The 52,024-nt window shown below is 35.8% G+C and overlaps 6 protein-coding genes across 11 annotated transcripts; 2 read left to right on the top strand and 4 right to left on the bottom strand.

Annotated features, from left to right (window-relative positions):
* Window positions 1-2,518: 2,518 nt before the first annotated feature.
* On the bottom strand, window positions 2,519-5,445 carry LOC144556638 (uncharacterized). Of its 2 annotated transcripts, none has more exons than XM_078305026.1 (10): window positions 4,992-5,445; window positions 4,742-4,906; window positions 4,070-4,174; window positions 3,595-3,693; window positions 3,431-3,520; window positions 3,238-3,336; window positions 3,091-3,129; window positions 2,949-2,993; window positions 2,769-2,867; window positions 2,519-2,658 (listed from the first exon to the last, which is right to left on the bottom strand). In XM_078305026.1, the coding sequence occupies exons 1-10, from the start codon at window positions 5,232-5,234 to the stop codon at window positions 2,587-2,589; spliced, it is 1,056 nt and encodes a 351-aa protein (XP_078161152.1). In that variant the 5' UTR covers window positions 5,235-5,445; the 3' UTR covers window positions 2,519-2,586. The 2 variants fall into 2 exon arrangements, with proteins under 2 accessions (XP_078161152.1, XP_078161158.1); XM_078305032.1 differs by having other exon boundaries at window positions 2,519-2,661; window positions 4,992-5,443.
* A 2,514-nt stretch (window positions 5,446-7,959) lies between these two features.
* Window positions 7,960-10,570, top strand: LOC144556629 (membrane magnesium transporter-like). The gene is made up of 4 exons (XM_078305021.1): window positions 7,960-8,176; window positions 8,394-8,446; window positions 9,347-9,447; window positions 10,222-10,570. Exons 1-4 carry the CDS (start codon window positions 8,104-8,106, stop codon window positions 10,313-10,315), a joined length of 321 nt encoding a protein of 106 aa, XP_078161147.1. The 5' UTR covers window positions 7,960-8,103; the 3' UTR covers window positions 10,316-10,570.
* Window positions 10,571-11,871: 1,301 nt separating this feature from the next.
* LOC144556650 (protein serine/threonine kinase) lies at window positions 11,872-20,742 on the bottom strand. Of its 4 annotated transcripts, none has more exons than XM_078305040.1 (17): window positions 20,527-20,742; window positions 19,943-19,977; window positions 19,734-19,805; window positions 17,674-19,497; window positions 16,989-17,316; window positions 16,553-16,768; window positions 16,386-16,458; window positions 16,094-16,299; window positions 15,867-15,929; window positions 15,390-15,592; window positions 15,196-15,307; window positions 14,454-14,936; window positions 13,477-13,793; window positions 13,025-13,244; window positions 12,687-12,760; window positions 12,438-12,576; window positions 11,872-12,111 (listed from the first exon to the last, which is right to left on the bottom strand). In XM_078305040.1, exons 1-17 carry the CDS (start codon window positions 20,725-20,727, stop codon window positions 11,974-11,976), a joined length of 4,704 nt encoding a protein of 1,567 aa, XP_078161166.1. In that variant the 5' UTR covers window positions 20,728-20,742; the 3' UTR covers window positions 11,872-11,973. The 4 variants fall into 4 exon arrangements, with proteins under 4 accessions (XP_078161166.1, XP_078161180.1, XP_078161188.1 ...); XM_078305054.1 differs by having other exon boundaries at window positions 11,872-12,108; XM_078305062.1 differs by having other exon boundaries at window positions 11,872-12,105.
* Window positions 20,743-25,934: 5,192 nt separating this feature from the next.
* On the bottom strand, window positions 25,935-32,047 carry LOC144556618 (ATP-citrate synthase alpha chain protein 2-like). 2 transcript variants are annotated; one of them, XM_078305003.1, is made up of 11 exons: window positions 31,798-32,045; window positions 30,679-30,855; window positions 29,630-29,872; window positions 29,217-29,268; window positions 29,009-29,123; window positions 28,641-28,722; window positions 28,360-28,455; window positions 27,867-27,968; window positions 27,388-27,504; window positions 26,814-26,930; window positions 25,935-26,182 (listed from the first exon to the last, which is right to left on the bottom strand). In XM_078305003.1, the coding sequence occupies exons 1-11, from the start codon at window positions 31,894-31,896 to the stop codon at window positions 26,111-26,113; spliced, it is 1,272 nt and encodes a 423-aa protein (XP_078161129.1). In that variant the 5' UTR covers window positions 31,897-32,045; the 3' UTR covers window positions 25,935-26,110. The 2 variants fall into 2 exon arrangements, with proteins under 2 accessions (XP_078161129.1, XP_078161136.1); XM_078305010.1 differs by lacking the exons at window positions 25,935-26,182; window positions 26,814-26,930 and adding an exon at window positions 26,977-27,264 and having other exon boundaries at window positions 31,798-32,047.
* Window positions 32,048-35,385: 3,338 nt separating this feature from the next.
* On the top strand, window positions 35,386-37,039 carry LOC144565871 (uncharacterized). The gene is made up of 5 exons (XM_078315723.1): window positions 35,386-35,404; window positions 35,514-35,591; window positions 35,708-35,873; window positions 36,105-36,202; window positions 36,437-37,039. The coding sequence occupies exons 3-5, from the start codon at window positions 35,732-35,734 to the stop codon at window positions 36,953-36,955; spliced, it is 759 nt and encodes a 252-aa protein (XP_078171849.1). The 5' UTR covers window positions 35,386-35,404; window positions 35,514-35,591; window positions 35,708-35,731; the 3' UTR covers window positions 36,956-37,039.
* A 1,144-nt stretch (window positions 37,040-38,183) lies between these two features.
* Window positions 38,184-46,473, bottom strand: MOS1 (modifier of snc1). The gene is made up of 10 exons (XM_078305259.1): window positions 46,269-46,473; window positions 45,851-45,919; window positions 45,366-45,440; window positions 45,229-45,273; window positions 44,383-44,722; window positions 43,352-43,418; window positions 42,643-42,723; window positions 42,492-42,557; window positions 40,689-41,905; window positions 38,184-40,558 (listed from the first exon to the last, which is right to left on the bottom strand). Exons 2-10 carry the CDS (start codon window positions 45,880-45,882, stop codon window positions 38,519-38,521), a joined length of 3,963 nt encoding a protein of 1,320 aa, XP_078161385.1. The 5' UTR covers window positions 45,883-45,919; window positions 46,269-46,473; the 3' UTR covers window positions 38,184-38,518.
* Between the last annotated feature and the right edge of the window lie 5,551 nt (window positions 46,474-52,024).

Genomic DNA, 52,024 nt, shown 5'->3' with positions numbered 1-52,024 from the left:
TGACCTAGAGGTGCCTGACATGACTAAGATGATGATTGTGATAAAAACACATAATCATATTCAAAAATCAAGATTCAATGATCTGATCATGAGCTACCAGCATGAACAATGTAATAAAATTTGCAATTGCTCAATTTGAGGATTTAATAAAATAAAAAGGGTACAAATATGATCTAGAAATGATGTAGATGATTACTATAGTATAAATAATCATTCTCAGTGACCAATTTAATAAAAGTCAAAGTTTTGCATGAAGAAAATGACATTAAGTACCAAACCGAGAGTCAAAAATTCAAATCATACGCAAACTCAGATAGAAACCCAAATTGACGCTTCAATCAAGTTTCCTTCATCATATAGAGTACAGCAGTGAAGAAAGCATCCAAAATCATCAAGAAAATCGCTCAAATTGCAAAAAAAATAACTTGGTACCGATACCATGACCGGTACTAGAGTAGGGCCACTTCCGGTGATCCTCCACCGCCGACAATAGGTGCAGTCGACTCCCCTCATCAAGGCCGATCTCAGCCATGCAAGCCCCAAGCTCAATGGCAGCCGGAATCTCATCGAAGAGATTTTGATACGTTATTATTTGGGAATTTGGAATCTCTAATATTGAATTGAACTTTTTTTTTAATGTTAACGGATTACCGTTAACAAATATATTGATAAAAAAAGTTTAATTACAAGATAATTACATACACTTTCCTCTTCCTAACTCTCATTAACTGTACATGAAATTCTTAAGTTAACTCTAGCCATTATCTAGCCATTTCTCTATCTTCAAAGCTGTATCGTTTATCAGCTGTCCCAATGTTTTATGCTTAATAGAGAAAAGCCTTCTATTTCTCTCTCTCCATAATGCCCATGCACCTGCCGCCCAAATTACATCCCAGCTGTACCTCCTTTGTTGCGAGAGTGAGTTTCCTGTCCGTGTCCAAGCATCCCTAATGTTATCGCCTCCCCCTGGGTTTATACTGTGTTGTGCTTGCAAACCTCTCCAAAATCTGGCTGAGAAGGAGCAAGTCCACATGAGGTGATCTCTAGTTTTCGTGGTGTCCATTGCGCATAAATGACAACCCGTCTGAACAGTGCATCCTCTATAGATGAGCACCTGTTGTGTGAGAATTTTGTTATCTAGTAGTAGCCATATGAAGATGCGTACCTTTGTTGGAATCTTGATTTTCCACAATCTTTGGTGGTTTTGAATTGAACTTTATTATGACCCAATGTTTAAGTCCCAATCTCTCAATTGTCCTCTAACTCTTCTAAGACTTGAGGTCAGCTAGGTCAAGGAAGCTCAAATAGGAAGCTTAATTACTTAATCACAAATTGCTTTGACCACAACCTGAAAATTTGTTTAAAAGTTCAGCATATCAGTTAGGAAGGCAATTAATCATATTTTGATTTTGTTTTACCTAGAGGATCAACATACAATGTTCTTTTCGGGGGATTCATCGACAAGAAAACTTCCTGATCACCTTCTTAACTCTTTACCCCAACCAGGATCAGGGTTGATACATGATCAGCACCTCCAATGTTTCCATTTTTCTTGGTACCCTTCTTGGGAAGGTATTTTCTTTAATTGTGGTTTTCATGGTTTTCAGTATTTCTCAATTTTGTACGATGCCATGTTAAAGTAATTAGAGAAAGTTATACTGTACTTCTAGTTTTGTTACTTTGTTGAGATACCCTGAAACTAGTATTTAAGTTGTGTTGGTTAATTTGTAGATCGAGTTATTCTATGATGTGACAGCATGATCAAAATATCTGTTATCATAAAGGAAAATTTTCATGTAGTATTGTGCTGGCAAAATGCAATGATTAAAATCAGGATGGAGTTTTAGGTTTTGTTTTCAAGAAATTGCGAACTAAAAGTTTAGCTTTTCATAAAATTATAGAAATGCCTCTAGGATCTAATTTTGTAGTGTTTTTACTTGTAGATTGTGTCATTTCCACTTAAATGCCAATTCACGGTCATACTGATAACCTAACCCGCTTGCACAATGCATTCTCTTTTTCTTATTATACAAGCAATTATCATGTTGTCAAGTGGCAACAGCGTACCCTGCTTTGTTTAGCTCTGTGCATATTCAGCGTTGTATCTTTTTTCCACAAAAAAAAAACAGAAATAAAAAATATGGACGGTTGTTAAAAAATTTCACTTCTTTCAATACATGCGATTATGCCAAAAAAGAAAAAGAAAAAGAAAATTACAGGCATTATTAATAACATTACCCTAAAAGAATATAAAAATCAGAAAATTAACTGCCTGTTGTGCATATTCACCTTCCAAGTCTAGATGCAAATATATTTATTCTACAGCATGACTGCTTTTACTTTATATAAAATACCATAGCAAGTTAGAACAGATTTTGCAACCTAAAATAATAATTAAAAAAAATGCACCTAAGCTATTAAATGGGCACATCTTCTATCATTACTTGGGATCCCATCAGTTTAGAAAACAGAAGGTCCACATTTCACAGATAATACAACATCCGAAGATAATAACATATGCTTACAAAGTGAAATGATAATAAGAGTGTATCTATTTAAGTCATTGAAACAAGATCCATAATGAATTCAGTTCAAACAAAGAGATTTTTCTAAAGGCAGTCTTAGCATGATTCTGAAATCCCGGACAGCTGTTGTTGCCTACTGCACAATAAAATGAAGATCAAATCAGGAAAAGACAAACTGTAAGACCATAAATAAAGGAAAACTTCCATCAAAAATTTAATCCAAAAACTGTTTTTTATCAATACCGATCTCTCATTAATGAGACCCAATTTCTTAGCGATTTTTATCTTCTCTTCAAGGTAGTCAGCATATGTATCCGGTATGAGCGAGACCAATGGTCCATCCTAATGAAAAATCAGTGTCATTCATCGAAGATTTCTCAAAACAAAAATTATTAAAAAACTAGATAAGATTTTTTAAATCACCCGACTGAAATATCTGGCTATAAGGTCCTCTTCCGAATATTCCCCCTGCATAGGAACAAAAAATAAAAAGAAAATAGAATTACAAGCAGAACAATTTGTTCATATGAAAAGGATAAGAAAAATACAGGTAACAACAATATACCTTGGTAGCAGAATTGACGTATTTCATGACGTTTTTAAGCTTGAAAAGATCATGCAGCAAAGAGTCAGTCTCCCATGTTAGATTTTGAGACTTAAAAAGTTTACAATTAAGGTTTAAATATAAATAAAGAAACCCAAAAAAGCTTACAGTATATAATATATGGTCGTTGTCTCCATCTTTTATGTAGGGAGAGGAAGAGGCTACATCTTTCTTTTTAATATCAATCAACACTTCCATATAATCCCTCTAAACGGAAGTACATTCATTTGATTAGCTTAAATCAAGCCCTAGAAAAGCATAAAAAAAAAAAAAAAAAGATCCAGGGGATTGAAAACAGAACCTCCGATCGTGCTACTTCATGGCAGAACTTAGTACATAATAATACCCACTCTTTCACGTTTTGTTCTGCTTTCTTCAAAAATTGTATTTCCTGAGACAGACAAATGAACACTATTTCCACAAAGTATAGGATGCCAAGAAATATTAACAAGAAAAGAGATGAACCCCAGTGATAATCTCCACAAATAAAGATGAAAGGATGCCGTTGTATCTCATTGAAGCATCATCGTGTGTTCTCTCTAACTCTGAATCACTTATATCCCACTGAACCATGAAAAGCAATTGAATTTGTGAGAAACTTGCATGCTAGAGCAAATGAAATCAGGGCAAAAAAAAAACACACACACACATAGCGAGTCAAAACCAACCATTTATGCAAACGAGCAATCAGAAAGAGGTGAGAGTTTGTTTCTTTTCCCCGTTTGGAAGAACAACTCGTAGCAAATTCAGATTGATTCAACATTTGATTTGCACAAATAAATTGATTGGTAAAATCAACACCCAAAAGAAAATTGACATGGTACATAATATAAACTCGAAAAGCAGAGTTTGTAGATTTGCACGCAATTCATGATTGATTTGTGTTTCCTTCTTTTTCCCAACAATTTTTCAAGAGATTTGCTAAAGTAGAAGCATTTACCTTAATTGAGGATTGTAGCTCCTTGAAAAGTTCCTGGAAAGCAAGGTCGGCACTATGTTTATTGTAAAAAATGGAATAATAACCTGGGATGTCGTCATTGCCATACTGAAAAAAGGTGAACAGGAAAGGACGGGAATTATTGCTAATATCCCTTATACATATGGAGCTATTTTTTGTTCTCCTACAATGACTTTACTTGTTATATTATAGCGCGACTTTTAACATTCTGTTTCGATCAAAATGGAGTTTTCTATTCCATTTCAGTTTTGTTCTGTACTTTTAAGCGAAGAGTAAGTTTTGATGGAGAGACGTTTGGTTAAAACATGAAGCGGAGTCTCGATCAGCGTTTGAATAAGATCTTCTATACTATATTCTAAAGCAAGTAAGGACCTTAAAAGAAAAGTATTAGGGCCGGAGCGACAAGCAAGACTCCTACTAGTTGTTTAAGACACACACACACATACTCAATGGGAGAATTAAAGTTTGGATTACGTATGATGACCATTGAAATGTTTGGAATTCGTAGGTCATGGTTGGTTCGTTCACAAAGGGCCTACCAATACCAATCAATTCTAGGGAGTAATGGATGAATTTTGAACCCACTATACTAAGACAAACAAAATAGGCCACTAAATGCGATAACCACATGAACCAAAGGAGTTGAGAAATTACAGAAACATCTCCAACATATAGGCGCTGGTAGTTGTCATAAGGACCCGGAGTTGTGCGCAGGATCCATCCCTTGTTTCTGAACTCAGGGCTAGATTCTATACTACAGGCAAGATCATCTTCGAAAGATTGAATCATTTTTGTAGCATCCTCTTGCCCTTCAGAAATCTAAAAAATCAATAAAGCAAAATATTTATCTATCTGGTGACTGACTGAGAATTGATAAGGAAGAGAGAAAGGGGAAGTGACTCACAAGATAAAGCTTAATTTCTTCGATTTTGCATTCCTCGTTCAATTTTTCCAGGCTTTCCGTCCATGCTGTCCAGGGATCTTCTAAGCTATTACCATAACGATCGAAGAATGCGTCGAACGTACGAAAAGACGAGTACTCAGGACTTTGAGTGTCCGCTTTTGCTTTCTTCGACGCCTCCAAGCCCAAGTACGAGCCGATCTCCTCACACGCCCTCTTAATCGGAAGCTCAAGGGTCGTCGCCATTAAATCCTCTCTACTACTAGTATCGTATTCTCTTTCCTTCGTTCTTTATCAAACCCTAGGTCACGATCCTTTCTTTCTTTTCTCTCTTTTCGGAACTACTAGTATCGTATTCTCTTTCCTTCGTTCTTTATCAAACCCTAGGTCACGATCCTTTCTTTCTTTTCTCTCTTTTCGCAACTGCTGAGCGAGGGCGATCAGGTCCGAGTCCGTGTCCCCCGGGCTACCTGAGGTGCAATTAATAAAAATGGACGGCCCAGATTAATTTTATTTAGGCCTAACTAAATCTGATAGCTGGTGAGGTTTTGGGGTGTCTGCTTTGAGATTTGTGCCAAGTGAAATGAACGGTCCAGATTCACCGCTTGCACCTCAGGTACCTCAACAGCTACTAGATTGATCTTTCATATTCCTCATACACGATTGATCCATTACATGAGTCCCACGTACGATTGATCTTTCATAGTTGTTGTCATGGTAGGCCTACAACCAAACAAAGTTTATTGACAGGTCAGGAAGCCAATCGTACGCAGGACTCATGTAATAGATCTTCTAGGTTAAAATAATGTAAAAATATACAAAAATTAAATAAGTAATAAACAATAACATAGACTTACTAATTTGTTGGGATGAAAAGCAAAGTGAAGGCAACATGCCAAGCAATAATGTCAGGAGATTCACCATATCCAATGCCTGGTAAGGGAGAAAAGTAGCATATAAATTTACAACTACCAAAAGTGTACAGATTGCAGTGGTATAAATATTGACAAAACATATACTGAACTCCATACTCATAACATCAACTATACCTAATAAATAGTAAATGACAACTTCCATGGTATGCCAATTGGTTGCAACAGATACTAACTAGTGTTCTTTTAGTCTGATACAATCAAGTATCAGTATGTGATTTGATGAATGGTAAGGATTATCTAGCTATTACCAGAATTGCATGCTACCAAAATAACAAAAAAAGGCCAGGAGGATACCATTTCATGAGAGGAGTTTGAAGCAGATATAAGAGGAGAGGCAGCCTCAAGCAAGTTTCCAAGAACACTGGCATACCCAGGATAAGAGGGCCCCAAATTGTCGGCAATGACACCAATGTGGCCCGGCAAATGGCACATCATCTCATGGATACAATGCATGCCAAGCCCCCTTGTACAAAAAACCTGCCAAATATGAATAGGGAGAAATGGTAATAAATACACATAATTTAAATTTCTTTTGCTCTCAACTTTTTATTATAATTCCAAACCATATTCTGGTTATTGTAATTCTAATATGAAATCCACATTAATACTAATTCACTGCAAGGGATTCATCTTTTCATAATATATAGTTCAGATGCTTCTTTTTAACTGGATAAATACTTTCGCATTGAGATAGATGTTAAGTCTAGGTTATCGGGGTGTCGATCTACAGAGATAGTGTATTAAGAGATCTAATAACTAATCAAGTCTAGGTATTAAGTAAATAATTTTATCATGATGCAGATTAGTATAGATACTTTAAAAAAAAAAAAAATGTATTCGATATATGTATATTACTAAACTGAAAAATTTATTGCATGTTTACCAATTTTTTTTTTATTTGAATTACGTATTCTTTAAAATCTTTTATGTTTTTATTAAAGTTTAATATTAGAGTAAATAGAAGGTAGAGATAGAGAGGGAGAGAGAGGGGAAATGAGGCCCACAATGGCATTTTGTTAATTATTTTAGAGGAGGGATATTTTGTTTGAAAAATTTAAAAAGTAGGACAATTTATAAAATTTCTCATTTAATAAATATTGTTATGTCATTGTTTAGTCATCTTATTTAATTATATTAATACTTATTAATAAATATAATTGTATTGGTATCAAGTATTTAAGAAATAAAAATAAGATTTTTCATAACTATTCTCGCGGTACAATCAAATACTCATTTTAATATATTCGCATAATTAATCATGTGCATGTCGTATTTATAGGTTTCCACTTTTGAAAAAGTGGATTCCCATCACTATATGGAACTATTTTTGAGGCACCATACCGACCTTGTGAAAAAAAAAAGATGGAAACAATATAGATATTTTATTATGGATTTATGGGTAACAATCTCCGTGGCTATTTGGAGTTGTATATATCTGTTGAAGATGGTTTAAAAGTCATTTATTTTCTTTTCCCTTTATTTTTGGAAAAAAAAAAACATCAACAATAAAATGCCATCAAATCAAATTAAAAGGTTAGGCATGTTATTTAATATCTATTTTTATTAATAAGTGGTCACATCATTTTATCATTAGTTTGAACATGAAATATTCACACAAAAAATTGCAATATAAACATGAAAAAAAATATAAATAAAGAAGGAAATCAAGCTGTCTTAGTAGATTTTATCCTTTAAATTTAAACTTGTTAGAAATAAAATTCAACTCTCCTCCCAAAAAATAAGGAAAGGTGATTTATTCTCCATGCAAATGGACAAATCCTAAAAATGCAAACTTAAAGTAAAAAATAAAATATTAGGTTCACAAAAACAAAGGTCTAAAACGGGCACATCGCCAAGAATACACTTGCAAGTTGCAAGTTAAGGTCCTATCCATCGTGGAAATTCATTTCAGCCGTTGATTCAAATCGGACGGTAAATATAGAACACACATCTGGTACTAAATACAGACAGCTGCTGGATCAGATCTGAAATGAACGATTGAGATCTTCACGGAATCTACTTGGTTGGATCGTCTGGGCAAATATAAGGTATATACAGGGTCCAAATAGTGAAAAAGCCTCTGCCTCTCTCTCTCTCTCTCTCTCTCTCTCTCTTAGTCTCGTCTCCCTTGTGTCGGAATCGAAGATCGAGTTGAAATAGAGGGAGAGAAACAAAGAGAAATGGGGCTCGGTTTCCTCGTAGGAATAGTTGGCGGATTTCTTCTCGCTCACGCTGCCTTCTCTACTATTCAATGTATTTCTCTCTCTCTCGCCAAATCTGTTGTTATTCGGGATAGTTTAATATTTTGATCGGTTTTAGTCTCAACAGAATTTTGTTATATCTCAAGAGAATGCCGAAAGGGCATCAAAATTGTGTATTCAATTGGTTTATTTCACCATTTTTTTTTAAATCTCTAAATTTTGATCGGTTAATCTGTGCTGATGTCTTGGGTGGATCTGTAATTATGCAGATAGAGGGGAGCTGCAGATAACGCAGGAGCAGTTCACTGGACCTCCCTTCAATGTATTTTACTGTCTATCCATCTTTATATAACAAATATTGCTTCTCTTTGATAGATGTTCAAATTCATATGCCTTGTGAGGCTTTTTACTGAAGGAAAAGCGAGTTCCAATTGGGTTTAATTGTGTGTGATTTGACTTTCAATGGGGGATACTGGCACAGTTTATAAGTTTAACTCCCACATTAGAATCAAATTGGTGGTTACTTGCTTATTTGAGGGCTATTTTAGGGTTAGATCAATCTAACCTTGACTCTTTGAACTTGTTCAACTGGAGTTAAATTAGTTACACAGACATGGAATTGAGATACATCAACTTAAAATTGGAAAGGAATATAACTATGTCTTGATAGAGGAGAAAAAAATGTCAATCCAGAGAAGTTTTACATAAGCCAGTCCTATCAGAGAACAAGCATAAGTGAAAACGAAAAGATCAGTAAACATCAATTACCCAAGTTGCTTAGTTTATCAGAGTTTTGCTTGGTAGATAATTAAACCCAGAACAATGAATGACATTCTTACAATTTTTGTGGTACTTTTGGGCAGTATTTATTTTGGTACTACTTCAGTTTGTTCTGAATATTTTGACCATGTTCCTCTATAAAGGATATATATCTGATATGTGCCTTTCAAACAGTAAACTCATATTTTTTCCTCTCAGACTCTCAGTTTGTTGAAAAATTTACTGAAATGCCCCTCCTTCCCCTCATTTTTGTAGAATAGTTAGAGCACCCTTTTTTTATAGAAGCGGAATAAAGAAATGAAGGGTATTTTTCATATTATGGGTGTAGTGTGCAGCTGTGTACCATGGTTATGCTGTGCAGGGTTATATATTTTACTAATGAAGTTAACTTTTCATAATCTTCTTTTCTTTCCTTTTTTGTTTCTGAAATTTTGATATCCAGGTAGTGATAGAGCTTCTTGTAGGATTGGGTCTTTGCCTGTGGGCCGGTGTAGCTGTACCCACAAAGTTTCTTTCTATTGTTCCCGACTCTGATGAGAACAGGTACCTCTCTCTCTCTCTCCGCACTACTAAGTTCCATTTGGTGCATGTACAGTATTTCTTTACTATTTGTTTTAGCAAGAGCTTGATGTTCTTTCCTCTAAAGTAAAACCTGTAGCAACTGTATTTCTAAGAAACTTGCACATTTCTTTAATGCAAAGAGAACGCTTCAGTATTTGCAGAACAACCTTGACATTGATGAAGAAATTTAAAATGGTCCCTATTGTTAGTTTTGTTTAATACGTTTGGTCTTATTTGTTTTTAATGGGTTTGAAGAAACTATTAACAATTCAATCAGCATAATTATAAGAACATTCAACTCAAAGTCATCATCTAGTCCTTAAAATGTTGTAACAACGAGCCTTAAAATCAAGCCTTCTTCACTTTCTCTTAGATCTTAAATTTGTTGTTTTCAGTAATTGTTTTGTTGAAACATGCACCCTCAAGGCTAACTTACAGTAGGGGCTTTTTCAACAATATAAGAAACTCAAATTACCTTTTAATCAGTTTGGTATTGACTGGTATAAAATTACTACGAATTCTCAGTATCTACCTGTCTTGTTGGCTGGCCCATAATGATTTTGAATTTATATCTTGATACGGGAACTTCTATTTTCATATCAAGGGAGCTTTTTGCTTTTATTTAGTACTGAAATTAGAGACATCTCTTGTTCTTCTCTTAACATTCTTCCCTTCTATGAAATGCCGATACATGCTCATTACCTTGAACTTCTCGCAATGGATTATAACATTGACTTGAACTTCAAATATTTTCAGGGTTGTATCTCTCCCAGACAATTTGGACTTTATGATTTTCAACCACAGAGGGAAAGTGCTCCCATCCGATCCAGATTTGAAATTGAAGATTTAAGTTCTAAGTTGCATTTTTCCATCTGAAATCAGTTTAAAAGAGTTCCTTAATTATAAAATCTGTGTAATCAAAATTATGTTTATTTGAGTTGCTTTTTTTTTTTACAGAAATTAGATCTGATAGACTACACTGTTAGATTTGCTATGTTTTGTTCTCTTACTCTTGTTTTCAGTTAAAATTAATGTTTGTGTTTATTAGCATATATGTTTCTTAGCAAGAAGAAAGCTAATAAATGGAAAAGCATATTTCACCTTATCTTTTCAGGAGATATTTGCAGGTGTTTTCAAGGCATGTTTAGATGGTTTATGTTGGAATACAGGCATACAACACAGGTAAATCAAGATCCACAATGCAAACACTAGTAGATGTAATTACAGCATCCTTGTTTCGGTATCAGAAAATGAGTCTAATTAAAGAATAAAAAGGACCATGATCTCCTCCAACTCTCTATATAAAAAGGTACCAACTCCAACTAAGGTGTAGCAATGGCCATCCAAGATTCAAATCCACCTTTAGACCTCAAATTCTTACCAGGTTCATTCACCACATGTCCTTCTCGCTTGGGTTAATTTCCTACTGCTGCCTCCAATCTCAATTAACTATTGACCAGGGTTAAGAGAACAGACATGAAAAAGGCTTTTCTCACAATTATTGACTCTGTACACAAACCATAGTACAAGTGCAGGTCTCAGAGGAGCCTTTTTTTTTTTTTTTTTTTTTAACCCTGTACACTATCGTTTTTCTTAACTGATAGCAAGTACACAAACCATAGTACAAGTTCAGGTCTCAGAGGCTTTTCTGACAATAAATCAGATTGTCACTAATAAAATCAACAGTTATACACGGATTTATCCCCTTTCCTTGGTTATACACTAAACATTGGGGTGCAAACTGTGTTGTGTCTGTTTCTGACACATTGCAACACGACATGACACAGACTAAATTTTAGCCGTGCTAGCACAAAGCGGTACGGGTGTTAGACACGGATGGGCACAGCACCCCTACAATTCACTATTGACATATGAATCAGAATAATTATTTGATCACTGATTTTGGCACTATGATTTTGCTATTAGGCGACTTTTGTAGTATGTATAATATGAGGGTTCCTTTAATTTTACATACGATGGTATGAGGAATGATTTTTATTGTATAAAGCATTTTTACCCCGGGTTACAGTGTCACACCACTTGGAGCGATGGAGCGCGAGATAAGTGTCACACTATTTTTGTCAAAGTACAGATTCCAGTGTGACCAAGCATACTTCAAGTACGAATCATATATAAATTTACATTTGTATATAATTAACATTTATAAGCGAAAATGCAAAAGTGAAAATGTCTTGAATGATTGAATGGCTGTTAGCACCCCACAAAAGGTATTTGACTAGCTAGGGAAACAAAGTATTTAATATATATGACAATCAATTACGATACTCTTGTAAGACACCCTTTCTAATAATACAAGTCTTTCAAAAAAATCTTACAATAGCAAATAGGAAAAACAACACTGTTAGTAGCACAAAAAGAGAGCTAAGATTTTAAAAATAGACTATACAAATAAAACTGCTATTAGGTATTAAAAATAATATAAGCCAAATTCCACAAACTATAATGACAAAATACAGACTTCTGTGTGTGTTTGGAGAAAGAGGAGAGCTAAGAACATATCTTGAGAACGCCATCTTCGGTCCCAACAATAAACAATCTAGACAACGGGAGAACGGCAATCGCAGAGATAGGAGAGAGATTTCTGACCCCTTTACCCGAGTACAAATATTGCGGCACCAACTGCTGCTGTAAGAAAAAGAATAATCTAAAAGAGAAGAAAAGTTGAAGAATAAAAAATCTAAAACAAAGAATTATGAGCAAAATTTTCATGCATATGGCAACAGAATGCTAAATTTATCGCATCTCCCTCTTTAGAGGAAGAAATATGAAGCATTGCTCTATATACGCAAGAACTATTCTTATAGATAACACGATTAACCATCACTACCTGTGTAGTATTGATTTTCTTATTTAATACAAACTTCATTTCTATGTTTCCACACAGACCTAGCCTTAAATATTATGCAGGGGCATACAAGAAATAAGCCCAAATATAAGTAAGAATTACATACATGGTTGTTTGAGAGTGCAGAAAGAGAAGCGAGCGATATCTTGTTTCTAGAAATAGAAATTATATCCTGACCCCACATCGCAAAGCTTGATATTCCATCTGTATGCCCCCGAATTATGCAGGACTGAGACCCCAAATTCCTGGAAATTTGTATAAATTAAATCATACGAGATGAGCCTTTGGGAGAAAGCAGCTAAATAAAGTTAGACTGAAATTAGTGAGACATTAAAAAGGTAAAATAGAGAAGTACCTTCTAAGGTCCCACAATCGCAAAGTTTTGTCAAGAGAACTTGACACAAGCATGTTATCCTTTAATGCCGCTAACTGAAGACATGCAAACAAACGTCATATTATTTTTCAATTTTTTTTAAGCTCGGAAGAAATAGAGACGACGGAGGGGGTTGAAAGGTTGATCAGGAAACTTTATTAGCAAAAAATTTGGCTCAATACAACTAGCTTATGCCTATCGAATTTTTAGAGGAAACAGTAACTTGTGGGTCCAAAATATATGGCTCAATACACGAAATTATTATTTGAAAATACTACAAGCAAAGATGCAGAAAATGAACAAAAAAAATACATAGAAACCTTTGTAATATATCCATCATGAGCTCTCCAAGCAGCAACAATAGTACCACTCCGAGAGTCCAACAACCGGCAATTTCCTGAACTTAGGCCAACAGCTGTGCAACAGGAAGTTGATGCCTGGGGCCCAGAGCAAATGGCAGATACTACAGATGAGAGCGAATTCTCAACTGACTCACTCCTCCATAGATGTAGTTTCTGTTCCCTTTCTATATCTATATACCTTCATTTTTTGAAGAAAAATCATTTTTTCTGCTCTTATTTATTCCTTTATTTTGAAATAAGGGTTCTCATTAACACCGGCATCTATTTCTTTTCAGATGCCTCTTGTGGGAATTATACCTGTCTATATAGAGGTGAGGTCCATCACCACCTGTGATAGGCCCATCACCATCTGCCCTTATTTATTTAGTTATTTAATTCTAGTTTTGCTTATTTTTAGAATTTATCAGTACCTGAGAGAACCATTTCCCATGCCGGCAACAAGTCTATCCTCAGCTTCTAAAAAATGAAGGCACGTATAGAAGGCGCCTCCAGTGAAGGAACTGGACAGGATGCCTCCAGCGAGGCCGTTAGGTGTAAGCACGCTTGGCTGCTCAGATTCTGCCCTGCTTATGCCTCGGACAGAGGAACTTGTGGCAGCACCAGTAACAGTACCAGACTCAGCATATGCAGTTATCAGCTTTCCAGTGATGGCATTCCACACATGTATTGTACCATCGCATGAGGCAATCCGGCTGGTATTTGATAGCGTGCATATGGAATTCACAACCTAGGTTTAACATGCACAAGAAAATGACTTGAGTGTTTGCTATTGTAGGGTTGTGTGTGTTTTCTCATCTATCAGTGAAAATGGTGGTTTTATGGGGAGGGAGGGTGGTGTCAAGTAGGGGTGCACAAAAAAACTAATGACTCATAACTCGTTCGGAATCAATTTGGATTCAACTCGCCAACAACACGAGTTGAAACTAACTCGAGTTCATTGACTCGGTTGTCTCACGGTGAATCCAACTTGCCCCCAACTCGGTTCGTAATCAACTCGGTTGGCCCATTGACTTGGTAAACTATGTAATGTTTTGCTAGACTTTGTACTATTTAGTAATTTGATAAACTTTGTAACATTTAATTATGTATTTGCCATTGTTTCATTATGTAAAATTTTAAATTGTGTACTATTTTGATAAACTATGCACTATTTTTTTTGTTAGACTTTGTTTTGGTAATTCTTAATTGATAAACTATGTACTATCTATTAGTCAAGAGTCGACTCAAGTCGACTCGAGTTGTTTGCGAGTTGAATCCAATTTGGAATTTCTGACTCGAAACTGGATTAGCAACTCGGACTCAACTCAGCTCATGAGCAGCCCTAAGTGTCAAGTGTGTGCGTGTAGGGGAAATGTCTTGTGTCTTTCATTTGAATATTAAAACTAACCTCATCATGGCCATCATACCCTGAGACACAACTGGCAGTTGCGAGGTCCCACCTCTGGACACTTCCTCTGAAACAAGGCCCCACGCCTGCTGTAAAAACCGTGCATTCATCCGAGCATGTGGCCACTGACCTGACCACGCCCGGGTGGGCCCTAACTGAGTGGAATGCCAACCCTTTCACCTTGCATGCAGAAGAAGAAAAAGAGAAACTAAAAGGGCATGAACTAGAATTGTCAACTGCCAGACCAGGATACCAGAACCACGGTACATAATCTGATGTGGCAACAGCAGGTTCGCTTTCTCGGTCCAGGCCTGGTCTTGCTGGAGGAACGATGGTTCTGGTGGCTTGGGATTGAGGCTTCGACCAACCAGCCCCATTTAGGAGAATTATTGCAGGATCGGAGGAGGATTTTACAAAAATGCCCCTCTGAGATGTTTTTGCTGATTCCTGGCTGCTTCTATAAGCTTCTCCATATGAGTCCCACTGCAATTTTATGAAATTAGAAAATCTGCTTGTTCACCTGGCTGCCCAGGCCCAATCATGATATGCCACCTAGTATCTTGTGCCACAAGGTGCCAATAAAGTAGCAGTACGAAATATTTCTTTTACAGTTAACTTTCTGCTTGTGTGGAGGGGGAAAAAAGTGATCATGTTTATGTACCAAAGAGTGCCGAAGCTAAAAAATATTTCAAAGGGGTGGTTTTGAAAATAAAATGGTACCATCACTAGTGCAGTGTATTACCTTCCAATTGTAAAACTTAAGAAGTGATTGTTCCAAGAGAAACCACGTGCTGCAACACTGGCGGAGCTTCTCTATTCCTATAAAAGATGCCAAGAATGGGTACAATACCAACCTGATACATTAATTATTTGACAATATTAGAACACGAAATTGAGAGAGAGAGAGAGAGAGTGCATGTGTTTTATGGCCCCTACATGAGGTCTCTCCTTGATTCAAGCTTATAGTTGTGTAATTTTTGTTCTGATAACTTGAAGTCCTTATCAGAGGAGCTGAGCCCTATAGCTGATGAATTAAATGCTAGCTCTGCAAACAGCTCCTGCATTTGTGGTAAAATATGCACTATAGTCTGTTCTGGGCCAATCCTCTGGCAAAGCCTGGTAAGTGTAGTTGCCGCAACCTGGACCACAAAAAGGACAACAAAAAATCATCGATACATACTAAAAGTTTCGAAGAGAATGAGAAATCAATTTGAAACAGACACTAAAAAATGTGGGAGTAAGAACAAATGATTACAATCTATGGTAACATTTGGACATCATACCTGTATGTCCTGCTTGGTGCAAGACCTGCACTGGTTCTTTTACCAGTCCGGCCTAAATTATACAAAATGCAATTTTGCTACAGTTACTATTTATAAATTCCATTATTTTCTATTCTTTTAGATTGTATACCTGGGTCACATGGAGATCCAGCTGATTGTGAGTCAGAATCTTGACATGTAACAAGCTTTGATCCTAAAAATTAAAGAACTCAAGTATCTACTCTTATAGTAAATTAAGCTGAAAATAAAGAAGGAAATGAAAACATAAACTAGGGATCGATGGTTCAATATACCAAAAAAGATATCAGAACTCTCTTTTCGTCCTATCTGAATTTTTATAAAGTAAAAGACACAAACCTGAATGAATTCTTTAAGGACGGATTTGACTGAGAGAACTAATATTAAACCATCTAAAGTAGACAGACAGTCAATTAATGCAAGAGAATTCCAACTTTGTTGTGGCTCAGGCTTGTTTATCTGAGATGGATCAGTACAGTAAACTATAGCCCCCTTCAATAGTGGTAAGAGGTGCTTTGCAATGAAATTCTCCCCAAAAGTGCCACCTAACCAAATGACAATATGCATTAATTCCTATTATGGAGCACGCTCCTATAGTTCTTGGTTTTTGTTATAGAATGTGCATGGATACCTATTCGAACTAAGGTATCGATACCATCATCACAGATCCCTTTACCGAAGTACTGGATCAGGGGCAAAATTGTCTGCAAAAAGATTAAATCTATTATTTACTAATTTCAATAGTTGTACCAAAAGAGTAATTTAAAAGAGAAACAAATAAGTAATAAAAGCACATGCCTGATGGATAGTGACTGGAATGCCAAGATCTTCACACGAACCAATCAAAACAACTGATGCGGCCAAAGCACTCTGCTTGTTTGGTGAATTGCACAAGTTTGCAATTATTAGGGAGTGGACATTTTCCATGTAAGCTTCCTTTCCTATTTTCTTCCACAAATCATGAACGAATGAATCTTGGAGAATTGATATCTTCAGATGAGAATATTCTGATGCCTAACAAATGTTTACATATAAAACATATAAATAATACAGTCACCATGATAATGCGTGAACCAAGACCCCAACCAGTTTCACCACAGCTAAACCTCATTTCTGTCCTTCTCTTTCTTGATTTTTCTTTGTACGAGGGAGAGGGGAAGCTGTTCTCACTTTTGGGTTGGGTCTGGTATATGAAAGAAGTAATAAAGTATTGATTTAAAAAATATTAACCAGCCTGAAGAATTTTTTGAATGAGAGGTAAGATTAAATCCCTTGTGGCCTGACTCGTGAGACATCTCAGAAGCTCTCTCAGTAGAGAGACAGCTGTCTCAGCCTCTGCATCTGGCAGAGCTGTCAGAATGAGCTGCACACAGAATGGCACGCATGCCTCAGCTGCCAGAGGTCCCATTGCCTTAAGTGCCCCCTTGGAAGCAAGCATGCATGCGTACTTGAGGCGTAGTGCAGGGCTGCAGTTGAGCTGAAGCGGTGCAAGGAATGTGTAAGCTGATCGAAATGTCTGAGGGAAGTACTTTGAATCCAATAAGCCTTTTGCTGATGGTCTCCTAAAAAACATATATAAACCAATAGAATTATGAATTATACAATCAACTTGTAGTTAGGTGTTATAACTGGTCTCATTCTTGCCAAGTAGGACTTGGATCTATGTAGATTCTTGTCAATTATCAAAAGGTTCTGCCAGCCCAACATTGCTTAAAGAATAGTTAGGGTCGGTATGTCAAAAAACTAAAAAGCACAAAAGGTTGGGTTTCACATGCGTTACTGGTGAGGGCCCTTCCTGTCATGGTACAATTATAACGAGAGAGAGAGATGATGATGGCTGATGTGACTTTATATTTAAGTTTACTGCAAAACTTGGCAACGCTACCAAGAATTTCAAGAGAGAGAGAGAGTAACAATACCTCTTCCAATCACTTTCAATACAAGATTGAACCAGGAGTGCAACATGAGGAGGCAGCTCTTGCATCAGTGCTGGCATGACCCCACATTCTCTATATGCTTGAAGAGAAACTGGGTTGAACAAAGGCTTATGCAAATACAGCTCAGTCAATATACAACCAACCGAAAATACATCATTAGCGCAATTTTGTGAAAACACCGCTGAATTACAGGACTTCTGCTTCCAATTCAGCATCTCAGGGTACCCTACTGGCATTCTATCTTCGGCCTCCTCAAAACAGTCCATAAAAGTACCAGAATCAAAATCTAATATTAGTCCTGGCATTGGTACCTGTAATCCCACAACGGGCTGGCAGGATATCTCACGATCAAAATTTTCATGGTAGTCATACATCGGATCTAGACCCTGCTCGTGATCAGAAAACAAAATGGCCTCTTCTAAACTTTCCAAATAACATAAGGGATCGTTAGCAAAATTACGCATAGGATGTGGTTTCGTAAACAGCTGTCTCCGGCCAATGGACCTCGGCCTTGCTACATCAGCATGAGGCAACATCACATTTTTAGCCTTGACAGCATGATCACCCGACATTTTATGTCCAAATGTCAAGTCAATCCAATGGTGGAGATTTCTTGACACAACATCACTCTCCAGTGCCTCCCGATGTAGTTTTATAAATTCCTCCCTGGACTCAGCCCATGGGGGAACAGCCAGATCGCTCATCTTAGAATGCAACGAAACAAAAACCCTAGGATCTGTATAAAATTCAGGTATGCACTCATCTGGAGTCCACTGGTACAGCCGAACCATGGTAGAGGGATACTCATTTGGTTCATAGACCTGACGCACTGCGGACCTAAGGAGAGAAAGAGGTAGCCGCCTGGCCTTATAGCTACAAACAGCTAGTTCAGACAAGCACTCATCAGAGACGTGATGAGGCACTTCTGACGATGTGTATGTAAAATCAAGCTGTTCATCTCCTTTTGCAAGTCTCCATTTTGATTTTGTCAAGTCTCGCCAGCCTGATTTTGAACTTTTGTCCGGCTTTTCTGTGAAATCTATGACCCATGGCATGACTATATGAAACGTAGGGTCACTCCACCTCCTCCCAGCAAGTTTATTTAAGAGGAGAAGGTAATCGAAATTACTCATTTGTCCCTTCCACCATTTCTCAAATCCGGCTTTCCATTCCGACAAGCCAACCAAGTCAAACTCCAAGGAGCTCATCTTACATAGGCATTCTTTTCCTTGGAAAGGATTTTCTGGAAAACCTGAGTTCTGTTTTGCAAGCACCGTGTCAGTTATGCTAAGCCAAGCCCACAGGGAATCTGTTAAGTGAATGGTAGAAGGTCTCACATTACCATGAGAAACCCCTAGTTCATGCAAATGGGCAATGGCAGATAGTACCTGATACACCAAGAATCTCACATACCAGTCTGACTGTAAAGCCAAAGGACTAAAATGAAAAATACTCTCTAGAGTGTATGAACCCCTAGGTTGCAATAGGTAGTGATAATTGGCCTTTTCTAGAAACCCTAGAGTTGGACAGATGTTGGGGTGTCTTCCTGTACTAGCTGTGTTTGCCACATTGTCAAACAAGTGAAATCCAACTTGATTGAAGAAATTAAAACCATAACAACCAGCCTTTTGACCTTCCAAAAGTAGAATTAGGGTTGACATCACGTGGTCTTCAGTCGATTCATGCAAATAGCTTGAAATGACTTCCTTAAGGGTAAGAGATGACCCTCTTCCAACATAGGGCATGTTCATCAATCTAGAAATAGTATTCATGAAGAATGTTTTTTCTGATGAAGTCTCTGATGTACTGTGCCAATACCGGTCAAATAAGAAAATGTTACCCATTAAACGTTAATTGAAAACGACTAAAGATCATTTTTCTCAATAAAATTACTAAAAAATCATTCAAATTTAGGATCACATATTTCTAATTAGGATTACTTGGCAGCCACTGCCAACGTTTAAAAAAATATATATTTCTAATTAGGATAATTAACAAAGAACAGATCAGAAGGTCAACAAAAATTATAAAAAAAAACATACTCTTGTAGTTTGGAACTCGTCTCCATGCCTATGCATAGTGCCGCAACAATGAATTGAGCAGAGATTAAGTCACTAAAAATTGTTACAAATAAAAATCTAAGTTGTAACAAATAACAAGATAAGCTTATCAAAGGACTAGCATAACTTCTATTATAGTTTAGCTTTCTAAAAATCAATTTATGTGTGTGTACAAACAATTAAAAAATTACCTTCCTGCATTTCCTGATTTGCTATCAGCAGATATCTACAGCAAAAGGGAGATATTTTTTACATAGAGACATGAGAAAATAGAAGTGTGCACTTATGATTGTTGTAACTTGTAACAATACACACTAAAATGGTATATCACACTGAGGTTGGATGTTCTTATTTAATGACATTGTTAACTATTAATTCAGAGAAATTTGCACGCGACTAAAAATGGCATGCCAGAAAGGGTAAAGATTCTGGAATTAAATAGTAGAGAATTTAATCTTTCAGATTGTGCTTGGTTACAGAATACTGTAATCAAGAAGAAAAGAAAACTTGACGAAAGCATGCAATCACCAATAGTTAGATACAAATTGGGATCTCAAGTAAATTATGTAATATCAAACAAACCAATGGGATTAACAACAAGCCAGCTTTACCAACATAAAGAATTTCAACTACAAATCAAAAATAAGCCATGTTTACCTCAAATATGGCACCAGCAATAGCCAGATCAGTTTTACAAAAGAAATAACCACATAGTAATCGGACTTGCACAAACATTTCCTACAAATGTTTATCTACATATTGGACGTCGAGGTACCTGGACAACGGCAGAAGAGGCGAACGGGAGAGGAGAATCAGAGAGGCCGTGGATGAACGACACGTCACTCTCGCCGACGAAGTCCGCTAGGATTCGCTGCTCGAGGCACTCCACGCATGGTGGCAGAGGTTGTTGTACCTCCGCTTCCATCCGTTCTCCGGCGAGTGGCGGAGGGGAAGGGAGAGCTGTGGAGGGAATCATAAAAAACAGTAGAAAAAAATGTAGTGCTGTTTCACTTGATTTTTATACGCCCGTCTACTAAAGATGACGTGTCAGTTTTCAGTGGTTCCCCACCATCGGTGATTTGAAAATCATTTACACACATATAATGTTGCTTCATTTTCATTTAAAACTTGTAACCAAAATAAAATTTACGGGTACTGGGCTAGTGGGCTTTTTATTAATCATTTTATCTCAAACAGGCCCAGCCCACAGGTTTAACGAATTTAACACCTAATTTTTTTTTTAATTTCCTAGTGTAACGCCCTCTTTCTCCGAATTTTTTATTAATAGAAAATAAATTATTAAAATATCGAGATTCAATACCATTTGCAGTTATTTTCGAAAACTAAGAAGACCGGGTTGTGCAAACCCGTCCTAGCGGACGGACCAACTAAACCCGTCCGGTGTTAACCCCTAACGTTTGATTAGTAATCAAATTCATCCGATTAAAAAAAAAAAAACTCGGGACGGGGACGTCAAGCCCGTCCGAGAAATCGCAAAAAAAAAAAAAAAAAAAAAAAAAAAGGAAAACTCGGGACGGGGACATCAAGCCCGTCCGAGAAAAAAAGTCTAGCGCCTGATGCAGTCACGTTTACCACATTGATCCGTGGGTTTTGTCTGCAAGGGAAGATGGATGATGCACTTCATCTCCTTGAAGAAATGCATAGAAAGGGGCTGATTGCCGATGAGGTTACTTATACATGTCTTGTTGATGGCTATTGCAAACAAGGAAGGCTACAAGAAGCCTTTAATATGCACAATAAAATGCTCGAAATGGGTGTGCAGCCCAATGTGGTGACATACACTGCTCTGTCTGATGGGCTGTGCAAACAAGGTGAGCTGGACACGGCAAATGAGCTTTTGCATGAGATGTGCAGAAAGGGACTTGCATTAAACCTGTGCACCTATAACTCATTGATCAATGGATTTTGTAAATCTGGCAACCTAGAACAAGCGATGAAAACAAAGGGGGACATGGAGATGGCAGGGATAAAACCTGATGTCTACACTTATACTACTGTAATAGATACTTATTGTAAATTTGGAGACGGGCTTGACGTCCCCGTCCCGAGTTTTTTTTTCTTTTTTCTTTTTTTTTCTTTTTTTTTTTTTTTTTTTTTTGATTTCTCGGACGGGCTTGACATTCCCGTCCCGATTTTTTTTTTTTAATCGGATGAATTTGATTACTAATCAAACGTTAGGGGTTAACACCGGACGGGTTTAGTTGGTCCGTCCGCTAGGACGGGTTTAGTTGGTCCGTCCGCTAGGACGGGTTTGCACAACCCGGTCTTCTTAGTTTTTGAAAATAACTGCAAACGGTATTGAATCTCGATATTTTAATAATTTATTTTCTATTAATAAAAAATTCGGCCCTCTTTCTAGCTTCCTAGCTGTTACAATAGAAATTGAGTAGTATCTATAATTCTTCAATCAGAGGTTCCAGTGGTTGACTGCCTTCCTTGTACCAGCCATAAACTCTTCCATGGTTATCCAACTTGTGAGCTATTGAGACGCCTCCCGTTTCCCTTCTGCAATGTACAACTCTAGCTATAACCCCCTTTGCTTTCCTCTTGCAACATGCATGCATTCCACTTCCAGATGTGGTCATAGGCTCTCCAGTCATGTGATATTGGCTGATTATGAGTCCACTGTTTCGATTGAATCAGAGAAAACAGTAGCTTCACTGCACTGCATTAATTTGGCGAAGGAGGGAGTATGATCCCCTTGCCTCATTAGGTATATACCAATACCCGCTAACCCGTTTTCTGACCACGATCCATCTACATAACATACATGATCCATCAAGAGAGTGTCATTTGTAACGCTTAATTCCTCACTAGTCCTTTATTAATATGAAACTTCCTCGTGAGAACTGAATCCGTACACCCGTCGGTACGAATTCGGATCCCATATTGTAACTCATTTTTTTAGTTTTGATTTGGTACATTCGAGTCGAGATGCTCTCCTGTACCACGAATTTTAGAGGGACTGGATCCTTTAAATTATATTGGGCACCGGATACGGCTAAACTCAAAATTTGGGTTATTTTTGGGGATCCGGACCCCAGGAAGCGTATCCTCTGCGGAGTTTTTCCGTGCGGAGCTTTTAATCTGGTATGTTCGTTTCGAATCGGACGGACCAGATCAGATCTTGCCCAAATTTTAAAAAAAAAAAAAATCTCAAAATTTGTGAAACTTTTAATCCGGTCTGTCCGATCCGAAACGAACGGACCAGATTAAAAACTCCGCATAACTCCGCACGAAAAAACTCCGCAGAGGATATCATTTCCCGGACCCCATGAGTACTGTCCAATCGCAGGAAAAAGAACGGTCTGAATTAGTTTGGGTCGGGTCAAAAGGAAAATCAGTATCTATTGTAAATGAAGAAAGTTCAAATGTTCCGTTAATTTTGTGCTTAAATAATGCTTCACGTTTTTATCTCTATTTTTAAAGTCTAAACATGCAATTCGAAATATTCAACATGATCTCTATATTAAACTATTAAAATTTGCTTGGAGACCAAATTTTACATTTTTTGAAATTTTTTACTTTTCTTTTAAATATGTACATAATCATTGTAGAGTAAAGCTAGGGTGTGACATGCTCACCAATAAAGTTTGGTGAGCATAACTCCAAAAGTATATCGGATCGATGTCAAATGCCGAATCCAAACCGTTGAAATCCATGTACTTCATGAGTGATGCATATACATGCAAAATTTTGAAAGTTTCGAGTTTATTTGCTACACGGTCAAGTGGTCAAAGAAATGAACATTTTATTATAAGTTATTTTATATATTCAATTTTTATTATTTCTTTGACCACTTGACCGTATAGTAAATAAACTCGAAACTTTCAAAATTTTGCATGTATATGCATCACTCATGAAGTACATGGATTTCAACGGTTTGGATTCGACATTTGACGTCGATCCGATATACTTTTGGAGTTATGCTCACCAAACTTTATTGGTGAGCATGTCACACCCTAGCTTTACTCATCATTGTATATCACAAAATTTTGGACCATTCGAAAACAGTAATTTTATACCTATTTAAAAAATCATAGATCTAAATAATGACGTCATCGCAAAAATATTCAACGTCAAAAATGACTGATAACGCTATTAGTTTTTAAGATTTGAAAACGCTACAACATTGTTATAGATATTTAGAACACTAAAAAAAAATTAAAAATATAAAACTTGATATCCAAACACATTTTAATATGAATGTCATGTTGAGCACTTTGAATTGTTTATTTAAACTTTAAAATCGGAGATAAAGGTAGAATATGATTAAAACACAAAAATAATGGAGCATTTGAGCTCTCTCATTGTAAATATATGTAGTTTATTCAGAAATTTGTAATGGAGTTAAAAAAAACTATTTGAATTTAATAATTCTATCTCCAAAATCTAAACATTATGAAACCAACCGTCTAAATCATTTTCTCCACCATTCTATCCTCCCATCCTCGTCATTTCGTTATTTTATACTCCTAAACCCTTTCTCACATTTTCTTTGCAAAAACTCTTTCTCCACCTAAACTTTTTCTCACTTCGCCTTTTCTCTTTTGCAACATCCTATAAGCCCACGAAGAGGCAAAGTGACTGATCCTAATTAATAATCTTCCATTCGATTGACATCAGTCAGTACTCTCTCTTTCTCTCTAATTTTTTAAACCATTTTTTAACTTTCAATTTCTTTTCTTCTGATTCTATACTATTTCAATGGTTAATTAATTCATATTAAGAGTTTAATTATTTGTCTTACTATAAATACGATTTTTATCTCAATTTTTCTTATTAGGTATTTTCATTTCTTGTATTATTTAATTTCACATATGTAACCAATTTTAGAGATCAACATAAACATATTGAAAAGGATTTAAAATTTGTGAATACAAATATCTTTCCACATTTATATTTACTTAATCCTAATTTGGTTACATATTTAAAATGTTTTTTGTTCTAATTGATAATGCCATGGCCCTCTATATCAATTAGAGATTTTTTGTATTGTAAAAATACTGCTTATCAGTTTTAGTTTTAATTGGCTTTCTCCAATATTCCATGTACAATTAATATGTGACTTAATTTACAATATATTTCAATTTGAGAATGATAGAAATTTTTTAATTAGCGAATCATTCAGGAGGCGAGAGAGTTCTTAATGAGCATGGAGAAATCCAAATGAATTTTAGATTTATAATTTGTAAATGTCATATCTATTGCATGATCTTTATGAATGCAATTAATTTATTCACTTGATCACGCTTTCCTCATTTCTTAGGAAAGAGATGCTCACAAGTTGAAAATTGAAAATTGTTTAAAATTTATTAAACAAATAAAATATGAAAGGAATAGAATTGAAAAAAAAATAGAATAAAGAATAAAAAAAGGCATGAATTATGACCATAGCTAAATAAGTTTCTAGATACCCTACTAAGACACGCCTTTTATAAGAGGGAACTGTTCAATTGATTAACATGTAATGTTAAAAGAGGCCTGACAATAATTTTGAGATTATGTTATGTTCCCATGAAATAGTGTAGATACCAGATGGGATGTGAAATCTAGAAAGAACGGCCATACCAACAAAAAAAAAAAAAAAAGGTGTACTACGCTAATTTAGAAGGAGGGATTAAGCGATAGAAAGGTGATTTGGGAATAATTGGGATATGCTAATTTCTCTCCAAATCGCCTGAAATTAAACACTTCAATTAGAAGATTTGAAATTTCGTCAATTTCATTTCTCATTTTAATGGAGGAGAATTGAGTAGAATTTTGAATTTTAGTAGTGATCTATTGGTACCGGTCGACTTTGTTTCTTTCTGAAATTTCTTTTTTTCTCTTTTGAATGCTTGATTTATAATTCAAGTTAAATTTAGTTGTAAAATCAAAATAAATTTTTTAAATTATAATCGGTAATTAGAATTTAAGTTAAAGAATCATAAAAACATTGAAAAATATAAGTCAAAACATTATTTTTTTTATCGAGTGTCCAATTAGTCAATGAATTTAAATATGATAAATTATTTAAACCCGATTCAATATTTTTTTGACTCCCTGAACGAAAATCCTGAATCCGCCCCCCTAGTACCAGCATGGTACCCAAAACCTTACAAAGTTTCTATTCACGAGGCATTTTAGCCACAGATTCAGTAAAAGCTTAAAAACAAACAAACAAAAGAAATGAAATAAAACCTAGTATGCATTACATCCAACATTATAGAGTAAAACAGAACATTCGCTATGTTGTTCATTTAAAATTCTAAAATCAAGTTCACCTAATAGAATCTAAAATATTGAAATGAATTGACTAATAAAACCTAAAATTAAAGAAGAATTGCAACTTTTATTTAGGCAGAAGCCATGATGCAATCAATTGCTTGTTTGCAAATTCCAGTCATTGTTGCCTCTGGCCCATATACCTACATTGTCACAAATATTCTAGAGCTGTCAGATACTATATTTATTATTTTGAGGAGGGATCCACTTACAATATTTATAAGTTACAACATCTTACAACAATTCGGTTCTGTAATTTTAAATTACTTTTACCTTCTTCTTTTTTTTCAAGTATTTTACAAAATTGCTGTTTTTTGACAATTCTGAACCACTGAAAAACAACATTTTTGTAAGATACTTAATAAAAAGTAGAAAAATAAAAAAAAAATGTAAAATTTGATCTCCAAGCACATTTTAATATAGAGATCATGTTGAACCGTTTGGATCAACTGTTTAGCCTTTGAAAATCACAAACCGAATTGCGGTTTTGTTGTAAGATGTTGTAACTTACAAATGTTGTAAGTGGATCCCTCATTTATTTTATTCCTCAGATTAGTCCCAAAATTTATGGATATTAATTTAGGCTGGTTCTCGGATCTTGACAGTTTTCTATGGTACCATTGGTTCAATAAACACCACACATGAAGCTATGAAAGGACTTCAAAGCACAGTCCAAATGGCACATGAACTTTTGTAGGTTAACACTTGTTCTGACCTCAATTAAGCGATGCTGCATGATATGAACCTAAAGGAGTAGTGCAGTTGTAAAATTACCTCAAGGGGTATGCCAAGCTCTTTACCAAGAGCTCGCATTTTAGCAAGACCAACTTGATAATTAGGACCACCTCTCCTAACATATATGTGTACTCTTGCTGCCTTAAGCTTTGATTCCTAATTAATTAATTAATTAATTAATTAATAATAATAAGGGAACAAGATTAGTAATGTGAATTAAGGCAGAATTATACAGAGAGGAAACATTCTTATCCTCTGATTTAAACCATTGTCACATGCTTTCTCCAATATCAAACCAAAGCATATAAGTGTTATATGGTATTTTGGTATAGAAAGCTGGTGAACTAAGCTAATTGGAGGCAATGGTAGAGTTGGGAACTATCCACATGCAATTTGCCTCAAATGAAATCCTATTAAGCTTCAATTGCGTAAGCCTTAATTCAAAATTTGTCGATTGAATAACTCCATTCCACAACTACCCCACTTCATTCTTCATCAACCACACATAAAAAACTGAAATTAGGCAAAAATAATAGAATAGTTTCCCAAAAGTTGTACAACCTCAATTTCAGCATGCACAAATCACAATTAAGTACTGTAAAAAGGCACCAACCTTCTCTCTAAGAGCTCGAATAATGCCATTGAAAGTGGCAGCTACATCAGTAAAATTAGCAATACCACCTCCTATCAGGAGTACCCTCTTTCGACCGTCTGGTTCAGCCGTCACACACTAAACAGGCACACAAAAACATGGGCATAAAAAGTGTCAAAGAGAATGGAAACATTTCTCAAGTGCCAACAAGAAAAAATAGTGCACCACACAGGGTTTGTACTACCAGTACCATATACCCTGTTAGTTTAATACTATAACTGCCAAGTTTTAATGTTACCCTTAAATTCTAGTAGCACATCAACTAGCCCATGCATAAAAGACCCATGTACGGATACACAAACATTGTAAAAACTATATTGCTATGTAAAAGTGTGTTATATTTCATAAGTATAATACTGGCAAGACAGGTACTTAGGGGATCAATTGGTGATGTTTTGGTGGGAAATAAGAACCATGAATAAAATAGAAAAGATACATACATCCAGGATAACACGAGCATACTGTAAGACCTCATCCTCTTTCGGGGCACCACTGTACTCTGCATAATTTCCTAGTTCAGAAGCATATCCCAGATCACCAACCTACGATTGAAAAGAAGAAGTGAATAAGAAACTAAAATTAGTGATTAATTAATTATGAGATGTTGCATCAAACAAAGATGGACCCCACAACAACCCTCATCATTGTATGCATATTATACATACATTTATAATTTTATGCAAATGGTGCACAAATGTTGCTGCATTTACAACTGATTTTCAAAGAAAGTTTAATATAATTAGAAGCTGACCGGATTGCCCTCTTAAGCCCCATCGAGACTATAACATGAAGGGTATCCTTGTAAAATAGAGAGAACCTTTTTCCATGATTGTCTCACAAATTTTGTGAAGACAAAATATATCGAGTATGATGCGCAACTAAGTAATACATTCTTATGATTTCCACATAGGTACTAAAAAATATAGAACTTACAGTGTCAGCATAAATAACACTGGCTCCACCACCAGCAACCATGGTCCAGATGCGTCCTTTTGGATTCAGAACTGTGAATTTCAATGAAGCACTTGTCTAAAACAGTATCGAAAACGTAACTGTCAATAACTGTAGTGATGATAAGAAAATTCAAATACCAAAAGATAACAACTCCCTACTAGAACCTAGCCCTAGATTATGAGACCTCAGATAAATGTATATATTAATACATGTAATTAAGAGATTGTTCAGCATTTTATATCAAATCTGAAACTTAAAACCTTTTCATCAAGGTTGTGGATGAAGCCTTCTGTGTTACTAAGCACCCGGCCAAATGGAAGTGGGAACTCGATATCACCCCACCTACATTATTTATGATATTAAATAGAAAATGAGAGAACTTTGTAATAACAAAGGCCTATTAATATATTGCTTCTGGAAAATCCAGAAACTATTGTTGAGTTGGTGTGCCGGTCTTATGGTCAACTAGAAGATAACTCGGAAGAAGAGTGAGATATCGCTCTAATCACACATACACAGAGAGAGATCTGCTCACATGCGTATATCATTCTCCCCCGCATAATAAAATATCTATGAGGATGAACTAGCCTATGATTTGTAGAGAGAGAGAGGAGAGAGCAAGAAATACTTTTTAAAGTTCTTGAAAGTAGCAGTGTCATCAAGCTCTCCCCTCATATCAAGGGGGTATGGCTCTCCATTAACCAGTGTAAATGGATTCATCTCAATAAATGAAAAATCCAAATCTACAAATAAAAAAGAGTGAAATAAATCAAATTACCTTATTATTTCATTATCAAATATCAATTCACTATTATCAGAATCAAATTAGAATTAACCTTGAAAAACAGCAAAAACCCCTCTAATGAATCCCTCAATCTTGCTGCGCACCTGTTTCAAAATTATAATTAAAAAATATATGAATCAGATTGAATTAATTATGTTTTGAATGAACTCTATTTCCAACATATTCAACAATAAATTGTAGGAAAAGGAGATTATTTTGCACATCAACACAGGACCTTAGTTTGTATCGACTGATTCTAAATTGCTGTAATATGGGGAAAGTTTTTATACCTTTTGTTTTCATTATTCATATCAGTGACGGAGGCAAGTAATTACCCTTCAAGGGCATTTAATAAGTACTTCATGTAAGTAGCATGGGGAATAATTTGGTTCTATCATTTGTAAATTAATCAGAAATGAAAGGTTTCATTAGCATGAGTAACAAGATCATTCTGGTCATATTTACCTCCAAAGGGAGGGTGGCAACCAAAGGAGCGCACTCCTCAGATGTAAAGGGCTTCTCTGTCGGTAAAAAGATAGATTTGACTTTGTCCCAGTTCTCCTCAATTTCAATCCCACCACATTCAGAAAAGCTAATCGTACAGCCTAGTCTCTCTGAGACTATAGAAAGGTAGAATTCTTGTTCATGCGGAACAAACGGTTCAATAATAAATGTAGTAATAGGTGCCTTGCAACCTCCCATCTCAACCTATTTACAAGTAATGTGGATTGTGAGCAGCAGGGGAGGAAAGTAGATTGCTGTCGTAAGGTGCTTGTACTGGGTGCAACTAAGTAAATGAAAATTGAAAGAAATTTTGTAAAAATGAAACTTGATTATTGAATAATGGAATTAAAAAGAGAATCTTAAGTTCCATTTAGAACTTTTGGCCTATTTGGTTTTCTGATTGCATTCCTCAAGACAGTATACACCAGACAGCACTAATGTACTGATGGTAACCTAAGTATCTTACAAATTCCTCGATAATAGATTTGGAAATAAATCTCTTGTAACCTCCCATCTCAACATTTTTTTTTAAACACCCAGCTAAACTAATTCCACACGTTTACATAAAACTGATTGCAGAGGTATACAAAGTGCAAAATTATAAGGAAATATAAGTCATGTTTCCTATTGAATTTGTTAATTTAAATATCAAGATTGACAAATAACCTATCGAATCACTTCTTGGTATCAATGTGACACTGTACCTTTACCTAACTTGACGAATCTAGGCCATCGTGCTTCATGAGCAACTTCCAATAATTTAGATTTTTTGCACAAATGCATGAACAATTTTGTGCTTTCAGTTTCTTATGAAATTTTACTTTTTATACTTACCATAAGTAGATCTTATCCAAAGTTTTCTTCCTCTTTTATCTTTCTCTAAAAGAAAACTGCCTAAAGTGAACCTCTTTTCCCACATTCATTCATAGTATCAATTAACTCACACTCAATACTCTTCAAAACATAATGAAACCTTATGTTTCAATTTTCGCATTAGCTGAAATATCTACCTCGACCCCAAGTCGTTGCTTGACGAAATCTTGAACTTGAGCTAGATCTAAGTTTAAGGCAACCAAGCCGCTTTTGCCCCTCTTGCCAAAGAGCATGTCTGGCTTGACCACAAGCTTTGTTGACTCGAGCCATGCCTCTTTCTCTACCAATTCCTTGAAATCAGTTGATTCTGTCACCTTTTGCACACCAAAAATCATAAGAAGTTAGTTACAAGGCTACGAACAGTGACATTGCCTTCTATTCTGGGGCTATTCGGAAATTGGAGCCATATACTGAATTTGAAAGTAAGAACTCACATTTCCATATTTACAACTAAAACCCTATATAATTGCAAAATGCACTTAAACATTACTCAGTTTGGTAAAGATGTTCTCCAAAAATTGTGGGCAGTTGAACGCTTTCCTTAGTGAATTATAATGGAGTCACATAAATTGTTGGGTTACAAATTTAGATAAAGTTGTATGAAGAAATCCTGCTGATTCAACAAAATTTCTGAGAAACTTTATAAACAGCTTGTTGCTTGAACTTGCTCAACAAATCACTATACTGTACAACATTACCATTTTATTTGAAAATATGGTAAAAAAAAAATTCTACAGCTTGCAACAGAAAAGAAAAGAAAAGTACATTGGCTTAAGCAATTTCCCTTGATAAGAAAATTGGGCACAATCTTCAAGGATTGGTCATTGAAAAATTTAGTTAATTATATTTTTTTTGTTATTTATAAGTTGATTTACAAAGATAATTGTGTTTCACAAGTTACTGTACTGGTTCAAGGATGCAATGCTTGTCAAATTTCTGAAATTAATGCAGTGATAAACATTGTTAATAACCCATGTAAAAATCTGGGTTGCATTATTACCATCAGCTACAGAATTTGAAGAATGACGTAGTAACAAATTAACACACCAACTTGCACAAAATAAAAATAAAAATTTAACTTGTTTTAATTCTTCTAGATGCTTAAAACCCCCGAGATAAGACAATGCTGTTAATTTAAATACATTAAACGGAGCATCAATAATTAATAGCAAAGCTTCAACAAGTGTTTCGAGCTCTGATATCAGAGAGATAAAGAGATGTTAGAGGAAAAATAAAAAGAAAGATCAAAATGAGACCTGAGCTGACAAGATCTGGAGATCAATGCCACAAATTCGCTTCAAATGCTCTTTCAAGAGCCTCTTCGAATCGTATTCTCTGATCTTCTTCCTGGCCATCTCTCTCTCTCTCCTTTTCCCTTGGCGGATATCCCGATCGGGTTGGTTTCGATCGCAAGAGTTGTGTAGTCAATGTATATGTGAGTTGAATTTTACAATGCAACCCCCAAGTTTTTAGGATTATCAGCTTGAAAGCCCTTGTGGAGCTGAACTCTCAGATATTTTGTTCCTAAATCCTAAGTTTGAATTAACCGATTTTTTTATTAATAGAAAATAAATAAATAAAATATCGAAATACAGCATAACTTTTGGATTTTGTCGAAAACTGAGTAGAACGGGTTGTGTAAACCCGTCCCACCGGACGGGTCTAATTATCCCGTCCAGTTAATTAATGGTTAGCGTTAAACTCAGCGGAGGAAAGGAAAAACAAAAAAACAAAAAAACAAAAACAAAAACAAAATCCGGACGGTATGCTTCAACCCGTCCCAGATCACACAAAAAAAAAAAAAAATCCGGACGGGTTATGTAACCCCGTCCAGGATTTGAAAGCTTTTTCTATATATTATATTATTATATTATATTATGATTATATATATATTATATTATTTTTTGTTTTTTATATTATGTTATATTATATTTTTTGTTTTTTATATTATATTATTATTAATATACTTATATATATATTATGTTATGAATAGAACTAGTTTAGTTGTGCTTAAGCTCACTAAAGTGTTTGGTGAGCTAAACTCCAAAACTTATTAAATCGGTTTCAAATGACGAATTCAAACCATTAGAACCTGCCTATCTTGCGAGTGATGCGTCTACATGTGAAAATTTTAAACATTTGAATTAATTTAGTATAAAGTCAATCGGTCAAAATTACAAGGTTAATAAATTAATTTTAGTGCATTTGTTTTTTGAACGTTTTTTTACCGCTTGACTTTATACTAAATTAATTTGAACGTTTAAAATTTTCACATGTAGATGCATCACTCGTAAGATAGGCGGATTTCAACGGTTCGAATTCATCATTTGAAACCGATTTGATCGATTTTGAAGTTAAGCTCACCAAACACTTTGGTGAGCTTAAGAACACCCTAGTTTTGTGAGCTTAACTTCAAAATCCATCAAATCGGTTTCAAATGACGAATTCGAACCGTTGAAATCCGCCTATCTTACGAGTAATGCACTACATGTGAAAATTTTAAACATTCTAATTAATTTAGTATAAAGTCAAGCGGTAAAAAAACGTTCAAAAAATAAATGCACTAAAATTAATTTATTAACCTTTTAATTTTGACATATTGACTTTATACTAAATTAATTCAAATATTTAAAATTTTCACATGTAGACGCATCACTCGCAAGATAGGCAGGTTCTAACGGTTTGGATTCGTCATTTGAAACCGATTTAATAAGTTTTGGAGTTAAGCTCACCAAACACTTTGGTGAGCTTAAGCACAACTAAACTAGTTCTATTCATAATATAATATATATATATATATATATAGAGTTAGGCTGGGGTGCTATGGATAGCATAGAGGCCTCTATGCTACGGCTCAATATTCGAGTTTTCAAAATCCAAACGGTCGATCCGAACCGTTCATCTTATTCTCCATATTAATATCTGCTTGGAGACCAAATTTTACATTTTTCTGAATTTTTTTACTATTTATTAAGTATTTTACAAAATTGTTGATCCAACGGTGGCTGTACAAAACAGTAAAACCGTTGGATTAGCGATTTTCAAAGTGGCTTAATAAATAGTAAACAAATTCAGAAAATTATAAAATTTGGTCTCCAAGCAGATATTAATATGGAGAATAAGATGAACGGTTCGGATCGACCGTTTGGATTTTGAAAACTCGAATATTGAGCCGTAGCACGGGAGGCCACTATGCTATCCATAGCACCCCAGCCTAACTCTAGGCTGGGGTGCTATGGATAGCATAGTGGCCTCCCGTGCTACGGCTCAATATTCGAGTTTTCAAAATCCAAACGGTCGATCCGAACCGTTCATCTTATTCTCCATATTAATATCTGCTTGGAGACCAAATTTTATAATTTTCTGAATTTGTTTACTATTTATTAAGCCACTTTGAAAATCGCTAATCCAACGGTTTTACTGTTTTATATATAGAGTTAGGCTGGGGTGCTATGGATAGCATAGTGGCCTCCCGTGCTACGGCTCAATATTCGAGTTTTCAAAATCCAAACGGTCGATCCGAACCGTTCATCTTATTCTCCATATTAATATCTGCTTGGAGACCAAATTTTATAATTTTCTGAATTTGTTTACTATTTATTAAGCCACTTTGAAAATCGCTAATCCAACGGTTTTACTGTTTTGTACAGCCACCGTTGGATCAACAATTTTGTAAAATACTTAATAAATAGTAAAAAAATTCAGAAAAATGTAAAATTTGGTCTCCAAGCAGATATTAATATGGAGAATAAGATGAACGGTTCGGATCGACCGTTTGGATTTTGAAAACTCGAATATTGAGCCGTAGCATAGAGGCCACTATGCTATCCATAGCACCCCAGCCTAACTCTATATATATATATATATATAAGTATATTAATATAATAATATAATATAAAAAACAAAAAATATAATATATATAAAATCATAATATAATATAATAGAATATAATATATAAAAAATCATAATATAATATAATATATATAAAATCATAATATAATATAATATAATAATATAATATATGGAAAAAGATTTGAAATCCTGGACGGGGTTACATAACCCGTCCGGATTTTTTTTTTCTTTTTTTTTTGATCCGGAACAAGTTGAAGCATACCGTCCGGATTTTGTTTTTTTGTTTTTCTTTCCTTCGCTGAGTTTAACGCTAACCATTAATTAACTGGACGGGATAATTAGATCCGTCCGGTGGGACGGGTTTACACAACCCGTTCTACTTAGTTTTCGACAAAATCCAAAAGTTATGCTGTATTTCGATATTTTATTTATTTATTTTCTATTAATAAAAAAATCGGTTTGAATTAAGCTCGAATTTTAAATGTGCCTGTTAAAGGTCCAAATTTTTATTAATAGAAATAAAATAAAATAAAATCGAAAAACGGGATTACTTTTGATTATTTTCGAAATATAGGTATAACGGGTTTACACAACCCTTCCCACCGGACGGGTCTAATTATCCCGTTCGGGTTACATTCCGTTAATCCATCCCCTTAATTAAATTCGCGCAACCCAAAAAAAAAAATCGGACGGTACTACACAACCCGTCCTGGTTTTAAAAAAAATAAAAAATACCCGAACGGTGCTACACAACTCGTCCCGAGTTTTAAAAAAAAAAAAATGTCAGACGGGTTAAGTAATCTCGTCCGACAAATTTGTTTATTTAATGTTTAAAACCTAATGGGTTCAGTTTATTCTTCTTTATATGTGCATTGGTTAATTTTCGACACTTATCCTGCCTTATATGTTATACTTCCTATAGGATCTTTTGTCCTTGAAGGAAGGTGGCCGTGGTGCTTCCAAAAAGTTCACTGAAAAGCTGGCTTCACTTCTAGAAGCTATCCCAACTCGGTAATAACGAATATATTCACACAACACATCTGCACATAAGTTGCCTTAATTTCGGTCCCTGGTTCTCTAACACCATCACTTTACATTAATACATAATTTTATTTAAAAGGTTTGACACAGAGACCCAATTGGACGACGAAGATGTGAGACACAAAAACGTGGAGAATTGGAGAAGAGCATATGCGGAGTATGGCATTTGACACTGCTTTACAATTATTTCAAAGCATTTTTGTCTTTTGATTAAATATTAGAATGGGACTTGTAATGAACATCCGTTGGATCTCTTGTGTGCAATTATCTCAGCTGGTGGAGAGCACATGCAAGGAGATGTTGGCTGGATTACATATAAAAGCATTTAATGAGAGTAAACAAGAGATTGCAAATCAATTGAGCAAAGCGGAGGACCCTACATCTGCAATCGACGATGCAGCCAAAGCTTGTATGACAAAATTTGTTGAATCATGTGAAGGTAATATATATATTTCTCATTGAACTGTAAGAAAATATATTTAAGTTTAATAAATCTTGACCATTACCTAAGAGTTGCAATAGTGCACCAAAAGTCGAGGAACAATAATAATCCAGATAAGTATTGAAGCAGCTGAGAAAGCACTTCTTATCGTTGCAACTTGTTTTCACTTCATATGATTTACCATTTCAGTTTGTCAGGTTTTGACAAATACTATTTTAACTATTTTAGATTTGAGTTCAAGATACTCAGATTTGTTCAATGAACATCGGGTAGCTCTTGAAATAGAGCTGAATGCAATTGCTGAGATCATTGCCAGTAACATAGAGGTCTGATTTTTCAATATCAACATTCATCATACATCAGTCACTTAGATTTTTTCTAGAATATTTGTGAATTTATTTGATTTTTCATGATAGTGTTTTTATGATATTATTTATTTACTTTGTATAAATCAACACTCATGGTACTGATTGCAACTATAAATAATATAAAAGTGGTGTGTGTGATTAGTACATATCTCACACTCACACCTATACTATTTGAAAATCAATTAAAATCAGGAGAAAAGAAAAAGAGGGGAAGCCGAATGTGCAAAAAATGAAGCCAAGCTGAAAGCGCAAGATGCAATGACGCAAGTTAAAAGAATCAAAGAAACTGCTAGCCTTGAAATCGAGCAGTACAAAAGAGAAGTTGCAACGGCAAGATCAGAAGCGCAACGTTCAAAGGAAGAAACCAAACAGATAGCCAAGCAGTCAATTGAAGAAATCCATCGCATCTCCCGGCTTGCTAAGCAAGAAACTGAGCATGTAAAAAAAGAACTCGAGATTGTGAAAGAGGAACAGGGGAAGGAGAGGGAGCAGGCCAAAGAAGCAGCTGAGGTGGAGGCAAGGAGACGAGCCAATCACATGCGGCTAGACATGGTTCGTGCGGTTGTTGTGGTGGCACGTGTGGTGATATTCAGAGATCCAACTGTTATTGTCGATATTTTGGATTTTGCACTTTGGCATGGGAAAAGGTCGAAAGGTGAAACACAAACACTCGGATCGGATTCAGGTACGCATAATGGAAAGGGTTGTTAGCTAATGTTAGCTTGCTGTTACTAAATCAGTTCGACAATTGTGTACATTAATGATATAGGATTGGTGCAAGTTGGGTGTGTTGATATCTCGTTGTCGGACGGGATTACTTAATCCGGCCGACATTTTTTTTTTTTTTAAAACCCGGGACGGGTTGTGTAGCACCGTCCGGGTATTTTTTTTTTTTTTTTTTTTTAAAAACCAGGACGGGTTGTGTAGTACCGTCCGATTTTTTCTTTTTATTTTTGGTTTTGGGTTGCGCGAATTTAATTAAGGGGATGGATTAACGGAATGTAACCCGGACGGGATAATTAGACCCGTCAGGTGGAACGGGTTGTGTAAACCCGTTATACCTATATTTCGAGAATAATAAAAAGTAATCCCGTTTTTCGATTTTATTTTATTTTATTTCTATTAATAAAAAATTCGGTGTTAAAGGTTATGGAAAACAGTAAACAGCCCAATTGAGTTTCAACTTTATTATTAGTAAATGCAAATATGCAATGAATGATTCAGTACGCGTATTTTACTGGAATAAAGTTCAAAAATAATACTTCTCAGCATCGGCTAAGAATTTAAGAATTTTAGAGTTGAGTTCACAAAAAAAAATTAATGAAATTAGAAACACCAGTTCTACTCAAGATTTTAAACTAGTGTGTGATAGCAGCACTTACGAAAAGCGTGTGTTCTCATGGGCATCTGATTTATTTTTTGAGTCTTCTTTACAGTTAGATCCGCTTTGAAATATGTGTGCATTGTTTTAATAATTGTTTATCAGCAACGAGTTTTTACTTTTAAATAACTCCGATGTACAAAAAAAAAAATGATACATTTGATATCCTTTTATCATTTTTTGTTGTCGAGTAACATAAAATGTAGTTGTCTTTTCATTCATAATTAAATCATTATTATAATTATGATAGCACCTCGAATTTGACAAAACGTTAACAATATCTTTTCATCATATTATAAACTTTTGAAATAGAAATTTACTAGGAAAAGAAATCGGCTTTTAATCAATCGTAATTGGGTTGATCCATTTCAGCAATTTTGGTCGTGGAACAGGTATCAGTAAAACGGCCGGACAATCTGTAAAATCCGAGATAAATTTTCATATTAATAAAAAGGATAAGAAGTAAAACATGAAAAAAAAAATATATATATATATATATCACTAATTGTAAATAATAATAGTAAACAGGTAAATAATTATATAAAGGAACAAGGGATGAAATCGGGAATTTTACAGATCATAAATAAAAGAAAGACATTAATAGCGTAACAATACAACCGGTAGCTATAAATATTAGCATAATAATAATACTAGCATATTTATAGAAGATTGAGATTAGATTTAACATACACAAATGAAAATTAACCTACAATTCACCGTTCAAATTGGATATTGGATCCAGGTTCAAAATCCAAGATCCAACGAACCATTAAACCCATTTTTTTCTGCTACCGATTGCGTTAGGTCATACACGTGCACAAATCAAGCTAGGCTAAATGCTCAACTTAAACCATCCTTAATAAAGTAAAAAAAAAAAAAATAACCCACATCATTCACTCACTCGGCCGACGTACAAAATGACCATTTCGCCCACGCCCACGCCCACGATACCTCGACCCAGTTGCACCTCTATTATCCCCCTCCATTCCGTCCTCCCCATCTACTCTCTGGTATGATCCGGTAACTGGCTGGAAGTCCCTATCAATTTCTCTCTCTTCACTGGTGCCGGACTTGTACTGCCGGGCATTACCACGCTGACGACGGGGGACAGCACTACCAGTATCCTCAGTAGCATTAGATGTAACTGGCTTATCCTCATCTTGACCCTTATCAGAAATTGACCCCTCCTTGTCAGATACAACTTTCTGCCAACCAACATTACCCCTTCCATGAGAATATCCATGAGATTGAGATTTTGGTTTCCATTGCTGCGACCTTGTATTGGTGCTGTAATTCAAAACCTCACAACTGCCAGATTCCATGTTCTCTGACTTCCCCTCTGTTCCAGATATTGTACCATCAACAATTTCACCACTGTTTTCTATTTCCCTGCGGGTGGCACCATGACCTACGTAGTTGCTACCTGTTGCCTTGTATAACTTATGGCCATTGTGGCGCCTTGGCCGGCCATCTGGGTTGCTATCTTCACAGTCCTTTGGGGCAGGGGATGGCATGACCAACTGTGTGTCAGATGCTGCCAGAGTTTTCTCACCATCAGTAGGATTATGAAACATTGCCTCATGCATTTCAGCTGGCCCCACCCTTTGACGCCATGAAGTATGAGGCTTACCACCGCGCCTTGTTTTAAAATTATTTGTATTATTACCGCTATTAATTGTCCGGGTATCAACCTCACCAGCCTTAGCTTCAGGAGGCGATAAAATATCTCCAGCTTTTATATCAGTAGACTCATCAGGCTTCTTCTCCAGCCGAGACAACTGGGGCTTTGGAACATACCTCTCTAATTCAGCTCTTTTTGTTTTAACACCTGTGTGCACCTCACCATCATTCTTCACTGCAGCTACAGTTGCACTGGTATCTAAAGCATGAGTGTTTTCTTCTTTAGGGTGTTTAACTGGGGCCCACATGACAGTCTCATTACTGTGAGACTTGTCAGAAATTGTCCTGTGGTTTCTGACCGGCCGCTTCTGTTGTGCTTTCCAATGTGGACCCGTCCTATTACTACCTCCACCAGCACGCAACTCTACTTCAAGCGGTTTAGAAACTTCCTTTCCAGAATCTTCAGGTGGCACTGAATTAGGGTTCTCAGATGTTGGTGCAGTGGAGGAAATGTTCTCCATCTTCTCATTTGATCCCTTCACTGGCCTCTCTTCTCCCGGTGCAACAGATTGTACTGGTACTGATACTGGCATCATCACCTCCGTCTTGCTTCTGCTTTTAGGGTTTCTATTGCCTCTCTTGCGATGGTGAGCAACTGTATCATCTTTGTGTTGCATACTTTCACTAACCGATACCTCAGTTTGCTTCAGGGTATCAGCTGGATTCTCCGAGACGGCTCCCACATTTGTCATTTTATCAGCAGTTCTCAGCTCCGGTGAAGCGTTCAAGTTACTATTATGCCTCTTCTTGTATCCTATTGGTTTTCCATGATGGTTTCTTGCATGAGAAGATGTACCAGTACCATCACCGACAACGGCAACTGTACCAGTATTGACACCAGAACCAGAACCAAGAACACCAGCAATGGCACCTGCATCTGCACTTGTCTTCTTGGAGGACATCAGTACTTCTGAAATGTGGGTCACCTCTCCTGTTGTGATCTGCACTTCTGAAATTGTGCCGAAGGAAAGAGTCACAGTAGCGACACCACTAATCTCAGCACTTTTCAGAGGTACTTCTTGGAGATGTGAATCGGTGATAATAACATCTGAGGGCTCTTGCTGGAGATGGGAATCACTCATGACCGGAGAGGGGTCAGACTCTCTGTGGACTGGTTCCTTTTGCGTGGTGGCGCGGCGATTGAGTGCTTCAAGCTTTGCAAGAGCCTTGGCCCTCTGCTCACGAATTCTTTCTTCCTCTTCCCTTTGTAGCTCCTTTGCACGCTGTGCTGCTTTCTCCTTGAGCAGTGCACGCTTCATGATAATAAGAAGTAAAATAGAAATAAAAACAAATTAATCAACATACACAAGACAGGCTCCAATCAACAAAAAGACCAGTCTATAATAACCAAAAAGTCAGATGCCCATATAATGTTGTCCATACCTGGATTTCATATTCGGCTGGATCAGACGGAGGCATATTTGATTCAAAAACCATACCAGCATCTCCTTCCTTTTGCAGACTAAGAACCTTGTCAGAGCCAGCAGAAGCAGTATTATCCAAAAGGGCCTCATTTTTTACTGGAATGACTTGATGCGGTACTTGTACAGGCCTCTGTCTCATCCTTCTCTGTTCGTTCGATCTTCTCTCTGAATGGTACTGTCGTACAGCAGTAACCTCCTCTCCAGTTCTTCGGAGACTGGACATGCCTCCAGCTTCACTAACACCACTGGGGGTCCCCAAAATACTCTCCCCAGGTCTTGGCTTCTCCTCTTTAATCTCAGAATGAGATGACTCCAAGCTGCGGGCTTTGCTATTTAGCTCCTCAATTTTCTGGATTAGTGCAGTATTTTTTCTGACAATAGGCTGTTGCTGGTTCTCAGTGAGCTCTGCTGAGTGGTCCTTGCCACGGTTCATTATAGTTGGTTCTGGCTGTTTCTCATCTTTCTTCTCCTCTTCTTTGTGTTTGAGCAAAACATACTGCTTTGGAGCTGCATCAGATCCCGTCACAGAAGATCTTGGGGACTGATTCTGACCTTGGTTCAATATCACTTGCTGATTATTATTACTATTATTATAATTACTTCTATTGTTGTTATGATTATGACCGCGAATCCCATAAAACCCAGCGCGTGATGGACCATAATATCCACCTTCATATGAAACAGGAGGAACTGGTGCATATGGGGCATGTGGACCAGGTCTTCCCGGAATGCTAACAGGATGAGCAGGCATCATGTAAGGGTTGTGAGGTGGGGGCATGTGGGGCCGTGGCACTGATTCAGCATTCGGCGGTCGGAAATGGGGAGGCGGAGGATAGTAGACAAATGGGTCAATTGGGTAATTGTTGGGCGGTCCTGATGGTCTATATGGACCTGGTCCATGTGGAGCAGGTGCATGGGGACCTGGTGGATACCACATGGCACCTTCAGGGGTTTGTTGCATTGGTTGAGGTGGCGGGGCCCCCCATGAAGCATCATATTGAGGTGGTGGTACAGGTAGGACGATGTTTGGTTGGTTTGGATGGGGTTGACGATATTGATGGGTCGGGAACTGATACGGTGTCTCTGAGTACCAGTTGGCATTTGGCGGGTCGTCAGTCATTAAAATGTTGACACTTTGGGTTTGAGGAGGGCCATCAGTTGTTTTTGCAAAATCATCTGAAATTAAAAAATGAAATTAATCTGCAATATTAGTAGTATGTTGATGAAAGATTTTTACTTCCTAGCCGAAGCAATGTTCTTTTGGTACTTCACTATTTTTAATGTTATTTTTTTGTTCGGTCTTGAAATTAATATTGTACACTTTTTGGTATTATGTGGACGAAACTGTCTGCTATAAAAGTTTACACTACCATAACTGTTGATATTCCCAGCCAAAGCAATGTTCTTTTGGCACTTTGCAATTTTTTAACATTTTTGTCCAGTCTTGGTGTATTACAACAAGTTTTTTGTTCAATCTTGTAATTAAATATTGTACACTTTTGGTTTTGGCCATTTGTGATCAAAACTGTCTGCTATAAAAGCTTGAAACTCATATAAATCAAGCAAAAGGTAACAAAATTGACCAAAAAGTGTTTGTATAAACTCAATCAACTTTATTCATATCTGTTCATAAGAACTCCAAATCCAGCACTATATTGCTTGAATACTTTTTGTTGTGAATATCTTAAACTATGTTAGGAAATATTTGCTATTACAAAAAATATTTAGTCATTTTCTAGTTCCCATCAAATAAATAACATACCAGAATTAGGTGCATTAGTCGTGTTATCTTCACCAGACCCAGAAGTCGGCACCTGCGAATCATGACCTGCATTTATACGACAAATATTAAGAAGTCAAATAATGCGAGACAAGTAATAAAATATATTGCAGAAAGAGGTAAGAAAACATACCTGGTGACAGGGTATCAATTGCTTCTTTAGGTCTGGCATCTCTACCCATACCAGATGTGGGCCGACCATGCGAACTGTGACCTACTCATAGCGATTGATGAAATTTTCAAGTTCATTAAGCATCACATGAAAACATAATAATTAAAAGATATATATATATATATATATATATATAGAGAGAGAGAGAGAGAGTAAGGCTAGGGTGAGTTGCGAAGTAAAACACGTTTTTACTTCACGCAATATCTTCATTTTCAAAGTTCAAATAGCAGATCCAAACCGTTAGATGTTTAATCTATATTAAAATATGCTTGGAAACTAAATTTTACATTTTTTGGAATTTTTTTACTATTTATTAAGTCACTTTGAAAATCTGAAAATCCGGGTGAACAGTAAAAACAGTAAAAATTTCTGGACCGCTGGATCGGCGATTTTCAAAGTGGCTTAATAAATAGTAAAAAAATTCCAAAAAATGAAAAATTTGGTCTCCAAGCACATTTCAATATGGAGATCATGTTGAGCGGTTCGGATCGACATTTTGAACTTTAAAATCGCAAAATATGAGCGTGAAGTAAAATAGTCGCTTTACTTTGTAACTCACCGTAGCCCAACTCTATCTATATATATATATATTTCAAGAACATCAGAACTTGAAGCAATTGTTCAAATTCTAAACAAGCAAATTTGACAGACACCAGAGAAAGAAAAGCACCTCTACAGGGCTCAGCAGGCTTTTCAGACCCAAGTGTTGGGAAATCTCCAGAACTAAGCGTGAAACCCTACATGAAACAGCATTTAATTACATAAATGTATATGGTTCAAATGACTTCCTTAAGCAGATGATATGAAAGAAATGTGACTGACATGCCCTTTTTGTTTTTACTTGAAATTCTATTTCTATCCTTTAACTTATATTTTGACTCAAAACTCTAATTGTAAGAGTCTACAAGAAGCCAAATCTTAGATAAAGCACAAAACAAATCAATTGACAAAAACAATAAAAAATGATCAAAACACCCATCCGGTTCCAAATACAAACCAACCAGTAAAATCCTCAAACTAAATTGAAAAATCTGGGATGCAAAAAATTATGCTACCAAGTTTTGTGCGAGTACCTAGATATCAGGATCTATGTCGCATTGATATTGCCACACGACGTAGACAGAGGTATGCAATGTACATGGCATGACCATTGGACATGGCTATATTAATTAAAATATTAATAAATTTATTATAACTATACTAAAATATATGTATAAAACTATGCTTAGAGAATCAAACAGACAACAAGAGACTTGTATCAAAGAACAAGTGTCGCTGTTATCAAGTAGAAACTGTATATTTATTTTTATGAATATATAAATATAAAAATAATTAAATACTCTTTGGTCCATGATATCGCAAAAGGGTTGCTATCTTGGCGGTTGAATGTGTTGCCTATTAAGTCTATTACTAAGCTATCATGGGTACAAATCAAGTACCCTTGTACATCGGATTATTTGTGCCATCTCCAATGCATATCTGCAGAACCAATGCTTACCTAGTCTTCAACTGCAACCCAAACCAGGTGTTTACCATGTCCAACACATCTCTTGACACATAAGCACTTGTCATCAGTAGTCACAATTTAAGAAGTGTTGTGATACATGGCTCGGGACTCTTAGCATATAATATTCATACTAATATAATTCTGGTACAGGATCGAAAGTAGAAGTAGGTATATAAAACAATACAAGTGCATACCTTACTTTCCCCTGAGCTCTCAGCAAAACGCGACAAGTGTGAACTTCCAGGCCGAGTATCTGCACTTCTAGGGCGATTCGGCGATGAAAGGTGCCCTGAAGCAAAGGACCCAGAAGCTGAGGAGGGGCGCGAGTTCGGGCCCCACGCATGAGATGGATCAGGACCTAGCAGTCTATCTGTGTTACCAGTCGACGGGCGGGTACTAGACCCAGATGAACCAGGCCGGCCCATGAGGTCAGGAGGAGAGCTGGCAGTACCATCAGTTTTAGGAGAGAGAATGGAAGATGAGTTCCATGCATTTGATGAAGAAGTTGGTCTACTTCCCCATGTAATTGTGCCCCTGAGAAGGATATTTGCATACTTACCTTGTTAGACTCATCTGTTTGCAATTATGACCTTGTAATTCAAATTGTAAATTGAGTTGCTATTTTCCTAGAATACTCCAAGGAGTAATTAATAATCCAGTTACAATAAACTACCTTTTGTTGGTACCAGGGGGTTGTATGGATATAAAAAAGTGCGCTAGTTAAACTACCTTTTACTCAATAAAAAGGGTACCTACTCATCAGCACTAAAAGTTTGTACAGGTACAAGTACACCATTGCACCACTTCCATACAAGTCACTTCTGAATGGCAAAGGCAAATAAGTAATTTCAACAAATGTTATCAGAGATTGCGTTACTTGTATAAACAATCTAAATTTTGCAGGCATACAAGTTTCAAAAGCCCATTTTGAAGAATAATTAATTACATCATTATTTGATGAAAAAACTAAACTTATAGTATGCAAGAGCAATAGCAAGAAACATATTGCAAAATCAACAAGTAAAATAGAGGGGGCTCACTTTGGGACAATTTCAACATTGGGGTCCAGGCCATGGTTCTCCAACCTTCAAATGTGATCCAAGAGGTCAAAAACAATTCTTCAGAAAAAAACAAAAAATGTATGTATGTATGTCAAGAGTATGGATACAAATGATACCTTTGACTAGGCAGGTTGATCGGTTTAGGTACTTTTCCCAAGACTGTCATGCCAGACTTCCGGGAAGAAGCCCATCTATATTAATTGAAAAAATTATAATTAATAAGAAAAATTGTGCAAATTCTAGTTTCAATGAGGTACACAAAAATGCAAGAATTACAATGCAGCCCATTGCCAGCATATACCACCAGTACAGCATCCAGCTTGTATAATACAGTAGTACCTACTATTGTTTTATTCTTTCCCCGGCTGTGCGACTTCTACTTTTTACTTCTTACATTTTTTTCATTTACCATCTTGTGGGGGTGGTTGGTCTCAACTCTCAAGGTTGAGCTCCAATTCATAAACAAAAGAAAGGTATCTTTCTCTCTCCTCCTTTTTTTTTTTGGGTTTCTGAATTTGAATCAAAGTATTATCCAGTGACATCCTAGTACCCTACTACATATCTGCAGATTCAGTATTGAGTAAATGAATATTATACTTACCGCCGATCCGCTGTCAATGTACTGGAAGCCATGTTTAAATCTCTCAACAATCATCAATCATATATGTACCTTAATTTGCATTCAATAGAAAGGAAACATAAATAACATTCATAAGAAATCAGATATATAGCTCGAGATAAAAGTAGTGAAGATTTAAACCAGAACATAATTTATAAATAAGAGAACCATCAAGTTGCAATAGTTTATTTTTGTTATTCTTTTTGGTCAATGAGGAATAAATGGTTCCACTGGTATCATATTGTATTGTTGGTGATGTACCTTAAACCTAGGATAGCAAGCATAAACCGCTCCATTATTTCGTTCCTACCATGATTTGGAAAATCTATCTATCGGGAACCTACGATCCAATACGATAATTTGGCGATTTTCCAAAACCCTTGAATCGGAAGAAACTCACCTTATTTCCGAGTTTCCTTGTAGTTTATTTGTGACTGAGTGATTCTACAGATTTGATTTTACCGATTCCTGAAAGCGAAGAAGGCAGAGGTGGATCTAATCGATCGATGATCGGAAGAGATATTTGGGGATAGCGTGAAGTGTTTTTTCGTTAATTAAGGAGAAAGAAGATGAGTCCGTCGGCTAGGGCTGTTAATGGATACTATCATAATCCGGTCTCCGATAAGTTATTGGATATCAATCCGAATCCATTCGTATGGCGGTCCGATAAGTTATTGGATATCAAACCGAATCCATTCGTATGGCGGATCCGATAAGTTCTTGAATGAAATCCGAATCCGTGTCTTTCATTTTGTACGGTTCAAATTCAAAATTTGTAGAAATTCAACAGATAATATTGTTCTAATATTAAATGTAATTTTATTTATTTTATATATTATATCTACCACGTGGAAATTAGGTAAATGAGTTTAATTAAAGTTATTATTTTTAATATATTTTGTTTGTGAGTGAGGCTATGGTACTATGCTTAGCGCAGAATGATATGTACCATATATTAATATTTTAATTTTTGAAGTCCAGGCAATCAATCTAAACCGATTAATATAATCTTCATATGAAAAATATAAAATCTTCCCTTTTTCATAATTTTTTTACTGTCTTTTAGATAGAAAAAAATCACTTTATCTTAAATTGTAAACCATTCAAAACAAGTGTTTTTACATATTTAAAAAATAGTAAACGAATTCTGAAAAAAAACAAGGTTAAAATATACTATTGATTTTGGACTTCAATTATAGCTCCACATCTTTATCTCTATTTTTAAAGTCCGAACAATCGATCCGAATTGCTCAACAATCAATGTTATCTCCATATTAAAATGTGCTTGGAGACCAGAAGTTTATAATTTTGATTTTTTTTTTTTTTACCTTTTTTATAAGTGCGAAATTATTGTTTTGAATGGTTCAAAATTATCTTAAACAATGATTTTGTACCTATCAAAAAAAAGAGTTCCAAAAAATATTAATTTTAGTCTTTAAGCACATTTTAAGAGTGAGACTGTGGTACTATGTATAGCACATATTGACTCGCAGTGTGGATTTAAATCTTCAATTTAAAAGTTCTGGCGATTGATATGAACCACTCAACATAGTATTCATATGAAATATGTACTTGTAAACTAAAATTTTACATTTTTCTTTCAAAAAAAAATTACTATATTTTTTTATGGGCAGAAAATAATTGTTCTAGTGATTTTCTACCCATCTAAATAAATAGTAAAAACATTTTAAAAAATATAAAATTTAATTAACAAGTACATATTCTATGAAGATCATGTTCAATGGTTCGGATTGATAATTAGAATTTTAAAAATAAAAATATTGATCCGAAGTGTGGACCAATATGCGTCGTGCATAGTTGTTACATTCCGAAATTTTAAAACTTGATTAAATTGATAAATCGATCATTTGGCTTAAATAAAAAGTTTAATTAACTTAACGATCGTTCAGAAATTTTCTGACCGACTAAAACGAAACTAAAAAATTTCGTAATATAAATAATGTATGAAATTATGTCTATTAAAATTTAGAGATTTAAAAATAAAATAAAATATAGAATTTATAAAGCTCGTTCATTTAGAACTTTTAGATAATCAATTGAATATACATAATTATATAAAAGGAAATCAAATTATTCAAATCTTAAATTGAGAAATAAATATACGAATTTTATGTGCGAATATAGTTACAAATTTTCGAAACTTTCGATTTGGAATTCATGAAAGAAACAGAATTTTAAACCAATTAAATGACCATAATGAAATTCTGAATTGTTTGGACCATCCGATTTAATCTAACACGCATCTTAAATGTTGTAATGCAAATTTTGGAATTATCACAAACATTCATCTCATCCAGCACGAATCTCAAAGCAACCAAATTAATATAACCATCTCTATTTCTTTCCTCTCCTTCCCAACCCGTGACAGCCCCCCCCACCCGCCCCCTTCTCTGTTCTACGCCAAAACCCAAGAGGGTTCCGCCCCTGCCCTCTCCCGTCGCCGGCGAACCCCACTCTCGATTGATCCCTCTCTGTTTTTCGCCCGTTGTCGTTGATTTCGTGAGAATCTGAAACCCTAGAAATTGGGGGTTTGCCATTATTGCTTGCGGGTGCTTTCGTGCGGGTGTTATGATGCTTGCTAGTGCTCGAGTGAGATGGCCGCAAGGCGAGGCGAAACCCTCGGAACCGGTCGATCTCTTTTGACATTTTCTAGTTCGGGTAATTGCTAAAATAATTTCTAAACTTCTTGATTTGTGTCTTGATGAATCGATTAATGTCGTAGGATGTAAATTTGCTAGTTTTCGAGTACGAGTTGTTGATTTTCCCGAATCGATCGATTTGCTCGAATGAATTAAGTATAAGGGACTATATTGTAAATGATTTTTATTAAGGGTCGGAATTGTAAAATATATGACCATTGTGATTTGTATTAATTAAAGGGAATTGTAGTTAATTTCACCTTTGCTCGGGTTGTTGATTTTCCCGACAAATGGTGTTGACTTGAGGCTTGAGCCGTGTTGTTGATTTCTGGTGTGTCTATTCTGATCTGACCTGTGACTTGTTTCTGTTTTGCTGGTTCGCTTTGTTGTCTTGCTTTCTGTTCTGTTTTGCTGGTTCTGTGTTGATGTTGTACTGGTAAATTGCGACTAGTACCTCCATGTTGTTGTTGTGTATGTGCTGCTGGTACCAGTCGGTACTGGCCCAGTGATACCACTGGTATTGTGCTGATTTTGTGTGTGTGCCAGTCCTTGACTTGACAGGGACCAAAAATGTAAATAAATTAAATTGAGGGCTGTTTTGTGCAAAATACAAGCCTTGGGAATTTTTATAAAAAATAAGGGGTATGAATTATAAAATATAAGGCCTATGTGAGTTGTATAAATATAAGGGACCAATTTGTAAGATGTAAATTGTTTGAGGCTATGGCCGGCCATGCATGTGAAGTATTATAATTTGAGCCATATGTGAATTGAAATAATTGTAAAGAGGTCTTAAATTGAAATGTTGGTAAATAGGCTTTGAAATAACTTGTTATGACCATATGTATGAAATTATGTGAGATTGTATAAATGTCAAGTAATAAAGAGGAATAAAAAAAGGATTGACACCAAAAATATATGAATTTCGCTGAGGAAAGTATAAAGAAAATAATATCACTCAAGGAAGCAGATAAATCGTCGAACAATGATTTAAATTAAGTATACATGTAATATAGGTGTAGGCTCGGTCGAGCAAGAATTAGCGAGGCAATTCGAGACGCCTGATCCGTAACTAAGCGGTACGCTCGTCATAATAAGGTGCGGGATTCTTGGACTTGTTTGATACTTTATTTTCAGGAATTAAACTGTGTTTTCGTTTGTCATGTTGAATATCATTGATTGCATCATTGAATTGTGTATAGCATTTGCATAGCCCAATCAAATTAAACTCGAATTGATGTGACTTCAGTGATTTGCATGCTGGTATGGTTGTAGGTTGTGTCGATCTATTATGATATGATTTGATTGAAAGTCACCACGATTTGATTTGATTTGATATGTATATGAATGGATTTACGAAGTTAAGCAATTGGATCCAATGAATTTGCCAAGTCGGGCTGTATGCTGACTTGGATTCCCAGGATCCTAAATGGCCTTAGGTGAACGGCCCTCGATGTTCCCAGTACCGGTTGGGACGAGGGAGGGTGATTATGTTATGAGATGTGATTGGAAATCGTGGGTGACTTGTGTAACGTCTATGGCTCGGTGGCATTCTCCTACGTGTTAATGCATTTGGAAGGGAAATTGAATATTACGAATATTGGAAACGATTCTAAAGAGGATTTTCTTTATGTGACTTGAACCAGACCTTAATAAACTGTTAAGCCAAGCGATTGCAGATGGGTGTCAGATAAAGGGTCCAGTGGTTGGCCATCTGTAGGTGTCAGTAACCCTACAGATGTGGGTTTGATAAAGGGTTCAGCTCGAAAGAACATCTGCAGTTGCTACAAGCCCTAATGAGTCGAGTTAAGCCAAAATATATGTTGTGTTTGAAATTCATCTTGGAAATTCCGTGAACTGTGTTTCAGGCTGATTGATTGTTGTCGAGCACTGGCATTCTATTATTTATGATTATGTATATATATCTCCTTGCATTGTTATTGTTTGGGTTTCATTTTTGAATATAGAGTTTGATTGCAAGTCCAATAATCTAAACTGTGGCAAATTTCGCACTGAGGATTTATTCTCACCCCCACCCTCCCGATTATTTTCAGGTTTATTTCACGGATGCAGCAAATGAGGATATTGGTAATGCATATAAAAGACCCACTGCCTTGCGTGTATATGTGACACTTGATAGATACACGCGGCAGGCTGTCAGACCCCGGGGATTTGGGGTGTGACAATAGTACCATAGTCTCACTAACATTTTAATATGAAGATCTTGTTGAGTGCTTCAAATAAATTGTTCAGATTTTAAAAGTGAAGTAAGATATGGAGCGTGATTAGAGTAAAAAGAAACAATGGATCTTGCTGTATTTTTTATTAATAGAAAATAAGTAAATAAAATATCGAAAAAAGGGATGGCTTTTGAGTTTTATCGATAGATAGGTAGATTGGGAGGAATTTTCTCGTCCAACGGACGAGACCAATTATCCCATCCAGCTTTCTTTAATCTACCCGATCAGATTAGTTTCTAATTTCACTTAGCATAAAAAATAAATTTCTTGGACAGGATAGATTATCTCGTCCGATACTGTAGTATTTTTAAAAAAAAAAATTCATTATCTAAGATGAAACTAAAAACCAAAAACAAAAACAAAAAAAGCTACAGTACCGGACGAGATAATCTATCCCGTCCAAAAATTTTTTTTTTTCTGCTAAGCGAAATTAGTGGAGAACTAATCTGGATGAGATTATTTATCCCGTTCAGAACACTGTAGCTGGACGGGATAAACCATCCCGATCTACCTATATATCGATAAAACCCAAAAGTCATCCCTTTTTTTGATATTTTATTTATTTATTTTCCATTAATAAAAAATTCGGTCATCCAAATCTGAAGCGCAGCCTTGATCGAATTTTTTATTAATAGAAAATAAATAAATAAATAAAATATCGAAAAAGGGGATGGCTTTTGGGTTTAATCGATATATAGGTAGATCAGGATGGTTAATCCCGTCCAACTACAGTGTTTTGGATTGGGATAAACCATCCCGTCCATATTAGTGTTCCACTAATTTTGTTTAGCATAAAAGAAAAAAATCTTGGACGAGATAGATTATCCCGTCCGGTACTTTAGCTTTTTTTTTTTTTTTTGGGTTTTTGATTTTTGGTTTCATCTTAGATAATGATTTTTTTTTAAAACATTATAGTACCAAACGGGATAATCTATTCCATTCAAGAAATTTTTTTTTTTCTGCTAAGCGAAATTAGCAACTAATCTGGTCAGGTAAATTAAAGAAAGCTGGACGGGATAATTGGTCCCATTCATTGAATGAGAAAATTTGTCACAATCTACCTATATATCAATAATACTCGAGAGCCATATTTTTTTCGATATTTTATTTATTTATTTTCTATTAATAAAAAATTCGGTACGATGGAGTGGAAAGTCGACTGGTAGGAACTTGAGAAGTTGCAAGTAGCCTCGTCAGTTGCTACTACCTAGTCGGATCAATACCCTCTCAGGTACTGTAGAATTAAAGATCAACTC

The sequence above is a fragment of the Carex rostrata genome, chromosome 1 (assembly GCF_964058835.1).
Source record: "Carex rostrata chromosome 1, lpCarRost1.2, whole genome shotgun sequence".
Taxonomy (NCBI): Eukaryota; Viridiplantae; Streptophyta; class Magnoliopsida; order Poales; family Cyperaceae; genus Carex; species Carex rostrata.
Note: the sequence above shows the minus strand (reverse complement) of the source record. Positions and strands in the feature narration are given on the sequence as shown.

Bases quoted from the DNA above. Each gene is read 5' to 3' on its own strand.
- LOC144556638 (XM_078305026.1), bottom strand. From the start codon at position 5,234: ATGGCGACGACCCTTGAGCTTCCGATTAAGAGGGCGTGTGAGGAGATC. The intron at 3,521-3,594 runs GTTCATCTCTTT...TGTCTGTCTCAG, and splicing joins TTGTGGAGATTATCACTGGG to GAAATACAATTTTTGAAGAA. The intron at 3,337-3,430 runs GTTCTGTTTTCA...ACTTCCGTTTAG, and splicing joins ATGAAGTAGCACGATCGGAG to AGGGATTATATGGAAGTGTT.
- LOC144556629 (XM_078305021.1), top strand. From the start codon at position 8,104: ATGGGGCTCGGTTTCCTCGTAGGAATAGTTGGCGGATTTCTTCTCGCT. The intron at 8,177-8,393 runs GTATTTCTCTCT...GTAATTATGCAG, and splicing joins TGCCTTCTCTACTATTCAAT to ATAGAGGGGAGCTGCAGATA. The intron at 8,447-9,346 runs GTATTTTACTGT...TTTGATATCCAG, and splicing joins TCACTGGACCTCCCTTCAAT to GTAGTGATAGAGCTTCTTGT.
- LOC144556650 (XM_078305040.1), bottom strand. From the start codon at position 20,727: ATGATTCCCTCCACAGCTCTCCCTTCCCCTCCGCCACTCGCCGGAGAA. The intron at 19,498-19,733 runs GTATGTTTTTTT...GTATTGGCACAG, and splicing joins ACGAGTTCCAAACTACAAGA to TACATCAGAGACTTCATCAG. The intron at 14,937-15,195 runs GTAATACACTGC...ATAAAATTGCAG, and splicing joins TTAAGTTTTACAATTGGAAG to TGGGACTCATATGGAGAAGC.
- LOC144556618 (XM_078305003.1), bottom strand. From the start codon at position 31,896: ATGGCCAGGAAGAAGATCAGAGAATACGATTCGAAGAGGCTCTTGAAA. The intron at 30,856-31,797 runs GTCTCATTTTGA...GGTGTGCAAAAG, and splicing joins TCCAGATCTTGTCAGCTCAG to GTGACAGAATCAACTGATTT. The intron at 29,269-29,629 runs GTAAATATGACC...ATTTTGAAACAG, and splicing joins TTGCCACCCTCCCTTTGGAG to GTGCGCAGCAAGATTGAGGG.
- LOC144565871 (XM_078315723.1), top strand. From the start codon at position 35,732: ATGTTGGCTGGATTACATATAAAAGCATTTAATGAGAGTAAACAAGAG. The intron at 35,874-36,104 runs GTAATATATATA...TAACTATTTTAG, and splicing joins ATTTGTTGAATCATGTGAAG to ATTTGAGTTCAAGATACTCA. The intron at 36,203-36,436 runs GTCTGATTTTTC...AATTAAAATCAG, and splicing joins TCATTGCCAGTAACATAGAG to GAGAAAAGAAAAAGAGGGGA.
- MOS1 (XM_078305259.1), bottom strand. From the start codon at position 45,882: ATGGCTTCCAGTACATTGACAGCGGATCGGCG. The intron at 43,419-44,382 runs GTATGCACTTGT...TGTTTCATGTAG, and splicing joins AGAGCTCAGGGGAAAGTAAG to GGTTTCACGCTTAGTTCTGG. The intron at 41,906-42,491 runs GTATGTTATTTA...TTTTAATTTCAG, and splicing joins GACTAATGCACCTAATTCTG to ATGATTTTGCAAAAACAACT.